The sequence below is a fragment of the Mytilus trossulus genome, chromosome 9, assembly GCF_036588685.1.
Source record: "Mytilus trossulus isolate FHL-02 chromosome 9, PNRI_Mtr1.1.1.hap1, whole genome shotgun sequence".
In the NCBI taxonomy this organism is placed as follows: domain Eukaryota; kingdom Metazoa; phylum Mollusca; class Bivalvia; order Mytilida; family Mytilidae; genus Mytilus; species Mytilus trossulus.
Window position 1 is genome coordinate 58,421,016 of NC_086381.1, and position 60,948 is coordinate 58,481,963.

The window sequence follows — 60,948 nt, forward strand, 5'->3', positions numbered from 1 at the left end:
TTAAGAAGTTATGATTTTAACTTCACCATTTGGAACTCTTGGTCTGAAAATGAAAAGGTCACACATTTTTCCTTGCTTTGAATTTAATACTTCGCTCAACATGCAAAATTGTAATGATTTACAGTAAAGAGATTAAACTACCATCATTCACACACATGGCCAAGAGAACACTGATGTATAATTTCTTATTCAGTTGAATTGATAATTAGAATTTCAAAAAGTTCTAAGGTTCACGTATTATCTTTTGTTTTAGCAACTTGTTCTATTATTAACAAGTGAATGTACAGCTAATAGTAGTCGGGACCACTCTTACAAAAAATATCAAGTGAAGCTATTGTGAATTGTTCTTGTTACACCCCTAAGTTGCTAAGTTTGTTTTAAGAACACTTAATAACTGACCAAAATTTAAGAATGATTTTGTGTTACCGGAATTAGTAAGATCGCTTTAAGGTATACTAAAGAATCGTTCTTAAATCGTGCACTTTTTCAATTAAAACATTAAGGGCTGTCAATCATTCTAAGATAGGTCTGGGGTTGGGTCTTGTTACATTCTTAAATCTTAAGACTCTCTTTAGACGTTCGTAAGACATAAGAATGCGTCTTGTTACCGGCCCCTGAACCTTACAGTTTCACTTGTATGACAGTTTTATCAAATTATAATTTTTGTGAACAAAACAAACACAATAGGCAAAAATAGGTGTATAACAGCAACACGAAATCAACTAAAGCTGAATATGATTTCAGATGATCCGGAAGGGTTAGCAGATCCTGCTCCACGTGTGGCGCCCATCTTGTTGCTCATTATATTATGAAGCCGCCTTCAAGCCGGTAAATAGTCTAATTCGTTAGGTCACATTCGTGAAAAAAGGAATGGGATTGTAGTTACGACTTAACCCCTTCCCATTCACACCGGTACAGCTTACCGGTGAAGCCAATTTCAAGATTTTTTGGGGGCATTTAGACTGGTTCCATAGCCATTTGCTGACGTACAGATGTGGTTAAGGGCTCAAATTAATCCTCAGATAACCAGCAATGCGATTTAATGTGCAGCAAAACTCTATCGTTATTAGTTAATAAATGAGTTGCCTCTTACTGATGTGTAATTCTTCTGTAAAAAACATTTATTTTTCGTCGAATTTTGAGGAAAATTCTCAAAAAGAAGGGCTAAGAAAACTGCTCTTTTAAGAGGAGTTATGACTTTTCTCAATAACTGTACAGTGAGTTTTTGAAGAATAGTATTACACTAATAGTTCTAACTTGTACACTAGTTGCAAATGTAATTTTTAGAGTAGAAGCGCACTCACAAACTTGAAATGCGCTAAAAATTCGAAGTCATTTCTTAGAGATATTATGAGAAAAGTGACAAAAACCACTTAAATATTCTAAAAAAAATTTCCAAAGTTGAAATAGATGTAACAAAACATAGTTTCGTAAGTGTTGGGGTATGATAAAGTTGAAAACACTTTTGTTTGAATAAAGGAACATGTATATTTCAATGAAAAAATGACATTGTAAAGAGTGGATTCCTCCTAGATTTGCGTAAAAATCATGCATTTGGCACCAAAAAAATTATCATCAGAACTCATAATTCCAAAAGGAAAACAAACTGGGTGAGAATCTTTATATTATTTTTTTTTTTTTAATTTCTTCCGTAGTAGTCGACTTAAGTACTTAAATTTCAATAATTTCATTTCAATGCCAGTGGCGCAGGGGTACGATGATCTATCCCAAGGCGCTAAGATTGAGGGTTCGAATCTCACTGCCGGAGTTGGAAAACTTATTTCCTATATCAAATGTAACTTAACTTAACTTTACTTTCAATTTCAAAAAGAAAACCAAAGAAATTTTTTTCAAAGAATGTGTGTGCCGAATTGCCCCCCCCCCCCCCTCCAATTTTTACCCCCTTGGCTCCTTCCAGCTCGGTCAAGGGTGTCCCGGATCAAGCTAGCATTGGTAAATCAATGAATTTTCACTTGTAAAAACAAAGTTTAAGTTGCTGATTGATTGAAAACGAATTAGACCAATAATTAGGGTCCAAGTTTGAAATCAGACAATAATGGTGTATAAAATCAGTTAATTTGAATGTTACGGACATCTATATTTCAAGGCCTATAGCACATTATGCGTCTATTTATTCCACTATGATAACTTTTATGGCTTCAACAGACTCGAGGCATTGTGTTTCCACCAAAACCTGACCCTATTAGCCCACCATTATGTCTCTGCATGACTTTTTGTCCAAGGATTTCGTATTTTTTCACTTTTTGGCCAACAGTCACGTGACTTTTGGAAATAAACCACGTGACCAAAAAATGACGAATTATCTCCAAACTTAATTTTCTGAAATATTTCATTACTTATCTTTCATTTGAGCCCAACATGACATGTGTATTACCATTGATGCGAATGCAGTATTCATTTAAACTTCGATAGTGTCTTTTCGATAAGTAAAGGTCTGAAATGCCTGAATGGGAAGGGGTTAATGAACATATCCGATATCATCTGTTTAACGGATATTCCATAACGGTCAACCAACTCATGATTGCATCCGTAAAATTTAAGAAGTGATGATTTAAACTTCACCATTTGGAACTCTTAGTTGAAAATTAAAAAAAGGTCACTAATTTCTCCTGACTTTATATTTAACTTAAACACTTCTCTCAACAAGCCAATCATAATGATTTACAATAAAGAAAAACTACCATTCTCCAAACACATGGCCAAGGAAACACTAATATATAATTTCCTATTCAGATGAATTAATAATTAAACAAAGTTATAAGATTAACGTATTAACTTTTTTTAAGCAACTTGTTCTATTATTAACAAGTGAATGTACAGCTAAGAGTAGTCGGGACCACTCTTACAAAAAATATCAAGTGAAGCTATTGTGAATTGTTCTTGGTACACCCCTAAGTTGCTAAGTTTGTTTTCAGAACACTTAATAACTGACCAAAATTTAAAAGTGGTTTTGTGTTACCGGAATTAGTAAGATCGCTTTAAGGTATACTAAAGAATCGTTCTTAAATCATGCACTTTTTCAAAACATTAAGGGCTGTCAATCAATCTAAGATAGGTCTGAGGTTGGGTCTTGTTACATTCTTAAATCTTAAGACGCCCTTTAGACGTTCGTAAGACATAAGAACGCTTCTTGTTACCGGCCCCTGGTCTCTTTATTTTCTTGACCCTCATATATCATCTTCTGAAGATTTATTTTTATTCGTTGGATACGATTTTTCGTGGGTTTCGTGTGCGGAGATGAACTACGATTTCAAATGTAAAGTATATATATATGATCACATCGTAATATTTCATGGAAAAAAGTAAAAAAGTAAAAATACTGAACTCCGAGGAAAATTCAAAAAGGAAAGTCCCTAACACATCACACGAAAGGATACAAACTGTCATTTCCTGACTTGGCACAGGCATATTTTACGTAGAAAATGGTGGATTGAACAGTTTTATAGCTAGAAACCACTCACTTTATGACAGTCGAATCAAATTCCAATGTTGAAAACGATGCGTGAACAAGTGGATAAAATAAACAAGACACAACAGGTCACAAGAGTGCACACGCTGAAATGTCTCGCCTTCTTTACTAATCATTGATATTATGTTGATAGTCCTAAATATAGAGCTTTACTACAACTATCACACAAACTTAACATGATCCATGAAAATGAATTCTGCAAGGTCAATACATGTACGCCTTACATTCATTCACTACAATAGATATAGTTGACTTATAATTGCTTAATATATAGTTTTTAAGAAACAGATTTAACAACAAAAAGATACATTGACCAATGAACCATGAAAATGAAAATGAGGTCAATGTCAGATGAACCATGCCAGGCCAGTATATTACAGCTTACAACTCTTTTATACAACAAATACAATATACCTATTGCTTATAGTTTAAGAAAAACAGACCCAAAAGACACAAAAACTTAACCCTGAGCAATGCACCGTGAATAAGGCCAATGTAAAAAACAAACCTGCGAGACTGACATGTACAAAATAACATATGTCCATATAACAAATATAGATGACTTTTTGCACATAGTAAAGGAAAAAAGACCAAAACTCAAAAACTTAACTTTTTTCCAAGTAGTCAATGAACCATGAAAAAAAGGTGAATGACAATGGATGTCACAGAGGGAAACTTTGTAACACAAAGCATCTATAAACAAAATATGAATTATCAAGGTCTTCCACCTTCTAAATTATAAAGCTTTTAAGAAGTTAGCTAACGCACCCACCGTGTATCATCGTACAGCGGATATAGGTACTAACCAAGCGGGCGTGAGCGATTTTGATCTTACACAGTAACGAAAAATCTTTGTTTTGTTCACATAATATCAATGTGTACTTCAATCTAAGCATAATTGCTGTTTTAAGAAATGATTTGGTCGTAGGTTGATGATTAAAGATGTCTTATTATTTTCCCAAAACAAGAGGGATTACTAAAAGCATGTGCAAATACTTGTAAAAGAAGTAGGCCCTCGTCTCATCCGATATAATTCTATATTCATTGCAACTCCTTTTTCTGATAGAAGGTCAATGTGTGCGTGTAATAAGTATAGCTGTTTCAATAATTGGCATTGGAATCTTTCATACATATGTTATTTTTCGATATTTTATCCCTAAAGAAGCGTTGTGTACGGTGTTTAGCTGACCACATAAATCCTTATGTACGGTGCATAGTTAAGTTGTTGTACACCGTACACAAAAACTTTATTTTCATACTCGTTTATTACCCAAAAAGTTTCAAGGAATGAGTAATCACAGGTAGGTTTATGATTGGTAGCTATTACTTTTGCCCTGTATTTGGTTTCTTTCAGATAAAACATGTAAATGTCTCAACAACTGTATTGAAATTGAAAGTTGGTGTTGACATTCACAACTATTTGCGCATGTACAAGTTAATTGTTCTTATTAGAATATCAAAGTTGTTTTATAAATAGGAAAAAATCGATGCGACAATTATTTGGGAGCAGGAATTTCATATGTTGAGAAATGTACATTGAGTATTGATAAAGCAAAACAAAGATTTTCGTTACCGTGCTAGGTCAAAATCGATCATGCCCGCTTGGTTAGTACCTATATCCGGTGTACTGATGATACACGGTGGCACCCGCCTCCTCCGGATCACTATCCCTATGTCGATCTTTCTTACATTACAACAAACCCTGCAATTAATATGAAAATTGAAGGAGAATGTGTCCCAAAGAACAATAAAATTAACACTTCCCAAATTTGTATTTGATCTAAGTTTTGTGGTAATTGTGTATATGTTTCAGAATGTTTGGTTGCGGCAAACTTAGGTTACAGACTGGAAACTTTTTTTCGATTTATAAATTGGCAAAACTTGATATTGGTTCACCTTACACTTCCAAATTCAAATTTATGTGTTTTGTTGTAATAAGCATTGAGTATAAGTTTCATAACATTTGGTTGAAGCAACTAACAATTTTGCATTTTTTTCCATTAATAAAGGGGCATTATTGAAGAATTGTTAAAGTGACCATACCAAAATTCAAACTTGATGGTATTTTGAGGAAATAAGAATTGTGTACAAGATTGATTTTTTTGGTTGAGGCAAAGTTAAGTTAGAGAATGGGAACTTAAAATTTTGTAATTTTTCCATTTATAAAGGGGTATAACTCTACAAGGTTAAAGTGATGTCACCAAAACTCAAACTTGATCTGTGTGTTTTGTGGTATTTTAAATATTTTAACTCCAATCTGTATGTAATGTTAACTTAAAGACAAGAGTGCATCTGCTTTACTAATCATTGATATTATGTTGATAGACCTAAATATAAAGCTTTATTATAACTGTCACATAAACTCAACATTAACCAAGAAAACGAAACATTGATCAATGAACCATGAAAATGAGGTCAAGGTCAGATGGACCATGCCAGGCAGACATGAACAGCCAACAATTCTTCAATACAACAAATATAGTTGACTTATTGCTTATAAATAAAGAAAAACAGACCAAAACACAAAAAACTTAACACTTAGCAATGGACAGCGAAAATGAGGTCAAGGTCAAATAAAACCTGCGTAACAGACATATAGATTATAAAATATTTCCATACATCAAATATAGTTGACCTAATGCATAAAGTATTAGAAAAATAAACCAAAACTCAAAAACTTAACTTTGACCACTGAACCATGAAAATGAGGTCAAGGTCAGATGACACCTGTCAGCTAGACATGTACACCTAAAAATCATTCCATACACCAAGTATAGTAGACCAATTGCATGTAGTATAAGAAAAACAGATCAAAACCCAAAAACTTAACTATAACCACTAAACCATGAAAATGGGGTCAAGGTCAGATGACACCTGCCAGTTGGACATGTTCACCTTACAGTCCTTCCATACACCGAATATACTAGACCTATTGCTTATAGTATCTGAGATATAGATGTGACCGCTATGGCGGTGGCATTAGGTAACTTCTTAAAAGCTTTATATCTAAGAAGGCAGAAGACCTGGATGCTTCATACTTTGTATATAGATGCCTCATGTTACGAACTTTCCTTCAGTCACATGTCCAGTATCCTTGACCTCATTTTCATGGTTCAGTGTCTACTTGAAAAAAAAGTTAAGATTTTTTGTAATTTTAAATTCTCTCTTATTATAAATAATTGGAGAACTATATTTGGTATGTGCGTACCTTGCAAGGTTCTCATGCCTGTCAGACAGTTTTCACTTGACCTCGACCTCAAATTTACTTCTAGATAACATCTTATGATCATCAACAAGCTTCTGTCCAAGTTTGGTAGAAATCCAATATAGTTTAAGAAAGTTCAAATTTAAATAACCACAGAGTGAATATTTGTGGATGCTGCAGAAAGAATGTAGGATCGCTGTGTCTTGCTTTTTTAACAAAAAGGAAAAAGATGTGGTATGATTTTCAATTGGACAACTATCTGCCAACATTACCAAAATCTCATAATGTCTGTTATTTCAAATTGTTCACATTAGGTCAGTTCTATCAATGTAACTATTGTTAAATATATGGATCACATACATTAGACTCATCCAAACATATGTATTCTGTTGTTGATTAAAACAGCGTTTATTTTAATAATTTGTTTTAATTTTTGGTGTTTTAAAGAAACTTTCAGCTCTATGGGCTATTTCGTGTTAGTCTTTTTGTATTGGTGGAGTAAACAATTGTCCTTAAACCCAGACATCATTCTGTGCATTTGATTATTGGTGTTTATCACCACTTTCAGTACTTTTAACACATCTTTTAGCCACAAAGTGGTAATTTTTTATTGGTGGAGGAAGCAAGTGGCGTTAAACCCAGACATCATCCTGGGCATTTGACTATTGGTGTTTATCACCACTTTCAGTACTTTAAACACCACTTTTAGCCACTAAGCAGTAATTATTCATAGGCGGATCCAGGGGGCGAGGGGCCCCCTTTTCATGGGAAAAATTTGGTTGATTATATAGGGAATCACTGAAGGTCAGTCAGCAGCCCCACCTTATGAAAAGTTCTGGATCCGCCATTGTTTTTTATTGGTGGAGGGAGCCAGAGTACATGAAAATAACCACCAACCTTTGGCAGCAAAATAGTAAAAGTGATTTATTTTCATCTGATTCGTCATGTGCTTAGATGAAATAAAACTTAGATATAATATTGTTCTATTTATTTGTTGTTTTGGCTCTATATAGCCCATATGATAAGCAGTATAGTACAGCACATAGTTTATAAGGCACATAAACAAGCATTACATGCTAACAAACACTGGGTACCCCTACACACATGGTAAACCATAGAATAAGATCAAACAAACATGTGTCTATATAACACTGCAAAAATTGTAAAATTAGTATCAATTTATTTTTTTCAAATGTCCACAATGGATTGCAATGGGGTATTTATAATGGTTTACACAAATCTTCCATTGAAATGTGAATGATTACAATTAAATGTTTAAAAATATTAAAATGTCAATTTTGAAAATACATTTTTAAAAATAAACTTGCAGCCCCCCCAAAAAAATAAAAAATATATGCATGTTTCCTGCCTCTATCATCTAAGATATAGAGTTGGTTAGTTGGAATTAAAAAAAAATCCATTTATTTAGTTTATCATTTCTAACAAAAAATTATATTTTCGGAGAATCAACTGGATATTTTGCATCTAGTCATTCACATATATCTAACAATTTTTTTAAAACTTTTTTCCATAAATTTATTTGTAATATAACTTAAATAACTCTTAGATGACTACCATGTGTGTAGAAGTTCTACTGGCCAGTGTAGGGATATATACAGTACAAGGCTGGTTTGTCTATTGTTAAACAATTATTTTTTTATACTTTAGAAAGTTCATTTTTACAAAATATACTGGTTAAATAACAAAGATTTAAAAACTTCAATGATTTTGTCTTTCCAAAAAGACAAATAAGCTGTGGACTTCACATCTGACTTTTACTCACCATTTCACAATTTTTATCCACATGTTAGCTTGAATTTGATCTAGTTAAAAACTAAAGCATACTTCATACCATATTTTTACCTAAATCTTTGTTAAAATTCAAAATATTGACTTAAATCTTAGGATTGAATTTAATTTGACCTAGTGTTTTGTTAAATCTAAAATTTTGACTTAAATTTAATTTAACCTAAATTTTAATTAAATTCTTAAAATTTTCACCACAATCTCCAGTTTCATTCATACTATCATGATTTTCCTGATTATCAACCCTAATTAGAGTCTGAAATTCACAACATGACAACCAGCCTCCTACTGCATCAGATCTGATGAAAATTAAATTAAAAAATTTACATTTACCCGTTTAATTAAAAATAGCACAAAATCAGATCTGGGGTATCCCCTTAAATAGTATATAAACACATACCTAGAGAACATACAATATGAATAAAGCAATGACACAGAACAAATTCTCGACTTAAAAATCTGTACATAAAACTAAATGATGAGACTGAACATAAATATTCATATAACAAATAATAATTTCTGAACATGAATATTCATATAACAAATGAAAATTATTGAATATGAATATTCATATAACAAATGATAATTATTGAACATGAATATTCATATAACAAATGATAATTATTGAACATGAATATTCATATAACACATGATAATTGAGCATGAATATTCATATAAATTATAATATCTACTAGTATAAGGTGGATATGAATATTCAAATCAATTTGAATAATGACCTTATGAAGCCCTAGAAAATATTAGTACCTTTTTATATAAACTATTAACCCAGCATACCTTTTCAAAGGGAGGTTATAAAATTGAATACAACAGATAATATAAAATTTTGTCATATTATATATGTCAATAAAACTGAATGAAGTTCTAACATTAATTTCTCATCAAGCATTTTCATGATTTTAGGAAACAAAACAAAAATGTCCTTAAATAAAAAAAATTGAACTGAACAATTTATTCTGTACTCTAAATCTATCACCCCTATCCCCTTTTTAAAACACCTTTATATGTCCATGAATATAAGAACAAATTACCAATGTTGTAACAATTTCCAGATACAGAATTTTCCAGGGCTACATAAACAATATTCCTGAGTTACTTTAAAACTTTGTTCACCTTATATAATTAAGTAGAGGTACATGTATAGACATCTTCATACATGTATTTTATTTCCAGATATGAAATTAATCAAACACACACAATATATTGTTCATTTCAAGTCAACCTTCATAATTAAAAAAAAACAAAACAGAGAAGTTTCTATAACTTGGTTTTAAATGCACAGCATTTCCCAGAATTCAACAGCCACATCTTTGTACATGTAGTAACTTATTTCACAAAAAATCTTAGAAGAAAATAATCACAACTCTTTAACAATGTATACAGTAAACAATAAATTATGGCATTGTTATTTTATCTATTTTATCATGTAAAGATGGATTGTAGTTCTCTTAATGTCCAGTGGAAAATATTACATGAACTTTAAGGATGACATTTGCAAAATCATTATCAAAAGTACTTGTTATTCTTAAAAAAAGAAACCATGCTCTGACATGGAAAATTTAATTATTTGATGTTTTAATGTTTTAACAAAGAAATAAGTCTTCTATCAAGTCATAATAAGGCCTTGTGGTCTTTAAACTTTCAAGACCCATTCTTATACTCAGACTCATAAATCAACCAATCAGAATACTGGATTTTACGGCACAAATTTTATATTCTGGGTATTGAGTAAATTTCTATAATCCAAGGCCCAGAAAGTCTTTACATTTCCTAAGATGTTGGCAGCTCAATTCTGGTAATTTCAAAAACAACCTTAAAAATAATAGTCAGTAACAATATTGTACCTAAAAATTTTATAAAACAACAAAATATTTCTCATATAAAAAAAATGAAGCATGACAACCTTCCATTGTTATTTTTCAGCACTAATTTGTATTTCGATCACAATATAAAATAAGTATCACACAAAAACAAATTCTAAGAATTGTAAATATATAAATATTTGTTGTAAACTACTATTTTTTTTCATTAAAAAAGAAAAATGGCATCTTTGCTCCATAAAATGTGTAATCTTCAAAACATTTTAAATCTTTTTAAGATTACAAACAGCATGCAATAAAAAAATTCTAAACTCAATAACAAAAAAGTATTTCTAGTAAAAATTTGGAAACTTTTTAAAAAGTTCTATAATCGTAAGGGAAATCTTCCCTTTGTGTAAACAAACACAAAACAACAAAAACAAAACGAAGAAAGAGTGGAGCGAGATCGAGAATAGAAAAAGAGATACAAGAAAACTCCTACCTTCAAAAATTTAAAAGGGATTGTTATCTTTTTCAAATAAGTATTTCAGACACAAGACCAATGATTTGAAATTAACAAAACAATCAATTATTCAAAACAATGATTTTTATACTGAATGACCGGTAATTTTGTAAATTTGAGATTTAAAAATAGGATTTCGTAGAATAACATAAACAATCCCTTTTTGGAAATCATACATCTTAAAACACATATATATATTTAGCAATAGCACAAATCTTTAGTACCATTTTTTTTTATTTCTCCTATCACAACATTACCACGATTACATGAAGGAGATAAAATATCTGCCATTTCCACATAAAAAACCAGATGCTCCGCAGGGCGTAGCTTTATACGACCGCAGAGGTTGAACCCTGAACGGTTGGGGCAAGTATGGACACAACATTCAAGCTGGATTCCGCTCTAAATTTGGATTGTGATTAAATAGTTGACACAGCATAGGTTTCTGACACAGAATGAATGTATTCAAATGAATTTAAAATTTTTGTTTTCTCTTAGAGCAATTCACTATGCTGTTGAATATTAATCCTCTCCAGGGGCGGATGCAGGAATTTTCCAAAGGGGGGGTGCTATCCCAGGGCAAAGGGGGGGTGCAAAACATATGTCCCGATACAAATGCATTGATCGACCAAAATAAAGGGGGGGTGCGAACCCCCGGCACCCCCCTCTGGATCCGCCACTGCTCTCAAAAAAATGTTTGAAGAAATTTTCTTTTTATTTATGAAATTTCAAATGAGAAAAATTGAACCCAATTTTTTAATCACATCCCCCTTTCCCTTATTCCAAAACTAATTTCAATTAAAATATTCTAGTGGAGTTTGCAACAATTACTACTCATTTAAATACATCATAAAATATTAAGATGTAAAAAAAAAACTGCTTGTTATCACTGAATGGTAAAGATTATTTAAATTTATCAGTTGGTAGTAAAAAGTGAATATACATTGTATATTGTATATAACAAAGATTTAAGTTGATTCTGGACAAAGAAAGATAACTCCAATTAAAAAAAATTCTTGCAGATATTTCTTGCTTACTATACTGGACAAAGAAAGATAACTCTTAATTAAAAAAAAAATTGCTATTTCACAATATTGTGAAATTAGATATTTCTTGCCATTGCACAATACTGTGCAATTGAAAAGACTTGCTATTGCACAATACTAATATAATAATTTTAGATCCTGATTTGGACCAACTTGAAAACTGGGCCCATAATCAAAAATCTAAGTACATGTTTAGATTCAGCATATCAAAGAGGCCCAAGAATTTAATTTTTGTTAAAATCAAACTTAGTTAAATTTTGGACCCTTTGCACTTTAATTTAGACCAATTTTAAAACTGGACCAAAAATTAAGAATCTACATACACAGTTAGATTTGGCATATCAAAGAACCACAATTATTCAATTTTTGATGAAATCAAACAATGTTTAATTTTGGACCTCGATTTGGGCCAACTTGAAAACTGGGCCAATAATCAAAAATCTAAGTACATTTTTAGATTCAGCATATCAAAGAACCCCAAGGTTTCAATTTTTGTTAAAATCAAACTAAGTTTAATTTTGGACCCTTTGGACCTTAATGTAGACCAATTTGAAAACGGGACCAAAAATTAAGAATCTACATTCACAGTTAGATTTGGCATATTAAAGAACCCCAATTATTCAATTTTGATGAAATCAAACAAAGTTTAATTTTGGACCCTTTGGGCCCCTTTTTCCTTAACTGTTGGGACCAAAACTCCCAAAATCAATACCAACCTTCCTTTTATAGTCATTAACCTTGTGTTTAAATTTCATAGATTTCTATTTACTTATACTAACGCTATGGTGCGAAAACCAAGAAAAATGCTTATTTGGGTCCCTTTTTGGCCCCTAATTCCTAAACTGTTGGGACCGAAACTCCCAAAATCAATACCAACCTTCCTTTTGTGGTCATAAACATTGTGTTTAAATTTCATTGATTTCTATTTACTTTAACTAAAGTTATTGTGCGAAAACCAAGAATAATGCTTATTTGGGCCCTTTTTTGGCCCCTAATTCCTAAACTGTTGAAACCAAAACTCCCAAAATCAATCCCAACCTTTCTTTTGTGGTCATAAACCTTGTGTCAAAATTTCATAGATTTCTATTAATTTAAACTAAAGTTATAGTGCGAAAACCAAGAAAATGCTTATTTGGGCCCTTTTTGGCCCCTAATTCCTAAAATGTTGGGACCAAAACTCCCAAAATCAATACCAGCCTTCCTTTTATGGTCATAAACCTTGTGTTAAAATTTCATAGATTTCTATTCACTTTTACTAAAGTTAGAGTGCGAAAACTAAAAGTATTCGGACGACGACGACGACGCCAACGTGATAGCAATATACGACGAAAATTTTTTCAAAATTTGCGGTCGTATAAAAATGGTTAACAAGGTCATGAACTTAATGAATCAACTCAAAACAACAAGATATTTTTTGGCAGTTGTGCCCTGGTTACACATAGCTCTATCTACAAAATGTACACAGATCAAAAGTCACCAATTAATGATACAATTTTAAGATTGAAGCCTAGTGTATCTAATTGAACAGGACCTACAGTTCAAAACAATTTATTTGCCCTATATTCAATGACCCATATAAATCAGCCCTATAAAAATATATAGAATGCAACTTAGATTTTTTATCTTCTTTAAAATTGCCTATCAGAGCATTAATTTTAATAAAACATAGCAACTATTAACCTTGAAAAACAAAAATGATCACTTTGTCAATTTGGAGTTTTCATTGTTAGTAATGGACTTTCTTTTGACATGTGAAATATTTGAAATATTATTTTCTTATTTTATAAACATGATAAATACAATGTTTACATTTCAGATTGTGAATGCTATGTTCAAATTTGAAATGTTTTGAATGCTAAAAGTAAATTTGAAATCTTGTGAATGCTATATATTCACTTTTGAAACTTTGTGAATGCTTTGTTAACATTTAAAACTTTGTGAATGCTATGTTCACATCTAAAACTTTGTGGATGCTATGTTCACATCTAAAACTTTGAGAATGCTATGATAACATTTAAAACTTTGAGAATGCTATGATAACATCTAAAACTTTGTGAATGCTATGATAACATTTAAAACTTTGAGCATGCCATGTTCACATCTTAAACTTTGTGAATGCTATGTTCACATTTAAAACTTTGAGAATGCTATGTTCACATTTAAAACTTTGAGAATGCTATGTTTTACATTTGATACTTTGTGAATGCTTTGTTCACCTTTGAAATTTTGTGAAAGCTTAATGTTAAGATTCAAAATTTTGTAAATGCCTTGATTACTGTTGAAACTTTGTGAATGCAATAATTACATTTGGTATGTTTGGAACTTTGTGAATGCAAAAATCTTGTAATAGTGATTGGTGACTGTTGACCATTTGACCTTTATATACATATTGTACACTGTATAAATATCATTTTTATACAATAACATCTAATACATGGCTTTATTTTTTTGTTTATAAAATGCCCATATCTAAAAATGTTGAGCACCAAAATTAACATACATGTAAAGCAGTAGCACATTTTTCTAATATTAAGGTGGTACCCAACACTTTCACTAAAATTAATTTGGCTTGTTTAATTTTCATAAAATTTTGTCAAAGCATTTACTTTGACCCTTTGACAAAAATATAAAAATTTCAAAAATATTGAACCAAGCGTTTTATCAGAAAAATTACACTGGTTATATAGCAGTTTGACAAACACCAATTTTGATCACTGAGAAGCTTAATATTCCATTTACAACACAATGTAATTAAAACGTTTTGCTGACTTTCAAAGTTATCTCCCTGTAGTGTTAGGTACCACCTTAAGTGAACAGATACAAGTGTTGCAATGAATATTATGATGTTACAATATGTAGTATTGAGACCATAAAAAATATTTCCTAGATTCTCGTTCACCTAGTTCTAAAATTTGGATATGAAAATATTGTTTCCTTTTTTTATTGCAGCATCAAGTCTGGTGTGTAGATAAAATAATTGACAATCCAAAATTAACATTTTTACAATTGTCACAAATATATTATTACTACTAAACAATAATCAAATCACACAAGAGAATTTCTGACTACATTAAAAGACAAGAATTTTTGTAATTCAAAATTTTCTCCGGTTATCTCCCTTAGATAACACAAAGAAAAAATAAGAAAATTCTAAATTATCCAAAAAGATAAAAGTAAACCGACTCAAAAGAGTAAATCTGAATACTTCTATTTTTTTTTAAAGCAACAAACTTCAGCCACTTTGATGAAAAAAATAAAAGATATTATCCAAATGGGGCCAATTTCAAATAGGGCTGGGTAGAGAATCTAGAAATCTTTTCAAACTGGCCTAACAATAATAGTATTATATCTAATAAACCTAGCACAATGTAAAAATAGAAAGAGAGTTTTTTATAAAGAGAACCTGCCCCTATACCTCACCTAACAACTTAAATTTGAGCACTTTGTCAGTTATGCAGGTGAACTTCATAAAACCAATTTCCTTCTCATGTTTAATTCAAATGTCAAGAATGTATTTATATTCTAAATATTTTTTAGGTTCATTGCCAATATTCAACAACAGATTTATCAATAATGTTTTGTAATATTGTAATTAAATTCTCCATTAATTGTTAGAATACAATTTGTAAATGTAATATTTCTATGTCAAACAACATAAAAGTAAAGCCAAGTAGAAGTTCTAACAATATATCTAGATAATGCTGACATTGTTTTAAACCCTTTCACACATGACCATACAAGCACACACACACCCAGTCTTTAACACCCACACATACCGAACACTCAACACACATACAAACAAACTCTAGCAATCAGAATTAGCCACTGGCGATGGGGGCGGGGGATATGGATTTGAAAAACTTCTTTCTGTCGATGGTGATGGCGGACAACTAATCATATCGTCTGAGAAGTAATGGCTCCGTGGGGTAGGACACGGGGGATAAGGGTCATAGTCTGAAAACAATTCCATTATAGAACGTTTCGATTTATGTTTCTTAGTCCGCACATTATACGGATACGGTTCACTTTCCTCACAAACGTCTGTACTACACGGCGTTGTGTGTGGGGGTGGCACTGGGCGGAGCTTATAAGGTCGATACGACCTGACAGTTGATGGGCTGTTAGATGAATATCCATAGAATTCCCCATTACACACAGACCTATCTGTTGTAACCGGACTAGGAGGGGGATTCAATGTCTCATGTGGATATTGTGTCACTGTAGAACTACTAGAGGAAGCACCGGTCACATGATTTCGGTCGTAAATGCCAGTTGTCCCGACAGAGCCAAGCGACAATCCTGTTTCATGAGATTTTCCATGCGATGATAATGAATTTAAAGTCGTCTGAGCTGTTAATGGTTTAACAACACTCATATCAGTTTCATAAATTATCACTCCCGGTGGCTGCGACTTCCTCTTGCAAGCGAAAATGATTCCAAGAATTAACACAAGAACAATAAGGCCAATGACTATGATAATAGTATAATGAGCTGTGGATGGATTTGACGATGCTTTAGTTCCTGGGCAGTTCGGCCCTTTACATGAATGAGGAGGGGTTGTATGAGGGCACATTGTATCCCCCTCCAAACAACAGTGCTCCTCGTCACTATGATCATGACACTGTGGTGTCCCGTCACACACTGAACTCTGATCGATACAATGATTATCATTACAGCGAAACTGATCAGCATGACAAATGGGACAATTTGATTCGTCAGATGCATCTGAGCATTCCTCAGATTTATCACAGCGCCAACTACGTGGAATACAATGTATATCTCCACTCACACAAGCAAACTGATCAGGAGAACATGTCGGAGGATCGGCACACATTTTTAAGTCATCTTTAAGGTCTAAATTAGTGGGACAAGCACAACGCGAACTGCCGTCTCCTTTAGCAACACAGATATGTGAACAACCTCCATTGTTATGTGCACACGGATGTTCCATATGTTTTGGCAACACGTTCAATGCGACATGAAGGTCACTAAGGCCTTTCAAACGGCCCTGTATATAAGTACGGTCCTTCCCATTTAATTTGTCCGCCCTGGACATCAGCATATGATCCCTGTCAATCCAGTACAAATATTTGCCTAGAACAGCCATTCCTTTTGGACTAGCTATCTGACCATCAACTAAAACTATTCTATTGCCACCCGAAAGGTCGGAGCATTCGATTCGATTGAGATTTCCATCTGCCCAATATAATCTTGAGTTCTGAACATCAACTGCTAGTGGACCCGGTTTTCCTAAAGCTTTGGAGAACAATGTCATTCTTTCTGTACCATCCATGGCTGCTCTATCAATTGTTGGTGGCTGTACCATGTTCACCCAATACATGTGCCTGCAAAATATTAATAAAATATCATTGACTGATATAAAGTGTATGTGTCTCAACTCCCAAGAGGAAGTTTTTCCCACAATTTTAATCTTTATTACAAGAATAGTTGATCTGTACTTTTATTGAATGTGTCTTCTTGCCTACTGAAACATTTTGAATAAATGTGGATTATCATGGCATGACAGGTGATTTATTTATGCATAGATGTTGATGTGTGTTGATATGGGCCTAGTCTTTTAACTCATAGAGTTTGTGCAATGCCACTGTTGGTATCATTATTTTTTTGTAGATTAATGTATATTATTTCTTATGCAGCAAAAATTCTGCAATCTGATTGGTTGACTACCCCAGTGTAAATAACACCCCACCCTTTTTCACCCGGAGATAAATAAAATGTTGCCAAAATTTAAAAAAAAAATATGAAATTTTGCCCAAATTAACTAAAAAAAAAATTTTGCAAAAAAAAAAAAAAAAAATAATTAATAATAAAAAGAAATATAAAAACAAAATAAAAATTTGAAAAAATTAAAAATTTATTATTATTATTTTTTTTTTTTGAAAACTAAAAAAATCACAACAATTTTCTGAATTTTTCCAAAAATTAAGTAAAACAAGAATGTGTCCAAAGTACACAGATGCCCCACTCGCACTATCATTTTCCATGTTCAATGGACCGTGAAATTGGATAAAAATATAATTAGGCATTAAAATTAGAAAGATAATATCACAGGAAACATGTGTTAGTCTTGTATTATTTTAATTTTAGTTTCTTGTGTACAATTTGGAAATTAGTATGGCGTTCATTATCACTGAACTAGTATATATTTGTTTAGGGGCCAGCTGAAGGACGCCTCTGGGTGCGGGAATTTCTCCCTACATTGAAGACCTGTTGGTGACCTTCTGCTGTTGTTTTTTTGTTTGGTCGGGTTGTTGTCTCTTTGACACATTCCCCATTTCCATTCTCAATTTTATGTACTAAGTTTCAAGTTGATTGGACTTCAACTTCATCAAAAACTACCTTGACCAAAAATTTTAACCTGATGCGGGACAGACTGACGAACGGACGCACAGACCAGAAAACATTACCATTTTTACAATTTTACATCCTGGTTTCAAAATGAGTAAAGGAATTGTTCATAAGAAATAAATTCATTATCTTGGTGTAATCAGGGGTGTACGGAATTGTATGAATTTTCAACAAGGGTGTAAAATTCTGTACACCCCTGATTACACCAAGATAACTAATAGTATAATGTTCAACTATGAACATTCAGTGTCCTTTTGTTATGTGTGTTATAGGGTTAAATTTCTTTTTTTTTCCAAATACTGTAAATCCTCAACTTTTCACGGATAATTTTTTCACATTTAGCTTCAACTAGCCCTTAAAATGGGAATTGATTACTCAATGATGCATGCAAGTATAAAACATTTTGGTGACAATTTATGGTATATTTTAATTGCTCAGGTCACGAAATTAGTTGGTGTACATGTCAGTATGTGTTTTAAGAATTGTCTTACGAAAAGTAAGTTTAATTCAATTTTAATTCATCATCTTATATAGTATATATACCAATACACATAATTAAATTAGAATACTTATGTCAGTACACCTTTCCTATATTGCCTATTAATTCATCATCTTATCTTTTCATTCTCAGGTATTTTAAGGAGTAGCCTCTTCAAATTATTGGAAGAAATCTTACTGTACATGGCATGACAATTTAGGGAAAAAATAATATAAGAATTTGTTCTTTGATAATTTTTCATCTTTAAGGATTGTTGTCTCAAGTTCTATAGGGCCTCATTTGCAAGTGGTCTGAATAGTTCAACTGAGTTTAAATTTCCAACCCAGCAGCAAGGTGGATTTTAATCCTATCTAAATTGACGGAGATTGTCAGTTTTCCTGCTAAAGATCATTGATTTTCTTCAGCATGTTCAGGTACTCTGGTTTCCTCTGTCAATACCAACTGGCTGCCATACGAGTCAGATAGAAATCAACCTTATGCAAATGCATGAATATAGTGGGTCTTATTGGGGTCTTAGTGTGACGCAGGATTGCAGATTTTTTGTAAGCCTGACACATGAAAGTCAAATTATTGAGTCTTGAAAACATGAAATGAGGTCTTGCGGGAACTGGGAAATGACAAAAACATGAGAATTGCTTACGTACTTAGTGTAAGAGGGATATGGGAATCTGACAAAACAGTAAGCGGGATCCAGGATTGGAACCTCCCAATGAAACCCCTCAATATAATGTACATGTACCCTACTTTGATTTTGGAACATTCAAACGTTCTAAAGCATCGCCAGTAAACTTAATTTTAAAACTTAAACTCAAATCACCAATTGATGCCGTCAGAGCTTAAAATACACTACAGTTATCTCCTAAACGTAGGATGATTTTTTGTCTATTTCGTAGTGTTTATATATGAGCTTAGTTTTTCAAACAGTTACAGTTTTGGCATTGACTTTTAACAGATGTATTGATATTTATTTGCATGAGGTTGATTTCTATCCGACCCAGCTCATATAGCCAACTATGCATAAAAAATCCTTAAGGTGGTACCTAATACTACAGGGAGACAACTTTGTAAAAACAGCTAAACATTTTAATTACGTTGTGTTGTAAAGTCTCAATGATCACAATTAGTGTTTGTCAAACTGCTATATAACCAGTGTATTTTTTCTGATAAAATGGTTGGTTCAAATTTTTTGATTTTTTTATATTTTTGTCAAAGGGCAAAGTAAATACTTTGTCAAAATTTTATGACAATTAAACAAGCCAAATTAATTTTAGTGAAAGTGTTGGGTACCACCTTAAATTCAATCAATTTATCTTATGTACAAGATAACCAGCCCAAAATACCCTCTTCTTGAAAATATGTAAAAAGTTACCCTTTGAGTGGATTAAGAACAATAGATCTTGGTTTCTCCTTCTCTCCTTCTATGACCACACCAAGAGATGTTCCGTCAAGCCTTGTGATGTTTATAACATTTCTCTTGGCATCCGTCCAGTAAATAACTCTAGAGTATGGATCAATGGCCATGTCATACGGCTTGTAAGCCTCATTATCATTACGGACTATCACTTGTACCTGGAAAATAAAATATACGTTTTAAATGAAGATGAATATATGAATTTGTTTTTAACAACAAGATATCATATGAATATCAGGACATGTCAATGTGAAATATGAATAATGCTTTGTACAAGACTCAAGATAAGAGTTCAAGGCTGAGCCAAATATTTATCTTGTTTGTTCAAAAGGTTCCCATGAGTATATATATCAAACTTTGTTCTGACTATAAGCTGTACTATCAAATGCAGCAAGCAACTTTTAGCATAGAAGCTGCAAATGAAAAATATCAAGTCCTTGGTTTGCGAATCAGCTAGGGATCATACTCTCTACCTCTTAACGGCATACAATGCAGTTTTGATCCTGTATTTACAAGTTCGTGAAAATTTGCATATAGGCTATTTTTTACATGATTAAATCAAACATGTAATAAAAAATATACCTTCATGTGCTACTTTTTGAGTAAAACATGGTCAAAATTTTGTATTTTTGCTCAAAATTCAGATTTGTGGCCATAATTTCTTTTTCCAAAGAAAGACATAACTTTTTTGTTATAAAAGATAAACACAAATTGTTTTTTGTTAAAATATTAGTAATTTCTGTATTTTATAAGTATCCTATAAAATTATGCATTTTTTATTCAGAAATAACTCATATTTATCAAATGTTCATGAATTGAGGAAAATACTTCATTTTTTGCTGCATGTTTAAAAAAAATCCTCTATTTACAGTTTTATGAAATTTGGGTCACATAATCTCCCTGCTAAATGAAACAAATTGCTGTTTTGAAAAATAGGGGTCCATGAACTTGTTTTCAAATTAAATCAGTTTGAATGATAAAAATTAGTCGAAAAATGCATCTTATCCCGATATGTCACAGTTTGACAACGTCATTACCTCCCCTGTAACTGTATTGTATGCCCTTAAAAAGTTTAGAATTATAACACAAGTTCTATTTGTGTCTCTGTTGAACTGTACTATTTCACATTTCTGGTCCTTTTATAGCTGATATTCAGTAGTTGCCATTTGTTGATCATGATGCAGTTGGTAAGTATTTCTTGTTTCTCTTTTTTTTTTTGGTCTGCTGAGGATAGTTGTATTAATGAACATCTATATATACTTACATTGGTACCGTTATCTGTTGACCGTTTTATATTGTTTTGTTTCCCTTCTATCCAGTATATATAATGATCAACTGGATCGTAGGCTAGTCCTTTCACATTTTTTAAATGAGGAATAGGTAACACTACTTCTGGGGTCTGTGGGTCAACATCATCGTTATCAATCACTAAACGGCTAATCACATTTTTCTGGCTAAACAGAAGGAAAGTCTTTGGAGCTGAAATAGAAACAAATGGTGAAATCTATACTATTTAGTTGAAATCATAAATGCATTCAAAATCTGTTGCAGGTTGCAGGTATTTAGTGAGCAATTCTTCAGATTTGTGAAATTCCTTGGGAAATTCACCATAAATTTGGAGTATCTGTAGGTCTGGCAAAGTATTATTACCAATTGGTCGTTTCAGAATCAAAAGTACTATAGTCTCAAAATGAAAATAATGTCACATTTCAATTGTTAAGAACATTTTTAACAAATCACATGTTTTGATGTATACTTTTGATTATATTAACCAAAATGTATTAGATTCAGAAACAGCAAAGTCAAGCACATGCTTCAGTCAACACTTTGTTTTCCAGAAAACTGATGACAACGATTTTTGTATTTTCTTATTTATGCCTCAGTGGTTTCGTAGTAGCTTGTTCGTCTGAAGTGGGGAGGTTGTGGGTTTCAAACAGCAGCAGGGTCAAACCAAAGACTATCGAATTAGTATCTGCTACTTCTCCGGGAACCATGCACACACAACATTAATAAGTAAGAGCAAAGACTGGTCACCTAGAAGTCACAATAATGTGTCCAGATAAAATAACTTGTCTTCCTGCTGACTGTTACCCACTATCATGTTAACATTGCATTGTATAAAGCATTGGTTGTAGTTATAACAATGTAATTGTTGTTTGTTAAGATTAATTTTTAAAACATGATAAACAAGAATGTGTCCCCAGTACACGGATGCCCCACTCCCACTATCATTTTCTTTGTTCAATGGACTGTGAAATTGGGGTCAGAACTCTAATTTGGACTTCAACTTCATCAAAAACTACCTTGACCAAAAACTTTAACCTAAAGCAGGACAGACAAAACGAACAAATTAAGAAACGGACGGACGAACGGACGCACAGACCAGAAAACATAATGCCCCTCTACTATCATAGGTGGGGCATAAATATGGCTCAGAGTCTCGGTCTAGTACAAAGCATACTACATTAACATATTCTTGTCATGACTATGCATACTACTGTGGATTCATTATTATTCGTTGGATATCAATTTTCGTGGATTTCGTGGGAACAAGTGAACCATGAAATTAAATGTTAAACAAATGACACAATTTCTATAGGTTTGTATGCAGACTTCGGCAAAACAACGAAATTGAATATCCACGAACATATCATTTTTCCTTCATCCACGAAAATTGGTACCCACGCAAATAAATGAATTCACAGTAATTTGCTGTTGGACGTTAAGCAGCCATCCATCATGGTCTTCTTTATAATGAACCTACCTGAGCAAGTTTTATTATCAGCATTCAATTTGTAGTGAGTTGGACAAGCACAGTGATGACTCAGATTTTTACCATCTTCAATAGGATGTGCCAAACACAAGTGGGAACATCCTCCATTTTTGTCATGGCAACTGTTGGTTCCTGTAAAAAACAGTATTGGAAAACAGTTATTTACTGCAACAAAAAGATAAATTCTGAGCAAATATCTATTATGATTTGGTGTGTTAAGGAGGCTCGCAGGTATAAGATTTTCAGAAAAAAATAAAACATTTATTTTTCATTACAAATTACAAATTTTATCTATAACCTTTAGTAGTTGTTACTTAATCATATGGTACAAAAATCATTCCAAAAAATCAATGTGTGTTGGCTCCATGTGACTTTTAAAATGTAGATTTCATTGAAAAAAGCTCAAAATTATCTCCCTTTGCTGCAAAAATGCCATTTTTTGGCATTAAAATTGAAATATATTTTTTAACTCATCGGTGACCTATATTTTTTATTATTGTTTTCGAATAAACTGTACATAAACTAAATAATTGTAAAATTTTAGCGATTTCTGTAATTTAGTTCTTTTTTATTTCGATATTACCGCTATTTCTCCTATTAGTTCAACAGAAAAAAGGACATTAACGAAAATGTATGTTTCTTTCAAAGGCAGATTGTGAGCGTAAATGAACGGTGACCCCATCTTTTTATTTCAGTTCTGTTTTAAGTATAAGATAAAGTTCATTTATAGAAAAATATAGTGAAATCCTATATTAAATAAAAAAAATGATTTAGACCCGCGAGCCTCCTTAAGTGTGCGAACGTAGTAAAGATACAAGAATTTAAATGTGTTCTTCTTAACATTTATGTGGTTCACACATGTTTCTTATTTGTTGTATAGATAGACCGTTAGTTTTCCTGTTTGAATGGTTTTACACTTGTCATTTTGGGGCCTTTTATAGCTTGCTGTTTGGGCGTGAGTCAAGGCTCTGTGTTAAAGGCTGTACTTTGACCTATAATGGTTAACTTTTACAAATTTGACTTGGATAGAGAGTTGTCTCATTGGCACTCATACCAAATCTTCTTATATCTACTAACAACTACAATATAGTCATACTCCTAATAATATAAGTGATCAACATGATAATTGAGATTGAAGAAACCTAGTTCTCAATCATAAAATAATTACACTTGAACATAAAAAACAGAATTGCAGCTTTCACAACTATCATTTTCCATACCTGCTTGTCTTGAAGAATGATAGACCAATATATCCATGACAACACCCATGTGATCTCTGAGTGTGGTACGGTTGTTTCCATTGGTCTTGTTAGCTTTCTCGACCGTCTGCTGCTCCCAGTCAGCCCAGAATATGAAGTCATTGTACAATGTTAAACCCATAGGTTTGGGTACCTGCTTAGTAATGATCTGAGTTCTGTTTGTTCCTAAAAAAAAAAAACAATGTTTGGAATATATGTGTGGAAGATCTTTTGTCATCATTATCAATATTCATAGTAAGTGGGGTGTACTGTGGATTCATTAATATTCGTTGGATACCAATTTTCGTGGATTTCCTGAGTACATGAGAACCACGAATTTAAATGTTCAACCAAATACAAATTTTATAAAGGAATGAGTGTAGACTTTGCCAAAACCAACCAGATGCTCCGCAGGGCGCAGCTTTATACGACCGCAGAGGTTGAACCCTGAACGGTTGGGGCAAGTATGGACACAATGTTCAAGCTGGATACAGCTCTAAATTTGGATTGTGATTAGGCAAAAAAAAAATATATGTCTGTTTCCTGCTTCCAAGGCCAAAAAATCAGGGTCGGTAGGTCGGGATTTCTATAAACTCGTTTATTGTGGCACATTTGTGCTGGGAGCAGCCATTCTTTGTTTGGGCATAGTAAAATACGGATCTGGATCGGACCAGAACCGATTTTTTTTCAGATTTGAATAAAAAGATCTAGGGTCGGGGGGTTTGAGTCAGGGTCGGTCGGAAACAGGAAACAGACATATATTTTTTTTTGGCCTTAAATAGTTGACACAGCATAGGTTTCTGACACAGAATGAATGTGGTGTAATGAACTTAAAATTTTTGTTTTGCCTTTGAGCAATTCACTATGCTGTTGAATATTAATCCTCTCAAAAAAATGGTTGAAGAAATTTCTTTTTATTTATGAAATTTCAAATGAGAAAAATTGAATTCCCCCCTCCCCCCAATTTTTTTTTCAAATCCCCCTATCATTTATTCCAAAACTAATCACAATTCAAATTTCTAATGGAGTTTGCAACAATAATTACTCATTTAAATACATCATAAAATATTAAAATGTACAAATGTGCTTGTTATCACTGAATGGTAAAGATTATCTTAATCTATCAGTTGGTAGTAAAAGTAAATATACATTGTATATTGTATAAAACAATGATTTTAGTTGATTCAACAACCTATTCTTGACAAAGAAAGATAACTCCAATTGGAATTCTTGCTATTGCACAATATTGTGCAATTAGATATTTCTTGCTATTGCGCAATACTGTGCAATTGAAAATACTTGCTATTGCACAATACTGTGCAATTGAAGATTTCATGCTATTGCACAATACTGTGCAATTGGAAATTTCTTGTAATTGCTGAGTACTGTGCAATTGAAAATTTCTTGCTATTGCTCAATACTTAATATAATAATTTTAGATCCTTATTTGGACCAACTTGAAAACTGGGCCAATAATCAAAAATCTAAGTTCATTTTTAGATTCAGCATATCAAAGAACCCCAAGGATTCAATTTTTGTCAAAATCAAACTAAGTTTAATTTTGGACCCTAATGTAGACCAATTTGAAAACAGGACCAAAAATTAAGAATCTACATACACAGTTAGATTCGGCATATCAAAGAACCCCAATTATTCATTTTTTTATGAAATCAAACAAAGTTTAATTTTGGACCCTTTGTGCCCCTTATTCCTAAACTGTAAGGACCAAAACTCCCAAAATCAATACCAACCTTCCTTGAATGGTCATAAACCTTGTGTTTAAATTTCATAGATTTCTATTGACTTATACTAAAGTTATGGTACGAAAACCAAAAAAAATGCTTATTTGGACCCCTTGTTGGCCCCTAATTCCTAAACTGTAAGGACCAAAACTCCTATAATCTTTACCAATCTTCCTTTTGTGGTCATACACCTTCTGATTAAATTTCATAGATTTCCATTCACTAATACTAAAGTTATGGTGCAAAAAAGTTGATTCAACTACTATTCTATACAAAGAAAGATAACTCCAATTGATTTCTATTTACTTAAAAACTTCTTATTTGTTAAAATTTCATAGATTTCTATTCCCTTTTTCTAAAGTTAGAGTGCGAAAACTAAAAGTATTTGGACTACGACGCAGATGACGACGCCAACGTGATAGCAATATGCGACGAAAATTTTCAAATTTTGCGGTCGTATAAAAATTAAATATCCACAAATATGTAAGTTTTCCTCAAACCACGAAAGTTGGTACCGGCACTACCCACAAAAATAAATGAATCCACAGTATACAATTTTTTTTTAAAGATTATATATTCAGACTCGATGATTATGGGCAGCTAAAAATATTTCTCCATTTAATTCATTTGTAAATTGTATACTTTTAAACATTTTGTTTATGGTCTATTATCATATTCCAATTTATTTAGCACGGAATGTGTAAGGTGATGTTTATCTTTATTAGATACTTTGTCTGAAAAAGGGTCCTCTATGCTAAGGCCAAAAAAATATATATGTCTGTTTCCTGCTGCCAAGGCAAACAAATCAGGGTCGGTAGGTCAGGATTTTAATATAAAAAATCTATTTTTTTAAATTTTTTTTGCACTCCCTGTCAGATTTGCAGATGGTTAAATGTCATGTTTGGTTGGGGTCCTGTACCCTAAAATCATTTACCGTATATTCCCGAATTTAAAGCGCATCGTTTTATAAGCCGCACAGCCGTTTTTAGGGGGGAAGATTGTTTTTGTCCTTACATAAAACCCACCTGAATATTAAGCGCAATTGCTACATTTAAAGTTTTAAAAATGTTGGAACCGGGAGGATTATTCAATTAAAGCTTCTTTGAAGAGATTTTCAATGTTTGGGGCTTTGAGTCAGGGTTGGTCGGGAAACAGGAAACAGGAATAATTTTTTTGGGGCCTAATCTGCTATTAACAACATTTTTCATTATACACATGTTATAACAGTATGAAGTTTTTGATTTTTTTATAATTTTAAGCATACATGACATACCATTAATATTGGCAGATTCAATCATGGCTTTGTCGATGCTCGCCCAGAAGATCTTTTTCTCTGTGAAATCTATAGTCACAGCATGAACTTTGCCAATATCCTCAACAACCACCTGTCTCCCTGTCCCATCTAATGCTGCCCTCTCAAGCCTTGCTGGTTCTGACCAGTCAGTCCAGTAAATGTGCCTGGTAAAAGGAAAGTAGAGTTTGTTTTGTTTTTCTATTATATAGATCATTTGTAGATTGGACCGTTGGTTTTCCCGTTTGAATGGTTTTACACTAGTAATTTTTGGGCCCTTTATAGCTTGTTGTTCGGTGTGAGCCAAGGCTCCGTGTTGAAGGCTGTATGGAGAGTTTTCTCATTAGCACTCACACCACATCTTCCTATATCTATTAAATGCATTTCTTGTTTAATTTCAGCTGGAAAATTTAATCTCCACAAAGTCTGGTTAAAGATTATTAAAACATTCATAATTATTCCTTTGGTTCCAATTTTCATGGATTCCGTCTATAATAGTGAACCATGAATTACGATATTCAATGAAATAAATATTTTCTATTTATAGCTTGACTGAAGACTTTTCCAAACCAGAAAATCAAATATCCACAAAATGTCAATTTTAATCAATCTACAAAAATAAATGAATCAACAGGATGTTTCTTTTGTAATCCGTCAAAATCCCTCATAACTTTACAGCTAATTTCCTTAAGCATGCAGAGCAAGACTTAAGTTAGCTTGCTTGCTTTGATTTTATATTGTAAATCATAAGGATAACACCCAATCAAATTCAAATATTATATATATATAGGTTAAACTATGCTTATATTTATTGTTTAAAGATGTCAATCTTATTTACAAATCGTGAATAAACAATTATACAAACAAAGCAAGCAAGCCAACCAAAGTTTTGCTTTACATGCATTACATTGCATTAGGAAATTAGCTGTAATAGTTTTTGGTGGAGTTAGTGTTGCTCCATCTATAGTTTGCTATAGTGTGTTTTGGATTTGTTGATTTATTTTTTGACTTAGTTTGAATGTATTTCTTGGTATATTTTATTTCTTTTGACCAGTTGTTTCTATTCTTCTTTTTTTTTTGGTACCAATCATTCTATTCTGTAATCTCAACATAGACCCACATCTATTTCAATGTGCCGTAACTTTCATGTATTGAGGTATAATTACAATTCCATGAAAACTTTGAAAGTTGTGATTTTGATAAATATACAACAATTTGATAGAAAATTTCTACTTTCGTTTTCACCAACAAAAATACGGTTTTTTCCAGAACATACCATGTCCCCCACAAGAAAGGCAATTTCTTTTAACATTTAAATATTATGTGGGTGATTGGTTGTATTTGAAATACCAAATCAAAAGAGTGTGCTTTTCTTCTCTTCTTTGATTTCTGTGAGTGGTGGGGGTCATAATAAGTTAAAATAATGTGCTATCGTTTGGGTTTCGAGGGTGGAGATCATAGTATTTTCTGGAACAGCCCTTAGTACTCCACAATATTTCAAAGTCAACCAAACCCAAAATTGACATACCCATTAGCTGGATCAATAGCTAAAGCTCTTGGCTGATGTAGATCTTTCCAAACAATAACTCTTCGCGATGTACCATCAGTCCTGGCCACTTCGATCCTCTTAGACCCAGTATCCACCCAGTAGATATTTTTAGCCACCCAATCTACCACCATGCCCTCTGGATACTCCAAACCATACTGAATCACCTTTTCTACTGCACTACCATTCATAAAAGCTCTGCTTATTGTCTATAATTGACATTAAAATATATAAATACATAAGTATTTCATCCTAGAATATAAAGTATTCTTATTTCATCTGACAGTTAAATACATAATTATTTTTTCTGACAGTTAAATAGATAAATTTTATTTTTTTCACTCCACAGTTTAATACATAATAATTTCATGTCATAAAATCAGAAAAAAATTGCATGAACATTTGACTTTTACAATTTTTAATGTTGGCAGGTAAAACAAAATGACTGTTGACTCCCACATACATTCAAAACCAAAAACAGCCAAAAATCAAACCAAACAGCTTAAATTTTAAAACACTCATTAAAGAAAAAATTCTCATACCCTCTCTGTTGCGTCTGTCCAATAGATCCTATTGTCATTAATATCGTAATCAATGGCAATAGGAGCTTCCTTGATCCCTCGGATGGGAATCGGTCGGATTCTGTGATTGGATTCCAGAGACAGTCTCTTGATGTTCTGCTGCCCGCTAAATATGAGGAAGGCCTCGGGTATTATACATGTCTTACTGTTACCACTGAGCTCTAGCCCCATTGGGCAAGCACATACTGATTTATTAGGGGTCATTAGACAAAGATGGCTGCATTCTCCATTGTTGTGAGCACATGGGTTGGTGCCTAGAATTGAAATTGTTAAAATAAATTATTGAAATCATATTGCAATATATACAAAAGATCATACAAAGCATTTTTTATTAACTATTTCTGATTTTTAATACCTTACTAAGCAGTCTTGGTTTTGCTCATTGTTGAAGGCCTTCTAGTGATCTAAAGTTGCTTATATTGGCTTCCTTATATGGTCAGTAAAAACTGGAAGACATTTAACTAAATCTGAGGTACCCCATATGTAAATTTTGATCATTTGTCAACTACAGTTGCCTTGTGTTCCCTTTAAATTTATAGACTATAGGCGTCATAGAACTTAAAATCCCTTAAATGGCAAAGCAAACATGTCTAGTAATAGACAACCTTCTAGTTTGATGAATTTCTTTCAAAAACTTGGGTTCATCATTCGTGTGTTTAGAGGCATCTTCACTTCCGTTCCAATCTTGAGCGAGTGGTTGGAAAACTATGATGCTATATTGCACAAATTATTCGGCAAATTGAATTCACATAACTGACAATCAGACTGCTGTCATTAAGGAATTGTGATTAAGTACCTTCAGAACAAATATTATTTCTAGTTTATCCTGCACAATGACACTTTCTGGAAGTTAAGTGCAGGGATACAGGTGATCACCTCTCTCTGGTAAATGATGTCATAAAGGCGCTCATAATTGAGGATTTTTTTCCTGTGACAGACACTCGAAAGTGGTATATTATTTCTCATTTTTGCAGTGTATTCTGCAATTTTTGCTATGTTTTTTTTTATTTTGAATACTGCAACAATATAAGATTAGCAAACATTTTTTAAATCTTGCATTTCAAATTTTGATAGCATTATTTGTATGAAGCCTTTCCTAAAATAGCAATTATTAATCTCCCATTTTTCTGTCTTGTTTAGAATTAGCAAAAAGTTCTCAATGAAAAGTATATCCTATCCTGAAAAAGACGTTACCTTCAATTTTGACTAGGTTGACTGCCTTAAGTCCCATTAAATCTGGCAGTTGGTCAACAATGGTCTTCCTATCAATGCCTGACCGTTTATTAACACGTTCTATTGACCGTCTCTGCCAATCAGTCCAATAAATGTAATCACCTGAAATGTTAATTCTTTTATTAATATAAAATAGATAAAACAGAATATGTACATATGTGACTGGGTCCTCCAAATCCAATCCCCAACCCCAAAACAAAAATCATATTTGATTTTGGCTTGCCTGACCATCCTTACTTTTTAGCATGTTAAGTGGCTACCCTATATATTATTTCACAATTTTCATCCAGATGAATCCAGTTTTGTGCTTTTATCATTATCATGTCTTATCATTATCATAAATGTCACAGACTGCTAAATACTGGAAAAAAAAAGAATGTGTCCATAGTACACGGATGTCCCACTCGCACTATCATTTTACATGTTCACTGGACCCTGAAATTGGGGTCAATACTTTAATTTGACACTACAATTAGAAAGATCATACCATAGGGAACATGTGTACTAAGTTTCAAATTGATTGGACTTTAACTTCATCAAAAACTACCTCGACCAAAAACTTTAACATAAAGCGGGACGAACGAACAGATTAACAAAGGGATGAACGGAGGCACAGACCAAAAAACATAATGCCCCTCTACTATCGTAGGTGGGGCATAATAAACTTTTGACTTTTTTATCAGAGGATAAATTTTGATGATGTAGAAGGGTGACAAAAATATTTGTGCAAATAAAACATAACCAATTGGCCGTTTCAGAATCTAATGCATCCTGGGTAATATTTTCAAAAGCGTACACCAAAGCGTTTTGATTGGTTTAAAACGTTATAAACAATGGCAATTTCACCAATGAAATAACATTATTTTCACTTTGGGGTACGAACAATGAAATTTCCCATGATGCTTTAGATTCTGAAAAGGCCAATTGAATCTTAATTTTATGAACTTACCTAACAAACTAAATCCAAACAAATGAGGTAGATTTTGATTGACTAGTACACGTCTCCCTGTCCCGTCATAATTGGCCACTTCTATTTTATCAAGACTAGCGTCCCCCCAGTAAATCTTCATCTCAGCATGATCTACTGCGATCCCATTAGGCCAACCTAATGATGAGTTCACCAGAGCCAACCGACCAGAACCATCCATGTTAGCTCGTTCTATTTTTGGTTTCTTTCCCCAATCTGTCCAGTACATGTACCTGTAACAGAAAAAATGTTATAAAAAAATATACATTGATTGATTGATTTATTGGTGTTTAAACCCACTTTCAACACAATTGGATATTTCTCCTTTAATATTTTTTGAGAACAGATATCAGATTCCTGCACATTGTAATTTTCTTGACAAGTAAAACATTATTTTGTAACTTAAATTTCCGATCATTGATGAATTTCTAGGAATTTTCATGGATAGGATGTATAAAATATGACATGCTATATGCACAATATATATATCAAGTCAGTACCATAGAGTTTTGATTGCATTTCATTCAATCTTTACCCAAAAAGGAATACATCAACTTCTATTATCAATAATTTCAGTTGTCTCCTTCCCAATCCCACCACATCTCTTTATTCACAATGACAGTGCAAAATATTTCATTAACAAAAATATTTCTATTATCTTAATCACATCAAACTTCATTTTCATGGTCAACAATTTACACATTAAACCTACCCTGAGATTGGATCAAGAGTTATTGCCCTTGGTTCTTCTAAATCTTCAGCTAACAGAACTCTACGAGAGGTTCCATTCAACCTAGAGACTTCTATTCTGTCTGTGCCTGTGTCTGTCCAGTACAAATTACGACCAATCCAATCCACTGCAATACCATCAGGATGCATCAAGTGGTTGTCAATAACTTTCTCCTGACCTGAAAACATTAAAGCAATTTATCAATACATTGTACATGTATTCTCAAGTAAGATATATATTCCGATCTCTAGAAATCTGGATTACTCCCCTTGCATCATTTCCTCTGCACACGTTTCCTATCTACATGTTAACATTACCTCATAGATGGGGAATATGTCCATTGGACACAAATAATGCCCCCTTCTTGCATTTAAAGCTACATTAAAGACGTTTGGTGACCTTCTGCTGTTGTGTTTTATATGGTCGGTTTGTTGAGACCTTTGAAACATTCCCAATTTTCCATTCTCAATTTTACATAACTCAAGAACAGTTAAAATTGAAGCACTAAGTTCTGTCATATGGTCTATAGAGGAGAGATTTCTCATTGACAATCATACCACATCTTCTTATACCAGTGGTCTCGCTAGCCCAAAATAGAAGGGCGCCGCACCCTGAGTGCCTTCGAGTGCCTTCATCCGCACCCTTCTGCCCCGACGTCTTTTTCCGAAATTCTCTTGTGCCGTTTTAGTAAAATTTTCTTTCATGGATTTCTGATCTCCAAGTTAATTACATATATGTCACCTGTGTGATTGCCCCCAGGTTAATCATGTCATTACAATCAATTACAATGATAAAAACTTCAAAGGTGTTAATAACTAGTATGATAATGGGTATAGTGAAGTTAAACTATAAAAACATAATATGTTGATGAAAATGTACTATATAAGTCATAACTACACAAACAACGAAATAAAGACTATAGTTGAAATGCATCTTTATTACAAAAAAAAACCATATACAGTAAAAACATGAGTGCACACATAGTCCAGTCATTCTATGGTTATACCTCAAACTAATTGCAACAGAAATGTTTTTTGCGGAATTCGTGAGAAACATAACGTATAAGAAACATATCAAAAATCGAGAAAAATCGAAATAGGGAGAAGTCGTCAATTTTGCCCCCCAAAAAATCTAGATTTTACCTCAAATATTATGGAAAGATATGGCACCCTTAAATTGAGAATGACGATATGGGAGACAACTCGTAATGGTCAACTGCAGACGACGCATTTAGGTTCCATCCTTTTCATTCTGGTAAGTTAATATAAAACTTATATATCAAAGTTTTATACGTATTTAACATTCTTCAGAGTTAAAGCTACCATGCCAAGTATTTTGAATGTTTTTTGAAAGGTGTAGATACACGAGAAACGTCAAAATGTAGTACACGACAAAAATGAGTTCATTTCGGTTTGCCGAGGTCTCTAAACCAGAAATTACATATAAAACAGCTGGTTTTTTTTTATAGTTGAACTTCAGTATATACATTACACAAATTAAATAGCCCCGTAAAAAGGAAATTTTAATCTTATTGCTGACGATAAAAAAAAAGTATGGAACGCCGTTCGTACCAAAAAGGTTACAATTTCTAACTAAATTAATTCATGGAAAAATGAAGTTGTACCGATAATCAAATACAAAATCGAAGCAGACAAATTGGGTTAGGGAGCTACTTTTTAATTTTTCAAGTTTGTATGGAGGCTGGGATAAAATTTAAAAAAAAATAGGGAGGACAGAATGAGACAATTTCCATAAAAATCAAATAATAAAAATTTAAATATTTATTAATCAACCAATAGGGGGGAATTAAAATTCAACAAAAATACCATTATACAATTCAACTAAGAATAGACACTACATCGGAATAATTTATTGTTTATAAATCAACATATATCTTTTTTAATACTTTATTCAAAAAAAATCTTATATGATACAAATAATATGAAAGCAAAATCAAAATAATTGAATCTCAACTTAACAGTTTTATCATTTATAGGTAATAAAGGATGCTTGTGTTTTTTGTCGGGTGTCTCTAAAAAAATGGTGAAGAAATAACACAACTAAGAGAAAAAGGATGTAACACTGTTAATAGGGCCAGTCAAACCAGAAATGGTACAATCGATTCAAAGCTGTGTCTTTTGTTGATATACACACAGAGCAAAACATTGCCTTTGTCCCAGATTCATTACAAACATTATACTACATGTACGTGTATTTTTTTTAGTCAAAACAACTCTACTGATAAAGTTGCATCTGTTGGCCAGGCTATTATTCAGGCTTCCCGACCTAGAACACTTATTGCACCGCTTCAAATTACCCTCAGTGTACAAATGCAACATCACTTTGGATCAAGATTTTTATTGGACACTTTGAACACTCTTGGTTTTGCTTCTTCCTACACAGAGGTTCAACGATTTGAACGTAATGCTGCTGCTGCTGCTCATGACATAACCGACACCCAGTTTGGGAATGGCACATTCGTCCAGTACATAGCTGATAATGACCATAATCTGCGAACTTTAGATGGTGGTCATGGGACATTTCATGGTATGGGCATGATTGCAGCTGTCACTGCGGGATTCAGACTTGACAAAGCTGTCCCTAGGCTGTCTCGTACACTAAAGGAAGTCTTCCCCCTTGCAAAAATTAACATAGAATGTCATAAGATGCAATCTAAACAATTGTTACAGACAGAGTTCGCAACCATGAATTATGAGCCTTATATGATAGATACAACGTGGAAGTAAGACCTTCTGTCAAAAGTATGCTGGCCTTTGACATGCAACCGACCCAGTTGGTCAGCAATTATGCACAAAGTGATGGTCGGTGACTACCTAGGAAAATCATCTATTGTTTTTTTGCCAATGATATGGACATGAATCCTAGTGATCTCACATGTATAAATTCAACACTTATCTTCATAGGCAAGCAAGCAAAGGCTCAACATTGTGTACCTATTTTGACATTTGATCAACCCCTCTATTGGAAGACAATGACCATTACTAAAGATGAACCATCGAACAGTCCTTTAAAGTCAGTTATCTTAAGACTTGAAGGCTTTCATTTAGAAATGAGGTTTGTAGGCGCCATTGGTCACTTGATGGAAGGATCAGGAATTATTGAGCTACTTGAAACCGTGTATGCACCAAATGCAGTAACTCATATGACTAGGGGAAAGGCTATTTCATGAGCAATAGGGCACATTTTCTGATAAATACTGTAACAGCTCTTACGTCCAGATTGATTGATTGATTGTTGGTTTCTTAACGTCCAGTGGCAAATATTTCATGCATATTCAGGCCGAGAACAAGTTCACAATAAATTAGGAAGGTCTTGTCATAATAGAGGCCATAAGGGATGATAGTCGGGGAAATTTCGACTGACACTGGAAAATGAGGGTACTAGTATATTGAATAGGGACAGCAATTTTGCCTTACAACAGACCACCTACGGGCCCTCAAAGAGTTGTTGTAATGGTTCTTAACGTGCAAAGAGCGTGGCACTATCTTTACACGAGACATCGGATTTAACGTCCCCATTCTGACCGGACGTGACTGCCAACTTAATACATCCCGCACAGCCAAACGGACGCCCCATTTCGGCAAGCGTTTTGTAGCCGGTCGGGAGAAGACCAAGTGACCATATTTCTATTCCCCAGTCACCTTAGGGGGGCACGTCAAGAGACTGTCAAGATTTGAAAACATTTTTATAGTTTCTTATTAGCAGAAATCCTTTTGAACAGGAAACGAGTTTTCGAAACATAGAAACAGGGGTCTCGGCGGACAAAATTTGTCAATGTTGATAATTCGAAGGAATTAGGTATTCAAATATTGAAGTCCATGGACGGAAAAAAATAGATGAATTTTCATTTAAAAGAAAAGAACAGGCCATTATCTAGAGTGCACAATCAAAGTTGATGATGCTGTCATTCTTGTTGATTCACAGCTTCTCTTCCAGCGCTTTCTTGTTGCATCAAATGGTATATAATACGAAGAGCAGTCCGAAATATTCACCAATGAACTCTGTAGTCATCGCAGCTCAATGTTTGATCCAAATGGTCTAATGCGAACAGCACAAAAGTCTAGTCTTGCAGAGGCTATTTGGGGAAAGGACGATTGTTGCGCATTTGAAATGAACGAAAAAGACGAAACTCAGTATGTAATTGATGGCGGCTCTCTTCTCCATCGTATACACTGGCAAAACGGACTTTCTTTCGGTGAAATTTGTCAAAGGTACGTTGACAGAGTTGAACGGAAATACAGTAATACTATAATTGTATTTGATGGATATGCTTCGGGTCCAGATAATAAAGATGCCACTCACCAGCAGCGCACCGGTAAAGGAATCATAGGCACAAAAGTTTCATTCACAGATAGAACTCTTTTCAAATCTAAATGATGTACTTGTAGAAAAAACGGACTTGAATGTTCAGCAGCTTGTGGCGAATGTAAAGGAACTGGTTGTACAAATTCGAGCAAAACAGTTGACATGGACGATTAATTGACAATCAACTTCAAAAGATTTATGTAGAATACGCAAAAAACATTATAAAGCACAATTAAAGGTTTGATCAAACTATTGCATTTTTTTGTTATCATATAGAGTAAATATTTTGGTTTAAAAAAAAAGTATCATATCTGTCAATCGGTTTTTATTGTTGTTATAAGATCTATTGAAATAACAAATTGATCATTATTTGATCCATCTAAACACTAAAACATATATAAAATTAATTTGAAGACTCATGATATACTAGTAATTTGATATTTATTCCAAAAACATAAATTCCCAGTTTTTAATGATTTTTCGCTAAAATAAAACATTTCAGTCACCCAAAATTTTCGATTTCCAGAACTTTGCAGTTCATTTAAGTTTTAACCAGATGCTCCGCAGGGCGTAGCTTTATATGACCGCAGAGGTTGAACCCTGAACCGTTGGGGCAAGTATGGACACAACATTCAAGCTGGATTCAGCTCTAAATTTGGATTGTGATTAAATAGTTGACACAGCATAGGTTTCTGACACAGAATGAATGTATTCAAATGAACTTAAAATTTTTGTTTTCTCTTAGAGCAATTCACTATGCTGTTGAATATTAATCCTCTCAAAAAAATGTTTGAAGAATTTTTTTTTTTATTTATGAAATTTCAAATGAGAAAAATTGAACCCAATTTTTTAATCATATCCCCCTTTCCCTTATTCCAAAACTAATTTCAATTAAAATATTCTAATGGAGTTTGCAACAATTACTACTCATTTAAATACATCATAAAATATTAAGATGTAAAAAAACTGCTAGTTATCACTGAATAGTAAAGATTATCTAAATTTATCAGTTGGTAGTAAAAAGTGAATATACATTGTATATTGTATATAACAAAGATTTAAGTTGATTCTGGACAAAGAAAGATAACTCCAATTAAAAAAATTCTTGCAGATATTTCTTGCTTACTATACTGGACAAAGAAAGATAACTCTTAATTAAAAAAAAAATTGCTATTTCACAATATTGTGAAATTAGATATTTCTTGCCATTGCACAATACTGTGCAATTGAAAAGACTTGCTATTGCACAATACTTAATATAATAATTTTAGATCCTGATTTGGACCAACTTGAAAACTGGGCCCATAATCAAAAATCTAAGTACATGTTTAGATTCAGAATATCAAAGAGGCCCAAGAATTTAATTTTTGTTAAAATCAAACTTAGTTTAATTTTGGACCCTTTGCACTTTAATTTAGACCAATTTTAAAACTGGACCATAAATTAAGAATCTACATACACAGTTAGATTTGGCATATATCAAAGAACCCCAATTATTCAATTTTTGATGAAATCAAACAATGTTTAATTTTGGACCTCGATTTGGGCCAACTTGAAAACTGGGCCAATAATCAAAAATCTAAGTACATTTTTAGATTCAGCATATCAAAGAACCCCAAGGTTTCAATTTTTGTTAAAATCAAACTAAGTTTAATTTTGGACCCTTTGGACCATAATGTAGACCAATTTGAAAACGGGACCAAAAATTAAGAATCTACATACACAGTTAGATTCGGCATATTAAAGAACCCCAATTATTCAATTTTGATGAAATCAAACAAAGTTTAATTTTGGACCCTTTGGGCCCCTTTTTCCTTAACTGTTAAGACCAAAACTCCCAAAATCAATACCAACCTTCCTTTTATAGTCATAAACCTTGTGTTTAAATTTCATAGATTTCTATTTACTTATACTAACGCTATGGTGCGAAAACCAAGAAAAATGCTTATTTGGGTCCCTTTTTGGCCCCTAATTCCTAAACTGTTGGGACCGAAACTCCCAAAATCAATACCAACCTTCCTTTTGTGGTCATAAACATTGTGTTAAATTTCATTGATTTCTATTTACTTTAACTAAAGTTATTGTGCGAAAACCAAGAATAATGCTTATTTGGGCCCTTTTTTGGCCCCTAATTCCTAAACTGTTGAAACCAAAACTCCCAAAATCAATCCCAACCTTTCTTTTGTGGTCATAAACCTTGTGTCAAAATTTCATAGATTTCTATTAACTTAAACTAAAGTTATAGTGCGAAAACCAAGAAAATGCTTATTTGGGCCCTTTTTGGCCCCTAATTCCTAAAATGTTGGGACCAAAACTCCCAAAATCAATACCAGCCTTCCTTTTATGGTCATAAACCTTGTGTTAAAATTTCATAGATTTCTATTCACTTTTACTAAAGTAAGAGTGCGAAAACTAAAAGTATTCGGACGACGACGACGACGACGACGACGCCAACGTGATAGCAATATACGACGAAAATTTTTTCAAAATTTGCGGTCGTATAAAAAATGATTACTGTTATAAGGTCTATTGACTTGCTTAAAAATTGTGTACATTGCTGTTTTAATTTTTTAGTCTCGGCAAATCTCCAGTTTTCGACGATTTTTCATCAACATCCAAGGTTTTCACCCTAAATTTTCAACTTCCTGTAATTTGAAGTTCGTCATAGTTGTAAAAAATCATTACTGTTATAAGATCTATCGACTTGATTAAAAATTATGCAAATTGCTATATTTGTTTTTTGAGTCACGTCAAATTACCAGTTTTCAGCGATTTTTTTCATTAAAATCCGAGGTTTTCACCCAAAATTTTCGATTTCCAGAACTTTGCAGTTCATCATAGTTTAAATAAATGATTACTGTTATCAAATGTATTGATTTGCTTAAAAATTGTGTACATTGCTGTCTTAATTTTTCAGTCACGGCAAATCTCCAGTTTTCGGCGATTTTTCATCAAAATCCAAGGTTTTCACCCAAAACTTTCAATTTCCTGTACTTTGAAGTTCATCATAGTTTTAAAAAATCATTACTGTTATAAGATCTATCGACTTGATTAAAAATTATGCAAGTTGCTATTTATGTTTTTGAGTCACGGCAAATCACCAGTTTTGAGGGATTTTTCACCAAAAATCCAGGTTTTCACCCAAAATTAACATTTTCCCTTCATTCAGCCATTTTCGATTTTTTTTATGTTCAGCAGTAGACCTAAAGCCGCTAGAAAAACTAGAAGAACATTATGTTGCAATTAGTTTGAGGTTTGGTCATATTTTGGCTAGAATGACTGGACTAACACTGAAATGTCTCGCCTTCTTTACTAATCATTGATATTATGTTGATAGTCCTAAGTATAAAGCTTTATTACAACTGTCACATAAACGTTACATTAACCAAGATTACTAAACAAAGACCAATGAACCATGAAAATTAGGTCAAGGTCAAATGAATCATGCCAGGCTGTCATGTACAGCTAACAATGCTTCCATAAAACAAATATAGTTGACCTAATACTTATGGTTTTAAGAAAAATAGACCAAAACACAAGAACTTTATACTGAGCAATGAACCGTGAAAATGAGGTCAAGGTAAAAAAAAACCTGCGTGACTAATATATAGATCATAAAATATTTCCATACACTTCATATAGTTGACTTATGGCCTATAGTATCAGAGTAAAAGACCAAAACTGAAAAACTTAACTTTGACCACTGAACCATGAAAATGAGGTCAAGGTCAGATGATATCTGTTCGCTAGACATGTTCACCTTACAATCATTCCATACAACAAATATAGTAAACCTATTGCATAAAGAATGAGAAAAACAGACCAAAACACAAAAAATTAACTATAACCACTGAACCATGAAAATGAGGTCAAGGTCAGATGACACCTGCCAGTTGGACATGTACTCCTTATAGTCCTTCCATACACCAAATATACTAGCCCTATTGCTTATGGTATCTGAGATATGGACTTGACCACCAAAACTTGACCTTGTTTATTGAGCCATGAAATGAGGTCGAGGTCAAGTGAAAACTGTCTGCCGGGCATGAGGACCTTGCAAGGTACGCACATACCAAATATAGTAATCCTTTTACTTATAATAAGATAGAATTTAACATTACAAAAAATCTTAACTTTTTTTTCAAGTGGTCACTGAACCATGAAAATGAGGTCAATGACATTTGACATGTGACTGATGGAAACTTCGTAACATGAGGCATCTATATACAAAGTATGAAGCAATCAGGTCTTCCACCTCCTAAAATATAAAGCTTTTAAGAAGTGAGCTAACAACGCCGCCAATGCCGCCGCCAATGCCGCCGCCGCCAGATCACTATCCCTATGTCGAGCTTTCTGCAACTAAAGTTGCAGGCTCGACAAAAAGAGATTAGTTAACTCGTGATACACACAGAAACGTAGACAAAAAATAACCAGTGCCTTTTTTTACCATATAAAGTGCCCTGCCCTCCACTAGCACCCTGCCCCTTTTGATTTCTAGCTAGAGCACTGTATACTTATATGAAACTTGCACAAAAATTGTCAACATGGGAAATAACTCCTGCTATTTTAAGTCAATAAAACTGAAAATATGACTTAAACCTCCAGCTTTACCTGTTCCTTCGATATTGGTCCTTCAAATAGCATGGACCTCATCATCAGTCCAGTATACTTGGTTATCAACCGGGTTGAAATCAATAGCTATTGCATGCTGTACTTTGGTCAGTTCGAAATGTTGCTAATTCTTCCTCATTCTGTCTGATTGTCTCATTGGCAGTCATACTACTTCTTGTTTTGATATGAAACGTACACAAAACTTTGTTAAACAAGAGGCTCTCAAGAGCCTGAATCGCTCACCTGAATTTTTTTGTTTTAATCTCTCATCAATGATTATTTTGGCTTTTCAATTTATTTAAATGTTCTTTAAATCGTCCTATTCTCTTCAAAAGCCAAAAAAAAAATCATTTTCTCCTATGTTCTATTTTAGCCATAGGAGCTATGTTTCTTGACATACAAGGAAATGAAATATAAAATTTATACTAGATACTCTGAAACTCTGAAACTCATTTAGCGTAAGTTTGGCTGAAATTGATTCAGCAGTTTCAAAGGAGAAGATTTTTTAAAGTAAGTCAACATGATGAACAAATTGTGAAAAAAGTCTTTAAAGGGCAATAACTCCTTAAGAGGTCAATTGACCATTTTGGTCACATTGAATTATTTGTAGATCTTACTTTGCTGAACATTTTTGCTGTTTACAGTTTATCTTTATCTATAATAATATTCAAGATAATGACCAAAAACTGCAAAATTTCCTTAAAATTACCAATTAAGTGGCAGCAACCCAACCATGGTTTGTTTGATTCATCTGAAAATTTCAGGGCTGATTGATCTTGACCTAATGAACATTTTTACCCCATGTCAGATTTGCTCTAAATGCTTTCGTTTTTGAGATATAAGCCAAAAACTGCATTTGACCCCTATGTTCTATTTAAAGTAACGGCGGCCATGTTTTTTAACGGATCAAAAATCGAAGCTCACACTTTGTGCAGAATACTCTAAGGAACAATCATGCTAAGTTTCATTCAAATCCATTCAGTAGTTTCAGAGGAGAAGATGTTTGAAAAATTGTTAACGACGACAGACGATGACGGACGCCAAGTGATAAGAAAAGCTCACATGGCCTTTTAGGCCAGGTGAGCTAAAAAGGAAATAACTCCTTCTAATCTTAAAAGTCCAAAAAAATTAAAATCGTATTCAAACATCCATCTTTACCTGTTCCATCAATATTGGCCCTCCAAATAGCATGAACCTCATCATCGGTCCAATATACTTGGTTATCCACTGGGTCGAAATCAATAGCTATTGCATGCTGTACATTGGTGAGTTCTAATACCACATCTGTGTAGTCAGGTGTATCTAGTGATATCCTCCTTAAATCTGTTCTTCTGGCTAGCAGTAATAATTGCTCATATCCTACAAATAATAAAGGTCATTTTACAATGCAATTCTTATTTTTATTAAAGTAATATTTCATCGAAATGCAATTTCCTGTCCTCTATAAAAAAAAAATCTGTAAATTCATTAATAGCTTAGACATATTTCATTAATTTTGAATTTCAAATGATTGATTGATTGATACTTTGGTGTTTAACTAGACTTTCAAGCCTAATTTGCTATTTTGTGGCTAACACCTTTGTTTGACGAAGGAGTTGACTTTTTGTAGGAAAACGGAAGAGCTGTACGGACACCTACGTTCATTACATGTTTTGTTGTCCAATTTAAGTTTGATTCCTGTGGGTCAGGCATCTTGTATGATTTTTAATTTCAGTTTCGTGTGTATACATGGTATATAATTATAAGAGTTAAGTATGTCGTCCATTATCACCGAACTAGTATAAATTTTAGTTTAGGGGCCAGCTAAAGGATGACTCAGGGTGTGAGAGTTTCTCGCTGCATTGAAGACACATTGGTGGCCTTTGGCTGTTGTCTGTTCTTTGGTCGGGTTGTTGTCTCTTTCATACATTCCCTATTTCCATTAATTCTCAATTTAACATGTGTAGAAAGGATAAGCTGTTTGGATAACTACCTTCATTACTGGTTTTGTGGTCAAATTTAAATTGATTCCTGTAGATAAGGGACAGACATATTTGTAGAAAAGATGAGCTGTATGGACACCTACCTTTATAACATGTTGTGTTGTCCAACTTTAGTTTGATTTTTGTGGTACAGGCATATGTGTAGAAAAGATGATCTGTGTGGTCACCTACCTTCAATACATGCTTTGTTATCCAATTTTAGTATGATTCCTGTGGGACAGGCATATGGGTAGAAAATATGAACTGTGTGGACACCTACCTTCATTACAAGTTTTGTTGTCCAGTTTAAGTTTGATTCCTGTGGGATAGGCACATGGGTATAAACGGTGAGCTGTGTGAACACCTACCTTCATTACAAGTTTTGTTGTCCAATTTAAGTTTGATTCCTGTGGGACAGGCATATGGGTAGAAAAGATGAGTTCTGTTTAAACCTACCTTCATTACATGTTTTGTTGTCCAATTTAAGTTTGATTCCTGTGGGACAGGCACATGTGTAGAAAAGATGAACTGTGTGTAAACCTACCTTCATTACAAGTTTTGTTGTCCAGTTTAAGTTTGATTCCTGTTGGACAGGCACATGTGTAGAAAGAATGAGCTATGTGGATACCTACCTTCATTACATGTTTTGTTGTCCAATTTAAGTTTGATTCCTGTGGGACAGGCACATGTGTAGAAAGAATGAGCTGTGTGGACACCTACCTTCATTACACGTTTTGTTGTCCAGTTTAAGTTTGATTCCTGTTGGACAGGCACATGTGAAGAAAGGATGAGCTGGTGACATAAGACACAAGTGTGAACAGCCACCATTATGTTTATCACAGGCATTCTCATTTGTATCTGTAAAATAAATCATGTAAAATTACCAGAATGCAAAAATAATTTACAAAACTACAGATTTTTGAGCTACAGTTAAATATATTGGTTCATGTGGTTAGCTCAAACCCTACCAAAAGGTAGCGACAGTTGGTAGGTTAAAGTGGCATTTTTTCTCTCTTTTCAACAAACAGAAATTGAATTGATATTTTTAGTCTTAATGCCTTTCTGAAGAAAAAAAACTTTATTAATACCAGGACAATAAATTAATAGATTTTGAGAAGACAGCTCATACCCGTAGCCAGGGGGCTCGGACGACCCCCCCCTTGAAAACAAATAAGCACTGTTAAAGTCAATGTTCTGTTCCAATTGTGACTGTTAAGTCGAGTTTGTGAGTCCAACGAACCCCCCTTTGGAAATTCCTGGCTACGGGCCTGCAGCTATTTCATGGGTTACAGTAGGGCTAGGGCAAATGATGGTATTCTTTTTATGGCCTTGAACTTATAAAAGAAACTTGATACAATAATCTACAAGCACTCAATTTTGGTAATGATTTTGCTAAAATATGAGATTCAAAACTTCCGCTTGTTAACAAAATCTATTATATTCAGAATAACAAGTTATAACACTTCCACATGATCAAATTGGTATCACTTGACAACACTCTATTTGTTCAAATTTCAAATTATAATTAGTATTAAGTATGAAGTATTTCCTTTTTCTACGACGTCATCTAGTCCTGTACTTAGCTTAACTTAAGTATCAACAGTTTTATGAATGAATTTTAGATTTTCATCTGACGCCATGTAGCGTGTGACATGGCTCTTATATGCACTTTGTACATTTAAACATGAAACCATTTTTATTTTTTGTTTTTTTCATACATAGCATACAAATGTAGTCAGGAATACATGGTATATATTTATCAAATCTTTGAAGCCTATTTGCTTGAAAAGCGTTGTGTTCTGTTTTGGAATGGAAAAAATTACAAGATTCCTTGGACTCCATGGACTCTGATTAAGAATATTAAAAAATTTAAGCTCTCTGTCATCTCTCGTAGGTCATACATATATACATTGATATACAAATGATATAGTTGTCTCATTGGCAATCATACCACATTTCCTTATTTTCATAAAAAAATCCCTTAAAAATATTGACATCAATTTAAGTTAAAACTACAGACTGGATAAAAAGTCATGAAAGTCTAACCTTCAAGAAAAAAAATCCACGCCAATTACAGCTATTACATGCTACAAGAGTTACGTAACAAAAACATGCCTCTAAGACAGGCTTGAGGAAATAACAATAAAACATGCTTTGTTACGACACAACATATATATCTGGGAGGTAACAGACTGTCAAATACTACCATGCCAAATTTTACGTTTTCTGCCAACTGATTAAAAACCATGATAAATAAAGTCATCTATTATCTCGAAATTAAGCAGATTATTCAAAGAAGTAATCTACCAGCGATGGATCTGATTAAACTCAATCTATAAATATATACATCAACAAAATCTCTATTGATTCTGCAAGCTTACAATTACTTTTCTGGTTTTAAGATTTTTATATAAACAACATTTACAATGCATAGAAAATTTTGAAATATTGTGATTGTTCTTGGGTTAGCTTCAACTTGATAGTATAGATATCAAAGGTACTTTGATTCTGTATGACTTACAATTATTTTTCTGTTTTATGATGTTTTGAATGTATATATAGGAAATCTTGAATTATTGTGACCTTTGATTGTTCTTAGGTAAGCTTAGTTTCAACCTAAATTTATATAGATATCAAAGGTACTTAACCTTGTCAAATGCTCATGATGCTTGTTAGATGATTCTGTATGCTTAGAATTATTTTTCTTTTTATAATTTTTTTAACATGTTGAACATGTTGAATGTTTCTACGAAATCCTGATATATCATGAAAATTGTAACATTTGCATTGATTTTCTTGGGTTAGCATAGCTTCAACCTAAACTTATAGATATCAAAAGCACTCAACATTGTTACAATGCTTGTTAAGATGTATTACAAAATATCTTGTATGGAAAGTGTAAACTTATGCACTGCCCAGAAAATTATAATACAGAATAAACATGGATTTTATTCAAAATTTCAGGCACAAGAAATTAAGGCAAAATCCATAATCAAAAATAATTCCAAGTTGAAATATTAGCATGTTAAATATGTATATACACCATCCTATTTAACTAAGAAAGAGGACATCAGTAATTTAGGAATGCCTATAGCTAGAGAAATAACACATCATGATCAACTATTACTGAAAGCTGACAAATTATCTCCTTGTTGCACCTTGACAGCTTCACAAACGATCTTACATTGTAGGTAATTTACAAGAATTGACTGCTTTAGGCTTCAGTGAACATGTTACAGCCAAAACAACACAGATGTTAACCTACTTCTAAGACATCTAATAACTCAATTTCAAACATATCAAAAGTACCTGCAGGGTCTAATCTATGATTTTTAAGAAGGAGATGTGATCAACTTCTTGGACAAGTGGATTTCACTTATTGTCACGGTTACTTCATGTTTACTCATCCATCTATGGCATGTATAGTATATATGTTCCGGACCATATGAGTATTTGGACCATACGCGTATGGTCATGACCATATGTGTATACTCATATGGTCCGACCGTACGCGTATGGTCGGACCATATGAGTATTATACTCGTTTGGTTATTAACGGGCAGGACCATATGAGTATTTGGACCATATAGGTATTTTTTTCAAATATACAATAGAAATAATACGTATTAATTTTACATTTCAAAAGCTACATAAAAATTAAATATTAATGGCACAGTCAGTTGATCTAAGTTTTCATCGCTAATTGTATTCGTGTATGCTTTTGTATACTTGAAATGGCATTCACACGGTACGATACATGTAGCTTTTCTGCGCGGATTGCATGTTTTGGCTGCGTGCAGGGATATCGACTCGGACAATTGCGATGTGTCTACGGTGTTAAGAAACTCTAGATCGTATAGATCTCCAATATTATAAAATGAATATCACAAATCAAATTAAATAAATTTAAGGCAGTAGCTATTTCATGGCTCTTAAATGCTATTTTACCGGTCTTATAAACAACATTAAAATAGAAGTATAGAAATAAAGAATAGAAAAATAAGGAAACGTAGTACATACACTTTTAATATTTTACTTTTCAATAAATATCATGATCTTTAAAAAATATCATGATCCTTGCCGGTGATGTCACCTACTTTAAACAATAAAATTCCTTTTTACACTATGTTCATCTGATTTTGACATCTTATAATTGTACTTACAAATAGTAAGCAATATTAATTGTGTGCAACTGTTTTGTTTTTTTTAAAGTTTTTTTAAATATATAATAAAATGACATTTTAGTGACGTAACAACCAGAAGCGTCACACCTAATGAAGAGTTTAAAAGTAGACGAGTTGATTACCCCGACCATACGCGTACAGTCCGACCATACGCGTATGGTCGGACCATATAGGTATATACCCATATGGTCATGACCATACGCGTATGGTCCAGATACTCATATGGTCCGGAACATATATATAAGCATGACAACCCATACATAAAGTTGTATAGGAACATAACTCAAGAACGGTAAAATTGATGCACCCAAATTTCGATCTTGATCTGAGTTGGGTGGTAAAAAGCCTATGTCAATGTATGTCCTGTGTTTGAATTTGTTTGTTAGCTTTTTGGTCATGAATGTTTGTCTCTTATATTTAATTAACTGTGCATTTGTATTTCAGATATCGCAGATCAAATTTATTCTTTCATTGTTTAATCATACGTATTTTGATTGAGTTAAGTCTGCCAATTGATATTTTATCGTATGTTTTTCTATGTTGTGATGTCAAGCTATTGTTTCAGAAAAAGGGAGAAGGTTTGGATCCATTAAAACGTTTAATCCAGCTGCAAATGTTTGCACCTGTCCTAAGTCAGGAATCTGATGTACAGTAGTTGTCGTTTGTTTATGTAATATATACGTGTTTCTCGTTTTGTTTATATACATTTGTAGATTAGACCGTTGGTTTTCCCGTTTGAATGGTTTTACACTAGTAATTTTGGGGCCCTTTATAGCTTGTTGTTCGGTGTGAGCCAAGGCTCCGTGTTGAAGGCCATACTTTAACCTATAATGGTTAACTTTTTAAATTGTTATTTGGATGGAGAGTTGTCTCATTGGCACTCACACCACATCTTCCTATATCTATTGAGTATAAATTTCATAACATTTGGTTGAAACAAACTTAAGTTAGCGAACAGAAATGAAAAATTCTGCGATTTTTCCATTTGTAAAGGGGCATAACTCTAGAAAGGTAAAAGTGACACCACCTAAATTCAAACTTGATCTATGTTTTGTGGTAATAAGCATTGTATATAAGTTTCATAACAATTGGCGTAGGCAAACTAAAGTTCAGCAATTATTCCATTTGTAAACATGGTAAAGGGCATAACTCTAAGACAGTATAAATGATGCAACTAAAATTCAAAATGATCTGTGTTTTGTGGTAAAAAGCATTGGGTATAATATGAGTGTCATAACATTTGGTTGAGGCAAATTTAAGTTGGAAAACCGAAACTAATTTTGAGAAGTACAGGCGGACAACTAAATGCCCCTCCACTAAGATGGGAGCTTAAAACTCAATGCATAATTGAAAACATGTATTCTCGATAAAAAATTGAAAATAGAAAAGTACAGGGTTTTCATCAAGCTTGATTAACTAATTATAAACAACAATACATGTACACATATCAACACATGTACAACATCCATGCATACCTTGTGATTTTTTGACTGGCAGGCAAAAAAAGATAAATAATATATATCCATCATGCCCAATACGACTATAGATCTACAAATAACTTTGTCTAATGTGTCTATCCTAACATTTACATTACATTAAGCAATTTACTGTCTTAATTGTTATCAGCCCACAGCTAAAAGTTATGAAAGATGTAAATTGTTTTTGTTTTATTTATTTCAAACAGCAGCTGCTGCCATTAAAAAAATAGCATTATATAAATGTGTCATTTTTTTTCAAAATTTTAAGCGTGTTTAACAAATAAAGTTATGTAACATGGCAAGAAATGTAATGAAAGTTCCTCATTGAAAATTCAATCATACAAAAAAGAATCGGGGACAAATAATATGACAGAAGAAAGCAACCTTTCCAAAACACATGGTTTGGTTAAGAGTTTATATTTTCAAAGCCTTATACATCATGTACATGTATGTCATGTATGTAAAGATTTGTTACAAAAATTTATGAAGCAAGAATAAGTACTGTCATGACTGTTGTACAAATCATTTATCTTAAAGTCTCCCCCAATCACTTCATTTTTATAATTATAATCCCTTCAATGGTTTGTTGAAATTCTTCATTGAACCACAAATGCACCAAAGCTAAAATTACCATTGAAAGATCATTTTCTGATTGAGGTTTACCCTGGGCAAATCTTTCTCCCGACATTTAGTGTAAACTGTATGGTTTAAAGTTTTTATTGTCAGATTAATTACAATTTTCTGGTGAAAAAAAAGAGTGAAGCAGTAGGATTAAACTTTATCTGTTTACTCTGATGTGTCAAGCGTAATCCATATCAAGCTTTCAATGGTATTTTTAAACATAGTGTAAAGGAGTGCAAACTAGAGGCTCTAAAGAGCCTGTGTCGCTCACCTTGGTCTATGTGAATAATAAACAAAGGAAGCAGATTGAAAATTGACTACAAAGGTCAATAACTCCTACAGGGGTCAATTGACCATTTCGGTCATGTTGACTTATTAGTAGATCTTACTTTGCTGAACATTATTGCTGTTTACAGTTTACCATATCTATAATAATATTCAATATAATATTCAAAATCAGCAAAATTTCCTTAAAATTACCAAATCAGGGGCAGCAACCCAAAATCAGGTTGTCCAATTCATCTGAAAATTTCAGGGAAGATAGATCTTCACCTGATAAACAATTTTACACCCTGTCAGATTTGCTCTGAATGCTTTGGTTTTTGAGTTATAAGCCAAAAACTGCATTTTACCCCTATGTTGTGTTTTTAGACATGGTAGCCATCTTGGTTGGTGTGCCGGGTCACCGGAAACAATTTTTAAACAATGATGATTGTGGCCAAGTTTCAAATAATTTGGCCCAGCAGTTTCAGAGGAGAAGATTTTTCTAAAAGATTACTAAGATTTACGAAAAATGGTTAAAAATTGACTATAAAGGGCAATAACTCCTAAAGTGGTCAATTGACCATTTTGGTCATGTTGACTTATTTGTAGATCTTACTTTGCTGAACATTATTGCTGTTTACAGTTTATCTCTATCTAAAATAATATTCAAGATATTAACCAAAAACAACAGAATTTCCTTAAAATTACCAATTCAGGGGCAGCAACCTAACAACGGAATGTCAGATTCATCTGAAAATTGCAGGGCAGATAGATCTTAAACTGATTAACAATATTACCTTGTCAGATTTGCTCTAAATGCTTTGGTTTTTGAGTTATAAGCCAAAAACTGCATTTTACCCCTATGTTCTATTTATAGCCATGGCGGCCATCTTGGTTAGTTGGCAGGGTCACGGGACACAATTTTTAAACTAGATACCCCAATGATGATTGTGGCCAAGTTTGGTTAAATTTGGCCTAGTAGTTTCAGAGGAGAAGATTTTTGTAAAAGTTAACGCCGGACGCAGGACGACGCCGGAAGCCGGACGTCGGACGCCGGATGCCAAGTGATGAGAAAAGCTCACTTGGCCCTTTGGGCCAGGTGAGCTAAAAACAACCTACTCAGTGTTCCCCAAGGATCTTACTAGCACCATCATGGTACTATTTTTTTCCCTATGGTAATTTATTAATATGCTGTAAATTTAGGGGAAAGTGTTACTACATATATCCCATGTTGCTATTTGAAAATATAAATAAAGACACGGCTTCTACTGTTTCTACTTTTTACCTTTTGGTTGTCTTCTAGCACTAAATGAATGGATGTCCATTGGTGAATATATATCTCTAAGTATAACTCTCCGATTACTACCGGTAATTTTATCACAGGAATTAATAGACCGATCCTTCCAATCGGTCCAGTATAACGTCCGATCGTACAATGTCAAAGCAAACGGGTGAGGTAGTTCCCCTTCAACGACCACACGGCGATCAGAACCATCGAATTTACAACTATGTATGAAAGCATTTTTAGCGTCCGCCCAATAAATTTGTGAATCTTCATAATCTAACGTAAGTCCATTTGGCCAATGAATATTATCCTTTATAATGACAGATCGATGTGCATGGGTTCCGTCCATTCCAGCTCGTTCTATTTTTGGTGTCTCTCCCCAGTCAGTCCAATACATGTACCTGGTAACATAAGATTGTTTATATAATATGTAGCTCTTAACATACTTAACTGTTAACATAAGATAATTAATACAATACTTAACTGTTAACATAAGTTTGTTAATATAATACCTAACTGTTAATATAAGATAGTTAAAATATTACTTAGCTGTTAAAAGTACATGCACAGCAAAACACTGAGAGCAAAGGAACAGCAGATATTTTAATGGAAATCGTCTTTTGGTATTGAGTATGTTTATAAATAAATATAGAGTTGAAAATATGATTATGTCAATAACTTTAATCAAGAGTTATCTCCCTGTTTTTCAGTCTTCGCCTGAAAACGCTAGATCTAAGTCATGTATTTGTCTTGATAAACTTACCCATTTAATGGATCCAGTGCAATAGCTCTTGGTTGGTCAAGGTCATTCCAATAAAGAACCTTTCTGTAACTTCCATCCAAGTTGGCCACTTCAATTCTTTTAGTTTCTGAGTCGGTCCAGTATATCTTTCGACCCAACCAATCAACAGCCAGACCGTCTGGAGAGATGAGACCTGTTGTTATGACATTTACCGTAATTTCCGAGCCGTTAAACCATGTCCTTTTGATCATTTCCTGGCTGACGTCAGTAAAGAAAACCGATCTGTCCTCATAAAGGAAATCCACTGCTGCTGCATCCTCGAGGTTTCCAGCGACAACAGTGGAATTACCTCGAGAATTGTTCCCGTCCACCATTCTAACATCTTTACGATTGGCAAAAAGCAGCAAGGGACTTCCTGAAAATATATAGAAATCGTTTAATTGAATTTAAATATATTTATTCATAGTGGAATGGGAAACAAATTTTTTCAGCTTTAATTAATCCCTTCCCACTTTGCAGATGCGAGTGCTGCCTTGTAGCAGCATTAGCCTGCTCTTTTTTTCAAAATTTACAAGGGTGTCTTTTATCATATTTATGTGCAAGAGATATGGATCTCTCTTAACATTGGTCAGCCATTTATTGGTCCCTTCCGAAGGACTATCATCGTCTCCTTAAGACCATACTCACAAATGGTGTCAAGGGAGAGTTTTAACAATTGTGTTTTTTAAATAACATGTCTAAATAACAAGCTTCAAAGAAACAAAATGGGAAGGATGAACAGAAAAAGCGGACAGTTTTTAAAGAATAATCTATGGAGTAGAAATCAGAGATTTGATAATTTCAAGACAAAAATTTATGTTGGTTTTTCCCTGATTTTATGTGCTTTCTATACAATTGTTCATGCATTCTTAAAGAATTCAATCAGTTATATTTCAAATGATACATGTGTAAATGAGATAAATGCATTATTTTTTATTTTTTCAGTTGTAGTTTATTGAGCCAGACAGCCAGATTTGGATGCAAAATTTTACCAAAATATGTGACATAGCCCATATACTATAAATCGACCTTAAGACTTTTTCCCACCTATGCATTCCATTGGTACTGTAATACTTTTGTTTCATTAATTGAAATTTGGTATTTGGTCTTCAGAGAGTTAACTTTTCAAATCCATCTCAATTAAAATTCATGACAAACAGAAAAAAACATAAATTAGAAAAATGCACCTAATGCAACTGATAAAAACATTGTGTGTCAAAAATTTCAACTATATTTGACATTACTTTCTTATTCATGTTATAACTTATTCTAATTAAAACTAAGATTTAAATAACTGTTTTGAAATTTGTTAAAAGCTAAATACAATTCTTTAATTTAATTTTAACTCTTAATTACATTCAACATGTTAAGTTGTCAGGATTTTTTCAGCATGCCATTTTACATCAATTTCAAAAGAACCCCAATACAATAATAACTAATGTAACTGGTGGTCAAATTTCACCACATTTTTTACACAATAGATCAATTCTTTTTATGTATTATATTACATGTATTACAGGTGTGGGCCCTGTTTAAGAGAGAGCTAAATAGTATATATAATAAAACAAATTCATTTCTTAGTACACATACATGTATAATTTCGGGGCCCTTTATAGCTTGTTGTTTGGTGTGAGCCAAGGCTCTGTGTTGAAGGCCCTACCTTGACCTATAATGGTTTACTTTTATAAATTGTTATTTGGATGGAGAGTTGTCTCACTGTCACTCATACCACATCTTCATATATATCTATAAAGACCCAATTAAATGACTGTAAAAATTTATACACATCATACAATGATATCATAAGGGTTGAAATATTCACCAAAAAAATGGACTCCTGATGCATCAAAATTTATAAAGTTGGGAGTACAATGTACCAACTTGCTCAGCCCACTACACACATGACATTTATTATTATTTATTTGATTTACAGTGGCAAATATTCCATGCATTTTCAGTTTTTGGTGGGTTCGTCTTGCTTAGTCTTTAGTTTTCTATGTAACAAGTGTATTGTGTACTTTTATTTGTCTGTTTGTCTTTTTCTATGTTAGCCATGGCATTGTCAGTTAATTTTTTGATATGAGTTGACTTTCCCTTTGGTATCTTTGACCCCTCTTTCAGGACATTAACATATAAACACTAAATTCTATAACAGTGGTTCAACTGGATCGGGCATTGGAAATTCCCAATTGCAACGCCACTGGAAAATGAGGGAATAAGTTTAACTGTAAGACCCTTACCACATGTGTACATGTACCGGTATGTTAAAGGTATACATGTGTAAAATAAAATATGTATAGGTCCAATAAATATGACACTTACCCATTTCAAGTTTGTTTACACATAATTGAGACGTGTTTCTGGCACTTTTACCATGTTTACCTGCTTTTAAATATCTAAAGTACACGTCCCCTCACATTACTGAATCTATTTGAAGAGATTTACGACTTTCCAATAGCCTTTTATTGTCCTGTATTAATGGTATGTAAAATTTGTTCCCTTTTTTTCCACCCAACACAATGTATACATGCATATGTTTGTAAATGCATGAAAGGGTTACATGTACCTTGCAGATTTAACTTTAAACTTATAATGTCATAAATGTAAACAAATTATAAAAAGTCTCTTTTATCATGTTAATACATTTTAAAATGAACAGTGGGCTACAGAATAATTTGGCATCCAACAAGAAGTTAGCCTCCTCGTGGCGTATAAGATTTTGTGATTACTAATGGCCATTATTATAGTGATTATTTCTTAACCAGACCAAATATGTCATAAAAATTTGATTAGTTGATTATAAAGTGGGGATCGTGGTTTTGTGGGAACCCCCCTTAATTTTTTTACCAACAATGCATTAGAATCGGGACATAGGGTTTGAACCCCTACCTCTATTTCCCCCAAAAAAACCTTCCCTCTGTATCAATAAATGAGCCTGAATACCAAACACATTAAATAAAGTCATATTAAATAAATAAGTCTAGCAATTAAAAAATATTTCATTTCTCCATAAGAAACCCCTGTACGAAAGTACATTGACTATGTATACCCATGAGGGTCTTACAGGGTTAGGAATTTATAAAAGTCCACACTTTTTTGTAAAGCACTCTTGTTTCTTAGTGTATCAGCTAATACCTCAATCTCTCCTTAGTTATGTTAGAAAATGTAGATATAAATATTCTTGTCATGAGATGTAAATAACCATGCCATAGATATATATATATACTTTCTTTAACAAGACTCTGTAAGACACCAGGACTTAGATGAACTTTGTTTTGACACCTGACAGACAAACAAACACCTGTCAATCATCCCTGCCATACCTTTACAGGTGACAATAATTACAATTAGCAATTAATTTAAATATTACATCAGACAGATCTCCTTACTGGCAATACACAGCCGTGAATAAGTAGATAAGTCTGGGATATTTCTCCTGGCGATAAATCAATGGCAGATTTTAACTTGAAGGTGGTTTTGATTTAAGACGTTAGGTTAAAATTTAAACTTATGTTATCACTTACAATTTTGTGAAAAAATTTAATATTGCAATGAATATATTAATACAATGAACATGATGAAGGATTTATTATAAAATGTGGTTTCAAATATTTTAGGATTAAAATAATAATCTTATTATATATCATGTAATTCTCCTCAAGTTTCATGATAAAGGAAAAAAATTATAAAATATATATCTTGTTAAAATACAATGGACTTGAGTTAAATTAGTGGGTCTTTCAACATAATTTAGGTGTTAAAGTTTTATCATGTTTATCTGGAATGAAAATTGATATAAAAATAAATCAGAAAATTAAAAATACCTTTGCTCAAAACAATTTTGTTTCTTCAATTTAATTCTTTAATAAACAAGAATGTGTTCATTGTACATGAATGCCCGACTCCTCATCATTTTCTATGTTCAGTGGACCGTGAAATTGGAGTAAAAAATCTAATTTGACATTTAAATAAGAAAGATCATCATATCATACTGAACAAGTGTACTAAGTTGCAAGTTGATTGGACTTTGACTTCATGAAAAACTACCTTGACCAAAAACTTTAACCTGTTGCGGGACAGAGGGCTGACCAGACTAACAGCCCCACAGACCAGAAAACAAAATACCCCTCTACTATCGTAGGTGGGGCATAAAGAAAACAAGATGCAACATCCATGTGAACACACAATATCCTTGTGGTCCAATATTTCCGAAATACCATTGTCCATTTACTTTATTATCTGGTTAACATACAGATTCAGAGGTGGATTCAGACATTTATATACATGTAAGGGGGTTCCCAACCCAGGATAAAGGGTGGTTCCAACATTATGTCCCTATTTAAATGCGTTGATTGTCTAAAAAAAAAAAGGGGTTCCAACCCCCCTCTGGATCTGCAACTGAGATTAGGTCTTATGTATGTATACGTATCTTTCTTCTCTTATTTCTAGAACATGTAGTGTTAAGACTAAGTTTTGTAACTTTTAAACAATTGATCTTAGACTTATTGTTGCATTGCTGTCTCATTTGGGATAAACTGCCTTTTTCAATATATACCAGCTGTTTGATCATATACAGATTTGTAAAACCTATTGAATTTGACCTTGCTGTCCGACGAAACAGAAAATGAACTTTCAATGCTATTTTTAAACACCATGTAAAGGAAAAAGATAATAAATTTAAACAGACAATGTACAAATGTAATATTAACAAGGATACTATATTTAAAACAAGATCATTAATACATTTGTCACTTGGGGGTTGACAAAGTACAATTTCATTAGTAGAGGCTTAATGTCCACCCAATGACAACATATGAGACACTTAAGCTAATCAGAAAGAAACTGTTTAATCAAGTGTCGAAACTGTCATGTGGCTGGCAGATTATTTACTATAGCTTGAAATGATGTTATTAATTTGTTTACCTAGATCTTAAGCCAACAGAAATTTCTGCTTATCAAATATCGGTACAATCATGACAATGCTGACTTCAGTGTTCACTACATACTGCACGGTGCAAGTTTATGGCCTATTCTAATTTTACGACATGTATGGGTTTAGATAGGGTGGGGACAGTGGCGGATCCATAAATTTTTATAGGGGGGCCCACTGACTGCCCTAAGTGGGTATATTTTTAGCAATTCTTCATCTTAGTCAAACACTTGTACAGTCAGTCCAAAAACCAAAGTACATGTACATGTAGGTCCATTAATTTAGAATGTTGTGGACCAGTGTGGTGGTTCTGATGGTCAACTTAAAGTTTGTAATAGTTCTAAATCTTTCAAGGCTTTCCTGTATCTAATTTAGGTCCTACATTTGTAAGTATAATGTACATCACAGTACATGATGCCAGTGATTTATGACCCCAGCCCCAATAAAAGCCAAGCATTTAATGCCAGGCATACAAGAAGCTGATGATTCTTCAGACCATGTCTCAGTGTGTACTGTACGTACCAGTAGTCTGGGGCATCAAACTAGTGGCTAACCCTGAAACTTTGGGACCAGAGAAAAGAAAGATAATCTTTGAATTGACATGAATGAGGTTCAAAATTCATAGATTCAAAGCATCACATGGTCCATGTTTACAACCCTAGAGGACCTTGACTTTTCTGATGATATAGCAATCCTGTCATCAAAACAAGACAATATGCATGAAATCTTGTGGCGACCTTGTGCTCTGCCAGGAATGAAGAGGATAGGTAGGTACAAATGTAGGTAGGTAGGTAGGTAGATATTACAGAAAATGGGACATAAAATAGGTCAACCTAACCAGACAGATTTCTGTTTAAGACAAGTGACCCTTTAAAACAAGGTTGACTGATGTAGGAAATTTGTGTATTGCAAATGAAATCAAAAGCTATACATTTTAGCAACATAATGTGCATGTATACTACATGTAAGTTATAACCCAATATATATACCATGTATACGTAATCATACATTACCACAAATCAATTCATAACCAAACCAGGACAGAAAGACGCACAGACAGGAAGAAACATAAGCCTCTACTTTAATACATTGTACATGTAGGTGGGGCATAAAAAGTTACTATCTGTATGGAAACTGAAGTTTTATAAAAGTCAGACATCACATCAGAATTTCAACATTTCATGTGCACTAGTCAGAATAATTTTGAATGTAAATGTATTGTCAGAAGATGTGTGGTATACAATGGAATAGGTTAATATTTATAAATGAGACATCCCCCAAGGGTGACTGGGTTATAAAAATATGGTCACTTGGTCTTCTCCCGACCGGCAGTCAAACGCTTGCCAAAGTTTGGCTGTGCGGGATGTATCAAGTTCGCAGTCACGTCCGGTCAGAACGGCACCCTAACAACAACCTAACAAGTTGATCATAGGCTTAAACTATTGTCGAGATATAGCCAAGGTAGCTTTAAATCTAAAAGGTCTTTAAAATCTAAAAGGTCAGCTGAAAGACGCCTACTGCTGCGGGAATTTCTCGCTGTATTGAATAACTATTGGTGACCTTCTGCTATTGTCTGTTTATATGGTCGGGTTGTTGTCTCTTTGACCAAATCCCAATTTCCATTTTCAATTTTATTTGCCACCAACACTTTTGTGCAGCTTGTGCTTGCATTGCCTTGCAAATTCTAAATCTTTTACAAGTTCTCCAATATATTCTATGATATGAAGAGTTACATTGCAACTGTAGTTATACATGTAAATACAATGACACAAACAAGATTTTATGGCCTGTCAATAAGTTATTATTTTATTATATGAACAGAGGCGGATTTTGTCCCCCCCCCCTTTTTCCTGGGAAAAATTTGATTGATTATATAGTGTATCACTGAAGCATGACCGGAGCATGCCCCCTCTTAGGCAGTCAGTGTGCCTGCTCTTATGAAAATTTCTGGTTCTGCCACTGCAGAAGATGGACATGATGGATGGAATGATGACTGGCTGGGAGTATAACAAGACAAAACAGAGAAATTTTTATCACAAAACTCTGGCTTCTAGAAAGCTGACACAGCAAAAAAAATCCTTTACATATTCTATAAGAATGTTTTAATTGTTTGGCCTAAAACTTAAATGGGTCTGTGAATCTAGTGTTAATGGAGGGTATAGAGCTATATGTTGCTGTATCCTGATGTATAGGAAGGGATCTGAATTTAACAACCAAAAAACAATAACATGAATAAGTCTAAATTTATTAAGTCCTTTAGGTCATGTAGGTTAACTGTTGACAGACCTAAAATTGCATACAATATTTAGAAGGTAGCAACAATAATCTCACATTCCTCTTTAAATCTATTTCTGCATAAATTTTGAATATAAATAAAAAATAACTATATTGATTCATTCTTTTGATTCATGAAAAAAAGTTAACCTATTAAACAGAACACCACCAAGTAGGCCTATATCACTGTTTGAGTAAATCAAGAGGGACAGAGAGAACGGTCACGTGACCAAACAGGGAATTTGTGTATTGCCCTAAAACACATTTTGTTTACTTTACAAATCCACAATTTAAGACATTCTTTCATGTTTACAAACATATTTAAGTTAAAAACATTGTGAAATGATAATTGTGTTTGAGTTTAAAATGATCAAAGCTCGAAGCGAATACACAAAATCACTGCAGTTCTCATTATGGCGGCGAGATCAAAGGAATGGTCAAAACTTTTGATTGCGTATTTGTTTTTTGATTGAAAGAATAAAGCGTTTGGGACAGTCAATAGTTTCGATGTTTAACGTTGAACGATCTATTCTTTAATATTACTAATTATCTAATTAACATTTAATAAACAAGGGGACGGAATACACAAGGTATCTTTGATGTTTTGTGTACACTACTCCATCTCAGGTGATGATCTTACCTTTGACTATGGACAGACATCCGATTATTAAATATAATTTTGACACCATCCCCATCCTTACGGACAGATGAATGTCTGTAAAAACAAGAAAGTCCGGTCCCAGACATCAATAATGTCCATAAATTTAGGAACGGTAAACTTATTTAGGTCACATTTGTATTTTTTGAGATCATTGGCAGCCATTACAAAATTGACCGGAACTATAAAACATGTTGTGTATTACTCCGCTTGGCAGGTGCCCGTGATTCGCCTTTGTTGTAAACCGTTAAGTAAACATTTATATTTCCAATCCATTAACGAAAACAAGCCAAATATTGCATTCATTGTTGTAAAATGAACATAGAAAAGATGTCAGACGAGAATCCAAAAGATAAAGGAATAAAAAGGAAAGCTAGCGAGTTAGCACTATTTGCATGTCTAAGAAAAGGTTAATCATAACTGGCACCTGTCAAAAAATAAAGAATGGGGGTTTGTTTGAAATCAGATTATAGAAAAATCGCAATTACTTAAAAAGATTTAGTCACATATTTATCATATGTGTTATTACATATTTTTTTACATGTGAAAACAGATTTATGACATTTATAGGATATTCGTTGCCACTTTCAATTAATAAAAGGATCATGGACAAAAATAGACTTATGTACAAAGCATTTAGCTAGGATGACTATGAGAAAAAAAAAACCTTATAAAACAATGATTGAACAATCAACTAGGTAGAATTTTATCAGCTCGAAGATGGACAGTTATCTTCCGTACAAACCCGGCAGGCCTCATGATTGATTCCTCCTTTCAAGCCCCTCCAGAACTTTGTAAAAAAGGGGGTGGGGGCACTGACTGACATAAAAGGGGGGCGCTCCAGTCATTCTTCAGTGATTCCGTATATGATTTTTACACAGGCGGGCCGGGGACCCCCAGGGCCACCCGCCCTCGAGCACCCGCCCCTGGATCCGACTATGCCGTGGCTCTCATTGGGGTCTAAGCGTGATGAAGGATTGCCTGAATTTTCGTAAGCGTGAAACGTGAAAGTCAAATTATTGTGTCGTGAAAACGGGAAATGAGGTCTTGCGGGACCCGGGAAATGACAAAAAAATGAGAATTGCTTACGCAGATAGTGTAAGCGGGATATGGGAATCTAACAAAACAGTAAGCGGGATCCGGGATCGGAACCCCCCTATGCGACCCCCTATGCCCCCACCCTTATTTAACTCCCATTGTCATCCCCTAGTGACAACCCTGAACAATTAATAAACGTTTGATATTTTTCTAAAGTTGGTGCAACACGAAGGTATATAAAGAAAACCTTTTTTCCCGACTCATTGAAGT

General features: G+C 33.3%; 1 protein-coding gene across 2 annotated transcripts; it reads right to left on the bottom strand.

Moving 5' to 3' along the window:
* Positions 1–14,928: 14,928 nt before the first annotated feature.
* LOC134683166 (low-density lipoprotein receptor-related protein 6-like) lies at positions 14,929–59,825 on the bottom strand. 2 transcript variants are annotated; one of them, XM_063542279.1, is made up of 16 exons: positions 59,623–59,825; positions 51,761–52,154; positions 50,998–51,398; positions 43,886–44,023; positions 42,363–42,563; positions 32,250–32,445; positions 31,520–31,770; positions 30,532–30,672; positions 29,299–29,591; positions 28,739–28,965; positions 27,193–27,377; positions 24,160–24,363; positions 22,931–23,071; positions 21,431–21,645; positions 20,125–20,324; positions 14,933–17,232 (listed from the first exon to the last, which is right to left on the bottom strand). In XM_063542279.1, exons 1-16 carry the CDS (start codon positions 59,675–59,677, stop codon positions 15,693–15,695), a joined length of 4,782 nt encoding a protein of 1,593 aa, XP_063398349.1. In that variant the 5' UTR covers positions 59,678–59,825; the 3' UTR covers positions 14,933–15,692. The 2 variants fall into 2 exon arrangements, with proteins under 2 accessions (XP_063398350.1, XP_063398349.1); XM_063542280.1 differs by lacking the exons at positions 43,886–44,023; positions 50,998–51,398; positions 51,761–52,154; positions 59,623–59,825 and adding an exon at positions 43,622–43,745 and having other exon boundaries at positions 14,929–17,232.
* Between the last annotated feature and the right edge of the window lie 1,123 nt (positions 59,826–60,948).

What these genes read in the sequence shown, in the direction of transcription:
- LOC134683166 (XM_063542279.1), bottom strand. Translation starts at nt 59,677, where the DNA reads ATGGGGATGGTGTCAAAATTATATTTAATAATCGGATGTCTGTCCATA. An exon ending in CAACAAAACGTGTAATGAAG is followed by an intron (nt 42,564 to 43,885) that starts GTAGGTGTCCAC and finishes TATTATTTGTAG; the next exon opens with GATATGAGCAATTATTACTG. An exon ending in CAACAGATAACGGTACCAAT is followed by an intron (nt 20,325 to 21,430) that starts GTAAGTATATAT and finishes TTTATTTTCCAG; the next exon opens with GTACAAGTGATAGTCCGTAA.